We start from the raw sequence: 72089 nt of genomic DNA, 5'->3' as shown, positions 1-72089 counted from the left end.
CACGATAACCGCAGTGCATCGAAGTTTCTCCCGGGTGGATCTCCAGAGATGACGCAACTGTTGGGCCATGAGTTGTACGGCTGGAGATGGCACTACCAACGGCAAGAGCAAGGGAGGTCGAAGCCGTTTCCCATATACAGTATAGAAGGGAGAACTGCCGGTGGCAGAGTGTTTGTGGTGGTTGTACGAGAACTCTGCCCATGGGAGTAGAGCCACCCAATCATTCTGCAAATCTCCCACGAAGGACCGAAGGAAAGTCTTCAATGTCCGGTTCGTGCGTTCCACTTGGCCATTAGCTTGGGGGAGGAAGGCGGTCGTGAAGTCTAGCTGGACCCCAAACTTTTTACAGAGCGCCCTCCAATATTTCGCCATGAATTGGGAGCCCCTATCCGAGGCAATGTGTCGGGGAAGTCCATGAAGGTGAAAGATGTGGCGGATAAACAGGTTCGCAAGTTCAGGTGCTGTGGGCAACTTAGCGAGAGGAACAAAGTGAGCCATCTTGGAGAACCTGTCAATCGTAACACAGATCACCGTCTTCCCTTCTGAAGCGGGCAGATTGACACTGAATTCCGTGGATAAGTGGGTCCATGGCTCAGTAGGAATAGGCAGTGGCTGAAGAAGGCCCCAGGGATGGTCGATAGGAGTCTTCTGTTGGGCACAGGTCGGGCAGTTGCTGACATAGAGACAGATGTCCTTCTTAAACTGGGGCCTGCAGTAGAACTCTGAGAGTAACTCCTGGGTTCTAGCTACCCCTTGATGACCTGCGGTCAGGGAGTCATGGGCCCAAGAGAGTACCTTCTTCCGGAGGCGGACTAGTACTACCGTCTTTCCCATAGGAACCACATCCGATGCCACGAGGAGCACCTTGGCCAGGTCGAGTATGTATTGTGGCGGATTAGGAGTGTTCTCCATCTCCGCCGTACAGGAAAGGGCATCTGCCTGGATGTTCTTGGCTGCTGGTCTGTAGCGGAGCAGGAAGTCGAAGCGGCTAAAAAAGAGGGCCCACCGAGCCTGTCGGGAGTTGAGACGCTGGGCACGGCATAAACATTCTAGGTTCTTGTGATCCGTATACACGATCACTGGGTGCTGGGCCCCCTCCAACCACTGGCTCCATTCTTCGAACGCCATTTTGATGGCCAGAAGTTCCTTGTCTCCTATGCCATAATTTTTTTCTGCATGTGAGAATTTCCGGGAAAAGTAGGAACACGGCAGGGATTTGCCGTTGCTGGATATTTGACTCAGGACGGCTCTGACCGTCATGTCTGAGGCGTCAACTTCCACAATGAACTGATGTTGGGGGTCCGGGTGATGGAAACAAGCGTCCTGAAGGAAGGCTGTCTTCAGCTCTTGAAACGCTCGTAGCACCGCTGCAGGCCAATTCCTGGTGTCGGCCCCCTTCTTGGTGAGGGCTGTAAGCGGTGCCACCATCGAGGAGTAGTGTGGTAGAAATTATTGGTAGAAATTGGCGAAGCGAAGGAAGCGTTGAAGCGCCTTGATCCCCATAGGTTGAGGCCAATCCTTGATGGCCATCACCTTCTCAGGGTCCATATGGAAAACTGTGGAGGACACAATATACCCCAGGAACGGTAAGGACTCTTGCTCAAATTGACACTTCTCCATCTTAGCAAAGAGCCGGTTATCCCGCAGCTTCTGCAGTACCCTGCGGATATCTCGGCAGTGCGTGTCCAAGTCCTTTGAGTATATCAGCACGTCATCCAGGTAGACAATGACCGATGTATGTAACATGTCCCTTAGTACCTCGTTCATGGGATTCTGGAGAACCGCAGAGGCCGAAGGGCATGACCAGTTATTCGTAGTGACCATCCCTTTTGTTGAACGCGGTCTTCCACTAGTCGCCTGGCCGAATCCTCACTAGGTTATACGCCCTACAGAGATCCAACTTTGTGAACACCTTGGCTCCTTGTACTCGGTCTAGAAGTTCCAGAATCAAGGGAAATGGGTATCGGTCACATCGGGTAATACTGTTCAGACTGCGATAATCTATACAGGGTCGGAGGGATCCGTCCTTCTTAGCTACAGAGAAGAACTCGGCTCCAGCCAGGGAATTGGATGGTCGAATGAACCCTTGGTCCAGGTTCTCCTGGATATATGCGGATATGGCTCGCGTCTCTGTGAGTGACAATGGGTACACCCGTCCTCGTGGTGGCGTGGTACCTGGGATCCAGTTGATAGCACAGTCAAAAGGTCAGTGCTCTGGCAGAAGCTCTGCTTTCTCCTTGGAGAGAAGACATCTTAGTAGTCTTGATAGTGGGGTGGCAGCACTGAAGGAGCGGTCAAGAGAGGTAGTGAAGGTCGCGGAACAGCGGTCAGACAGGAGTTGAAACACGATGAACCCCAGGACGCGACCTGGAGAGTATCCAAACAGATTACCAGGGAGTGCTTCCGCAACCAGGGTAGTCCCAAGATGACCGGATGCATGGATTTTTCCAAGATGAGGAACGAGATTTCCGCCACGTGCAGGAGACCCGTGCGTAGCGTGAGGGGCTTGGTACAAGTGGAGATAGTCCCTGGAAGAGGGGTCCCATGAATGGAAGACACCCGGACAGGAGGTCTTTGGGGTTGGACCCCAATCTGGAGTTGTTGGACTAAATCCTTGAGGATAAAATTGCTCCCAGCTCCGGAGTCAATCAAGGCTAGCATATCGAAGTTCTCTTCGGGAAGAAGTATGGTCACTGGAACGGTACACGGGGAGGAGGAAGTGGTGTTACCTAGGATTTCCTGCCTGACTATCCCTAGGTCTTGGTGTTTCCCAGACGCTCGCCACATCGAGAAAGGAAGTGTCCCTGGCCACCACAGTATAGGAACAGACCCTGGGCTCAATGTCTTCTCCTTTCTTCTTGAGAAATTGGGCCCCAGCCCAACTGCATGGGTTCTGCATCTTGGTTTCCCGGAGGGGCAGAAGGACAGTGCACTGGCCAGGAAGTTGTGGTTCCAGAGCTCCCTGGTCTCTTAGCGGGCCTCCTCTCCCGAAACCGGCGTTGGATACGATGGTTCACACGGCCTGCCAAATCGATGAGACCATTCAAGTCGTCCGGGAGATCCCTAGCCGCCAGCTCGTCTTGAAGTCTTGAGGAGAGACCCTCCAGAAATATGCCATTCAGGTTGTCATTCTCCAAGTTCAACTCGGCTGCAAGTATCTGAAATTCTATAGCATACTCAGACAGAGGCCGATTGCCCTGGCGCAGCTGAAGAAATTCTGAGGTGGCCGTGGGCCCGCGGGAGGGTTCATTGAAGATCCGTCGGAAGGTGGTGACATATTGCACCAGATTGGCTAGGCGGGGGTCCTGACGTTCCCATAATGAAGAGGTCCATGCCAGGGGTCTCCCATCTAACAATGAAATAATGGAGAAGTATTCCTGAGAAGGCTTCACCACTGGAAGCCCAAGAACCCCCCAGGAGGAGCCCGTAGGGATCCGGGCCTCTTGGACAGGTGTGATCCTCTGTGGCCGAGGACCAGAAGAGACTTCACCCTCGGAAGCCTGCGGTCCCCCCGGGAGGAGCCCGTGAGGACCCAAGCCGGCAGCTTATGGACCTGTTCTCACCAAAGGACTTAATAAGCTGTTTCAGGTCCTCGCCAAAAAGCAACTTGCCCTTGAAAGGGAGTGTGCCCAACTGAGACTTAGAGGAAGAATCTGCCGACCAATTGCACAGCCAGAGGAGACATCTGGCCGACACAGCTGAAACCATCGCTTTGGCCTGCACGCGGAGTAAGTCATAAAAGGCATCCACCCCATACGCTATAGCGCCTTCCAACCGTTCAGCCTGCTCCGCCTCTGCAGATGGGAGTTCCTGGGTGCTGAGCAATTGTTGAACCCCCCTAAGGCTTGCCCGCTGCATGAGACTGCTACATGTCATCGCCCGGACTCCTAAGGCCAGGACTTTGAAGATATGCTTGAGGTAGAACTTGAGCTTGTGGTCCTGTATGTCTTTCAAAGCCGTGGCTCTCACCACCGGAATAGTGGTGTGCTTGGTGACTGCAGACACAGAAGAATCCACCTTGGGAATTTTAAGCATCTCCAGGCAATCCTCGGGGAGAGGATAGAACTTGTCCATAGCTCTCCCCATTCGTAGCCCCGTCTCGGGAGCTTCCCATTCCCGGAGGAGCAGCAGCTTGTGCATGGGATGGAAGGGGAAAGTGCGTGGAGCAGCTCTAAGTCCCACCAGGACCGGGTCCATGTGAGCCGGCATCGTGGCCATGATCGTATCCTCCAGAGGAAGCTCAATCCCCAGCTCTTGAAGGAAGAAAGGAATGAGCAGCTCCAGCTATTCCCTCTGAAATAAGTGGAACACTTGGGGGGTCATCCCCCTGCAGAGGGGGGCAGGCCCCATCAAATCCGCATCCAGATCCTGAACTGGTGCTACAGGTGGGGCCAGAGGATCCGGGGGTGGAGGGACCCTCGGTACCACCCAAACCCGGATGGACCCCTGCGCGTCCGGCACCGCAGGAGCAAGTGGGGAGGGGAGGCCCTGTAGGGGATTCTTCATCCTCTTGCAGGCTAGCCAAATAAGATTTGTGCATTAATAGCACAAATTCCGAAGAAAAACGTGGCCTAGATTTCCCGGAAGGGGAGGGCGGAGGGGGAGGTGAGGAAGGGTCAGGGTCTTCATTCTGGGCCCGCACAGTGCTCAAATCGGGCAGGGAAACATGAAAATTAGACTCCTCTGCTTCCTGCAACTCCGAATCAGGAGCTGCTGAGATACCCAAGATGGCCACCGTTCTCGCGGTTTGCCGACTTGGGAATGGCCTGGCCATGTGGTGAGAGGACCGCCCCCCGGGTCATCTGCTTGCTCGCTGCCAGAGAGGGACCCTCCCCACCTGGCAGGCACCCCGAGCACAGCCGTTCGCAGGAGAGCCACGAAGCAGGCCCCCCCCCCCGCAGGCCAAACAAAGATTGGAACGCGGCATGACTGAAGTAAAAAAAGTGCCGCGAGACAGAGGAAAAAAACCAACTTAGGCGAAACCTCCAGGCGAGTGAAACACAGGATACATGAAGAAGGGAAGAGGGCTGAAGCCGGAGTCCAGGGACAAACCAAGGTTGGAAGCCAGAAGTCAGATGCCGAAGACGAAGCCAGGAGCAGAAGCTGAAGCCGGAGTCGGTGGACGAAGCAGGGTCAAAAGCCAGAAGTCAGATGACAGGAACCAGGAACAGCAACTCGAGACTCTAACAAGAGTGAACCTCGTTGCAAGGCAAGGTAAGAGCCTAGCTGCAGGGTTTAAGTAGACCTGCGTCTGACATCATCGGGAAGCAGTCCTGTAGTTTCCGGCGCTGGCCCCTTTAAGTTCTGAGCCCCTGTGCGTGCGCCTAGGGGGTGGGGCCAGATGTGACGGATTGCCAGCGTGTCCCTCGAGGACGTAGCGCTGCGGCCGAGGCCAGGACAGGCCGTGTCAACGTCTCGGCGGCCCGGGCCGGCCTCAAGGTAAGTGGAGGACCCGGGGCCGTAAGAGGTTCATTACTGTTTGCCATGTGAACTCTTGAGATGTTACACACATGCAGGTGAGCTTCTTTTTAAAAAGAAAGCCAAACTGTGTGTATCATGTCAGATGCTGTTGCATTGGTAGGAAGGCCAGTAATAGAAAAGAACATTTTTTCCTATCTCTTTTAATTTACCCATTCTATTCTACTCATGATTTTATAGACCTCTAACATGTTCCACTTCAATCATCTCTTTTCCAAGCTGAGCAGCCCTAACCTCTTTAGCCTTTTCTTACAGGGGAGCTGTTTCATCCCCTTTTTCATTTTGGTTGCCCTTCTCTGTACATTTTCTAGATCAGCCTTATCTTTTTTGAGATGCAGCGATCAGAACTGTACACAGTACTCAAGGTGCGGTCTCACCATGGAGCGATACAGAGGTGTTATGACATTTAACGTTTTATTCTACATTCCTTTCCAAATAATTCCCAAAGTTCTATTTCCTTTTTTCACCACCACCAGCACACACAGAGCCAAGGATTTCAAAGTATTGTCCATGATGATGCCCAGATCCTTTTCCTGGGTTGTAACTGTTATAAATGAAAGAAAAACAACACTTTTCCCTTGCGGGAGAAATTATTACCATGAACTCATAAATTTGTCAGCAAAAGCAGTTTCTTTATTACATATCATGATATGGATGCGTACACAGGTCAACAGATAGGTCTGTTGCCAAGGCAGGCAGGAGAGTTTCAGGAAATGGGAGGCCTTCTTATAACCCCCTTCTTCCTGGTTTAAGCCTTGCGGTTTCCTGCTATTCATTGATAGGCTTATGATTTACAAGCGTTTTAATTGGAGGGGAGAGGTGTTAAGAAAGTTTCTGGTACTTTCTAGAAGCAGGGAAGGGAGGGGTATGGGTCAAGAGATGCTTTTAGTTTTGCTATGATTTGTGAGGGTTGCACCTGTACTTTAGCATCGTTAGATGGCAGTCTTTTACTACCTAACAGTTACTTCCTCTTTTTAAGCCTTGCTGGTCAGCTTGTTTCTTTTGTAGATACACATCAACCAAGGAAAAAGGGAGGGGGGAGAAAGATATTTACAACATTACTTTTTTCTTAAGAGTACATCTTATCAGTTCTTGCAGACCCAAACTGTTTCGTTTAAAGAGTTTGGAAAGCTGAGGTGGGTTATTTATTTATTTATTTTATTTAAAAACTTTTCTATATCCTCGTTAAGTTATATACCATCGCAACGGTTTACAAATAGGCACATAGACTAAGGTAAGTAAATGTAGGATATTGTTCATTCTAACAGGTTCCAATAAAGTTCGTGTTGTGTTCGGGGGCCCTTGGGCCGGTTGGGACAGAGGATGGAGTGCTGTAGAGGTCCACAGCAAGTGTCCCAACCAGGAGGCGGTTCGGAGGCTTGGAGCAAGCTGAGATACTGGACTACGGAGGAGTCCTATGCGACCAAGGACTCGATACCCCCTGAGAGGACGGATGACGTTGGACTCTGGCGACAGAAGAATCTTCACCCTGGAGACCGGCACTCCCCCGGGAGGAGCCCTTAGGAGTCCAGCCGCTGGGACTTTTGGAGATTCACCCTGGAAGCCGAAGTCCCCCCAGGAGGAACCCGTAGGGACCCGGCCGCTGGGACTTAGGCGACTCCTTGAAGGTGGAAGATGGTCTGGATGCAGGGGCCTCCTGCAGGTCGTGGCTTCCAGACAGCTGGCGCCTCCAGCAGGTCGTAAGTAATCCAAAAATCGGTCCAGGAGTCTGAGTCCAAGGAGCGGTCCACAGCCAGTCCAGGGGTCGGTATCCAGAGAGCAGTCCAAAGCCAGTCCAGGGGTCGGTGTCCAGAGAGCGGTCCAAAGCCAGTCCAGGGATCGGTATCCAGAGAGCGGTCCAAAGCCAAACCAGAGGTTGAAGTCCAGAGAGCGGTCCAAAGCCAGTACAGGGGTCGGAGTCCAGAAGAATCAATCCAGCAAGGAGGGTAGAGCAGAAGAGGGATGAAGAACAAACCAGGAACGCAGCACAGCAGGCCGAAGACCATGAACCTTGTTGCATGGCACTGGAGTGATCTAGATGCAGGGTACTTATACCCTGAAGGCGTCTGACGTCATCCACAGCTGCACAGAGGATTTTCCCGCGCTGGCCCCTTTAAGGGTAGCTCCTCCCCTCGCACGCGCGTCAGGGGCGGGGCCAGCCGCACCAAGCCGTCGGCATCTCTCCCGAGGAGGGAGAGACGTGCTGGAGGGCCTGCAGGCCCGAGGAAGCGTCAAAACGGCCCGGGCCAGCCCCGAGGTAGGTGGAGGGACTGGGGCATGGCTCGGGACCGTAACAGGTAATGCCGCGACTGCGCACTTGTTGAGTTAATGCAGTGGCGGAGAGGGGGGGTGTTAGGTTGGAGGGGAAGGGGAATGTTAAGCGGTGCAATGTGGAGAAGCTCTGTTTTGGTGGAGTTGAGTGCAAGGAAATTGTTAGTCAGAAGAGTGTTAATGATTGGTAGTGTGGAGTTCCAGGTCTCAATGGCTTTGTGAAGTGCGTCATGTATGGGTATGAGAATTTGCACATCATCAGCATAGATGAAGTGCGGTAGGTTAAGTTTAGACAGAAGATTTCAGAGGGGAAGGAGATAGATGTTACACAGTGTGGAAGAGAGGGAGGAGCTTTGTGGTACCCGTTGAGATAGGGGTATAGGATTGGATGTGTGGTTGCCTATTTGGACTCTGTATTGTCTGTCCTGTAGGTAAGATTGAAATCATTGGAGAGCAGTGTCTGTGATGCCAATATAACTAAGGCATTCTATTAGTATTTTATGGTTGACTGTGTCTAAGGCAGAAGAAATGTCAAGGAGAATCAGAATGTGTGAAAGACCTTTGTCGAGGCTTTTAAGGATGTAGTCAGAGAGGGAGAGAAGTAGGAGTATTGTGGTGCTGCTGGAAGCCATATTGAGACTGTGATAATATGTTGTTTTCGTCAAGGTATTCAGTAAGTTGATGATTGATTGACTTTTCTAGTATTTTGGCTAATAGGGAAAGGTTTGATATGGGGCGGAAGTTGGCAAGGTCAGAGGGATCAAGTGTGGGGTTTTTTTAGAGTCGGTTTAATGGTGGCGTGTTTGAGATTTTTGGGAACGATGCCTAGTGTAATAGATCTGTTGATGATGTTGGAGATCGGTTTGGCAATAATGTCTGGGATGGAGAGGAGTGATTTAGTGGGGAGGGTGTCAAATGGGTGTGAGCATGGTCTAATTTTCTTGATGATCGAGTTAACTTCCAATGATGAGGTGGTATCACTTGTGCGTAGCTTAGCATTGGTATGGTCGAGGAGGCAGTTGGTGGATGCCTGGGTGGGAGGGAAGCAAGACAAGATGTTGACAATTTTATTGTGGCAGTATGTGGCCAGGTTGTTGCATTTGTCTTGATCGTTTGTATCTGAGGGTGCAAAATTAGAGGTGGCTTTTGTTAGACTGTTTACTAATTCGAAGAGGGCATGCGGGTTGAATTGGATGTTGTGGATTCTGCGTGAGTAGAAGTCTCTTTTGGTTTGTTCTATAGTTGTTCTGTATGTTTGGAGGAAGGATCTGAAGGTGGTTAGCTGTGCAGGAGTGGGATTTTTTTGCCATTTTCTTTCTAATTTTCTAAGGTTGTGCTTCATAGATTTTAGTTCCGAGGTGTACCATGGTTGTTTTTTAGTTTTTGCTAGATCAACTGTGCGAGATTGCATGGGGCAGAGTTTGTTCGCTATGGAGTTGGTGCAGTGGCTCCAGGAGTTAAGGGCAGAGTCAGCGTTAGTTAGGTCAAGTTTGTTAAGTTCAGTAGAGAGGGCTGTTATAAGTTCTTACTGGTTGCAGTTACGTCTAAAGTGAATGTCTTTTTTGGTGGATTGTGAGGGTGTAACGGTGTTGTTTATAGTGCAGCTGATGTCGATGTGGTAGTGATCGGACCAGGGGATTAGGGAGCAAGTGGGTGAGTTGGATTGGATCCTGGAATTGGTGAAAATGAGGTCAAGTGTGTGACCTGCTCGGTGGGTGGGGCTAGATATGAGTTGTTTGAATCCTAGTGCACCTAGTGCAGAGAGTATGGCATCACATGTGGATGAAATGTGCTTGGCGTCAACATGGATGTTGAAATCTCCTAAAATGATAGCAGGTGAATGACAATTTATGTGTTTGGAGATGTGTTCAATTAAGAGGGAAGGGTTCTTTTCGAGGAGTCCTGGGGGGGGCGTAGGCCAGGCAGACTTCTAGGTTAGGAGCAGTGAAAATGCTGATTTCTAGTCTGTGAGGTGGGGGGATGGGTTTATATGAGAATTTCAGGGCCTATTTAGCTGCAAGGAGGAGACCGCCTCCTTTTTTTTTGGGCCTGGGGATAGAGAAAATGTCATAGGTTTCAACTGGGAGTTGATTGATTAGGGTGGTGTCGGTGTCCTTCAGCCATGTTTCAGTTATGGCTATTATATCTGGCCTGTCGTCAGTATGTGATTTATTAAGGATGTTTTTTTGGAGATAGATTGGGCATTCAGGAGGAGGATGAGGAAGGTAGAGAGTCCGATTATTTGAGTAAGGGGGGTGGTCAGGATGGGAAGGAGGTTTCTGTGTTACTTTGTTGGGAATTTGGAGATGAGGGGGTGGTGTGTCAGGGGATAATGTTTGATGGTAGGGATGAGGAAGGTGTGTATAGTTGTTGCTGCCCGGTAGGGGCTGGCGGGGTTGAGGAAGGAAGGAGGGTGCAGGGCTGGACGTAGAGTAGGCAGATGGTGCAAAGAGTGTCCCTCTTTAGGCGGATGGGAGGGTGTGTAGAAGGAGACTGGGTGGGGGAGGCAAGGGGTGTAAGAGAGAGAGAGAGGTGGTGGGAGAGGCAGTTGCAGGGGGATGAAATGGGAAAAGGTAGAGGGAGGTAAGTAGGGACACACTAAGGAGCAGGCCCCTTAGGTCGCGCTCCTTCGTGCTCGCACCGCAAAGCTATTTATTATTTATTTATTTATTTTAAGTCTTTTCTATACCGTCGTTTGGTGGTGACCGTCACAACAGTTTACATTAAGGCACATAACAGTAATGATACTACCATTTATCCGTTTACATAGGTGCCATAAGGATCGGTAACATAGTTTGTTATCAATGTTAGATGTTAAATGTGATTAATCATGTCCATATCTTTCCTTCACAGTTTTAATAACAGATCTAATTTTACAAATGTAACTTATCCATTAGTCATGGTGTGCTATGAGTTAAAACTACACACTTAGTGAATTTCTGCAGTGTGTATGGTTGTTTAAATAATCGTGCTTTGCCCATTCCGGGCTTCTATTCTCCCTTCTCTTTCTGGAAGGCTTTTCTAAAGGAAAGCCCGGTAAGCCCGGATTTAAGGGGCAGTGAAGGCCGGCCTCCCAGGCGTCAGCTGGACGTGGCTCCCAGGTCTGGTTGGAGGCTTGGGGGCGCAGGGAGGATTGATGGGCGGCCGTTAACGTCGGCGGCGGCGCAGTCTTATTTTCATATATCCAGTCTGGTTTATTTCTCTAAATAACTCTATTGGAGAACTCTTCTCTCTAAACAATAAACTCCATCTCTAAGGGCTGGAAGGTCTTATGAAAAGGTAGGATAGGAGCAGAGCATATCCTGACTTTCACTGACAGGGGAGGGTATTTCTATGCACTGGGGCCTAATGACAAGCCAGCAAAATTAAAGTTAGGAGAATTTTCAGCCACAACCTGAAATCTTCCTGCTTTTTACCAACTGAAATTTAACCACTGAGTGGCTTACTGAGAATTTACCTCTTAAAATCTTCCTGTGATCAAGCTTGGGAAAGGAGCACTGTGATCACATGGATGGGATTAAATGTCTATGTACTACAATTATATCAGTATGACAAGGCAAAGTTGCCTCATAATTAAAGAAAAAGCTTTATTTAATAAAAAGATTCTGGTAATTAGCATTTAGGCTCTCAGATATGTGCCTCCATGTCCTGGTTGCAGACACTTAGGATAAATAAATAAGAGAAGGAATAAATGAGAATCAGGTAAAAAGTATTCTCACGGCACCGAGGGGAAGCTCCTCTCATTATCGTGGTGCGGATCCTTTTCATGACTGACTGTCTTTGAAGTGCCACAGCCACATTGCATATTCAGCAGTAGACATTTCTCACATCTGAACTTCCTGGTCAGGCAGGAGCTTCCTGTTCCCCAGAGGATAAATAATGTATCCTGAGCAAGAGGTGTTATAGAGGACCAGAGGGTGAGCTCGGAACCTGTCATACACAGAGCATCCAGCTCCATCATCTCTCCGGCACCATGAGGGCTTCTCTCATCAGCATCTGCATCTTCTCTGCTCTGATTGTTACAGGTGAGGCACCTTCCCTGGTTTCTCTTCCTAAATTACCATTCCCAAACTGATTCCCATTAATATTCCTTCCCTTCTACTTCTTGTAGCTTAGTCGGTTCATTACTGTTTGCCATATGAACTCTTGAGACGTTACACACATGCAGGTGAGTTTCTTTGGAAAAAGAAAACCAAACTGTGTCTATCATGTCAGATGCTATTGCACTGGAAGGAAGGCCAGTAATAGAAAATAACATTTTTTCCTATCTCTTTTAATTTAGAAGTTAATGATCACTCTCCATGTCACCTGGTCCTCTTCCTCTAGACTCCCTCCTCCTTTCCTCACTACACAAATGATTTACTAAACATTAAGAACATAAGAAATTGCCATACTGAGTCAGACCAAGGGTCCATCAATCCCAGTATCCTGCTTCCAACAGTGGCCAATCCAAGCTACAAATACCTGGCAAGTACCCAAACACTAAGAAGATCCCATCCTACTGATGCCAGTAATAGCAGAGGCTATTCCCTAAATCAGCTTGATTAATAGCAGTTAATGGACTTCTCCTCTAGGAACCTATCCACCTTTTTTTAAACCCAATTACACTAACTGCACTAACCACATCCTCTGCTAATGAATTCCAGAGCTTAAGTATGTACTGAGTGAAAAACATTTTTCTTTGATTTGTTTTAAATGATCTACTTGTAACTTCATGTCCTTCTATTATGTGAGAGAGTAAATAACTGATTTACATTAACCCGTTCAAGTCCTTTCAAGATTTTATAGACCTCTATCAAATTTCCCCTCAGCCGTCTCTTCTTCAAGCTGAACAGCCCTAACCTCTTTAGCCTTTGCTCATAAGAGAGTCAGCTGTTCCATGCCCCTTATCATTTTGGTTGCCCTTCTCTGCACTTTCTCCAGTGTAACTATATCTTTTTTGACATGTGGCAACCAGAATTGCACATAGTATTCAAGGTGTGGTCTCACCATGGAGCTATACAGAGGCATTCACCTTTTTATTTGCCATTCCCTTCCTAATAAATTCTAACATTCTGTTTGATTTTTTGACTGCCACAGCACACTGAGCTGACGATTTCAATGTATTATCCACTATGATGCCTAGATCTCTTTTCTGGGTGGTAACTCCTAATATGGAACCTAACATCGTGTAACTACAACAAAGGTTATTTTTCCCTATATGCAGCACCTTGCATTTGTCCACATTAAATTTTACCTGCCATTTGGATGCCTAATCTTCCAGTCTCGCAAGGTCCTCCTGCAATTTATTACAATCCACTTGAGATTTAACAACCCTGCATAATTTTGTGTCATCTGCAGATTTGATCCCCTCACTCGTCGTATTCCTTTCCAGATCTTTTATAAATATATTAAAAAACACCGGTCCAAGTACAGATCCCTGAGGCACTCCACTGTTTCCATTGTGACAACAGACCATTTAATCCTACTCTCTGTTTCCTGTCTTTTAACCAGTTTGCAATCCACAACAGGATTTCACCTCTTATCCCTGACTTTTTAGATTTCTTAGAAGCCTATCATGGTTTCAGCAGTTAGTGTAACTGAGTTTAAAAAAGGTTTGGATAAGTTCCTAGAGGTTACATCCATAAACTGCTATTACGGTAATTAATAAGCAATAGTGGTTTGAGATTTATTTAATTTTTGGGTACTTGCCAGGAATTTGTGACTTGGATTGGCCACTGTTGGAAACAGGATACTGGGCTTCATGGACCCTTGGTCTGACTCAGTATGGCAATTCTTTTGTTCTTATGTTCTTATCTGCACTCATATTTGGCCCCTGCCTATGCCACCTGTTTCTGTAGTACCTGCATGGTGGTTTCCAGAATTGCCACTTTCTTTCTATATTCTGGTACATTCGTGTACCTTGTGCTGGTTCAGTGCTACAAGTCTGCTAGCTGCTGTGCCAGCTCCACATGTGCTTCATTCAACTCTGCACACTCTTGCCGGACTGCCTCTTCTCTCTCTCAGGTCCTATTCTCCCAGAGGTTTACCACCTGCTCATGGGCTTGAAGCTCAGCATTGGTGACCTACAGATCCCATGTCTTAAGAACATAAGAACATGCCATACTGGGTCAGACCAAAAGTCAATCAAGCCCAGCATCCTGTTTCCAACAGTGGCCAATCCAGGCCATAAGACACTGGCAAGTACCCAAAAACTAAGTCTATTCCATGTAACCATTGCTAATGGCAGTGGCTATTCTCTAAGTGAACTTAATAGCAGGTAATGGACTCCTCCTCCAAGAACTTATCCAATCCTTTTTTAAACCCAGCTATACTAACTGCACTAACCACATCCTCTGGCAACAAATTCCAGAGTTTAATTGTGCGTTGAGTAAAAAAGAACTTTCTCCGATTAGTTTTAAATGTGCCCCATGCTAACTTCATGGAATCTTTCTATTATCCGAAAGCGTAAATAACCGATTCACATCTACCTGTTCTAGACCTCTCATGATTTTAAACACCTCTATCATATCCCCCCCTCAGCCTTCTCTTCTCCAAGCTGAACAGCCCTAACCTCTTTAGTCTTTCCTCATAGGGAAGCTGTTCCATTCCCCTTATTTTGGTTGCCCTTCTCTGTACCTTCTCCATTGCAATTATATCTTTTTTGAGATGCGGCGACCAGAATTGTACACAGTATTCAAGGTGCGGTCTCATCATGGAGTGATACAGAGGCATTTTGACATTTTCCATTTTATTCACCATTCCCTTTCTAATAATTCCCAATATTCTTGTTTTGTTTCTGGACCCAGAAATTTTTTTCTGGTTTTCTTCTCTTTGACCTGCTGGGGGCGCCAGCTGTCTGGTTCCCCCGACCCGCAGGAGGCGCCTGCGCTCCTCCTGATGTTTTTGCCATAGCCTGCTCCCACCCTGGATTCCCTCCCTTGTTTCCTGTTTCTGGTCTTCTGTTCCTTGTCCTGCTGTTGCTCGTTTCTGCTGTGGTCCTCCTTTTGCTCATAAGAACATAAGAAAATGCCATACTGGGTCAGACCAAGGGTCCATCAAGCCCAGCATCCTGTTTCCAACAGTGGCCAATCCAGGCCCTAAGAACCTGGCAAGTACCCAAAAACCAAGTCTATTCCATGTAACCATTGCTAATGGCAGTGGCTATTCTCTAAGTGAATTTAATAGCAGGTAATGGACTTCTCCTCCAAGAACTTATCCAATCCTTTTTTAAACACAGCTATACTAACTGCACTAACCACATCCTCTGGCAACAAATTCCAGAGTTTAATTGTGTGCTGAGTAAAAAAGAACTTTCTCCGATTAGTTTTAAATGTGCCACATGCTAACTTCATGGAACTCGTTTCTGCTGTTGTTCTGCTTTTGCTCGTCTGTGCTGCCTTCCACTTATCGCTCATCTGTGCTGTCTTCCGCTTGTGCTTGTTTGGGCTGTGTGCGGTTGTTTGTGCTGGGCACTTGTTGGTGCTGTTGTGTGCGGTTGCGCTTGTTGCAGTTGCGCTTGTTGCAGTTGTGTGCGGTTGCGCTTGGTTGTGCGGATGTGCTTGTTCCTGCTGTGTGCGGGTTTCGCTTGTCGCTCTCCGTTCTCGTGTTCCCCGTTCACATGCTCCCTCTTTTGTGTTTTTTTTATGTCGGTCGCGTGTTCACCGGTCGTGTGTTCTCTTGGTCTCTTGTTCCTGGTCTCGTGTTCTCTGGTCCCCTCCCCCTTCTGGAGGCCGCTCCGAAGCCAGGGCTTCGCCTGAGCAACTATCCGGATCCTGCTCCACGACCTGGGAAGCCTTCGGTGTTGTTCAGGGCCTACTCGAGGCCTGCTCCACTGCAGCCTGGATGCTCTGTGTGGGCCACGCCCTTCTCCTAAGGGGCGGGCCCGCGGCTCCTCGCCACTCTTATAGAGCCAGCGAGGGACGGCCCATCTGGACTCCTCCCAGTGAGTTGCCTGCTCCTGGGCTATAAAAGCTTTGCTCTAACACTCATGCTTCGCCTTGCATTGGAGTTACACATCTCTGAATATCGCCTCTTTCAGTGCTCTGTCAGGCCTTCATTTCTGTTTCAGCTTGGTGTCCGGTGTCTTGCACGTCCTGATGTTTCATGATGTTCCTTGACGTTTGTTCCTGACCCTGATGTTTTAACCTGCTTTTGACTGCTGGTGTGCAGTAACCTATTTCACACTGCCGGTGGGCAGCCTCCTGCTTCAGATTGCCGGTGTGCAGTAGTTCGCTTTTGACTGCCGGTGTGCAGTACATTACCCTGGACTGCTTTGTGCAGCATATTTCCTTTCATGCGCTGGTTCCGCTCCCGCGGATGTGGGACAGGGTGGTCCGAGGCCAGACCGGTCGTACTGGCTGTGTAGGGCGCTCTGAGGGACAGTGCCAACGTCTACTTGTTTCAGAGTCTACGTCTACAGTATCTTGCTTCAGAGTCTACATCTACAGTCTGTGTTTCCCGAGTCTTCGTCATCTGTTCCTGATCCTTTGTCTGCCCACGCCCTGAGTCTGGCCTGTTGCCTCTTGCCATCCCAGCGGAAGGTCCGAAAGGGCCGGGAACGGTCAGAGGACTGTTCATCACCAACACTCCACAGTTGGTTCCAGAGGCATGCGGGTCTGGCTGGGGGTCGGGCTGCCTCTCGCCACCCACGCTACACCTACCCTTGGCGTGGGATCGTGCCAGGGACCCAAGGGCACATTCTCTCTAGCGCTCCCTGGTAACACTTGCCAGTCAGAATCCGGTCTGATGTCAGCTGCCGTGTTACTTCCAGCTTCCTCTAGAGCAGTGTCCCTTTTCAGGGTAGAGCAGAGTCACAGCTGATTTGGGTAGCTGAGACACTTTCTCTGTTTCCAGCTGTTCTGTCCAGCCCTGGTTTTAGTTTAGCCAGACTGGCAATTATCCATGCCCTGCCTGCTTCTTCTTTTTCCCAGGTGTTGGTCCAGAGACTCTGGTACTTCAGGACACTTTCCTGCAGCTGCTTCTGCCCTTGTAGGAGTCTCTGAACCAGGGCTTGCATATTTACAAGAATTCTAGTGGAAACACTGAGAGGAGAGGATCACCTTGCTGGTGGCTGAAAGGAATCAGTAAGTTTTTGCTTGGGACATTGACATTGACTTTTTTAAAAGTATTGGGGCAAAGTTAACTATTTGGGAATATTATTTAGTGTGTTTGTGCCTTTAATAGTCAGAAAGGCAGTGAATAAACAAGTTAGACTGTTTGCATTTTTAAATAGTCAGTCAATAAGGTAGCAGTAGGTAGGCAGCGAATAAATAAACAAGTTAGACTGTTTGTATTTAGTCAATCAATAAGGTAGCAGTAGGTAGTGTGTTTATTTTTTAAAAGTCTGCCTGACTATTAAAGTGTCCTCCAGACTTTTAAAGAGCTAAGTGTTTTATTTAATAATAACTGAGTGCATTGTATTGAAAAACAAAAAAAAAAACCCCACAAAAAAGTAGCCAGAAGCTAGAAATAAGCTAGGAGCAGTATATACCAAAGTAAAAAAGTTGAATAGTTCAGCTCAGTTACTCACCTTGGAAAGGTGTTGAGGTAGTGTGATTAGGTTTGAATAGGGAACAACATTTGTTAATCAAGGGAGCTGTGAGTCACTCAGGCTGACTAACTAAGTGTGAAGATTGTGTGTTTTGTGAATAGGTACTATTGTGTATTTGTGAATAGGTGCTATTCTTTGTTAATCAGCACAGCAGTGAGTCACTCAGGAAATCTAACTGAAAGGTCACGCAGGAAATCTAACTGAAAGGTCACTCAGGAAATCTAACTGAAGTGTACATCTCCTAAGGGATTATTTTGCACTAATTTACTTTAGAAGCACATTATAAATTAGAAGGAAAGAGCTCAGTAACCCACATTCCAGTGGAAACACTGAGAGGAGAGGATCACCTTGCTGGTGGCTGAAAGGAATCAGTGCTATACTGGGGTACAAATTATATCGCAATGACAGAGAGGAGCAGTCGGGAGGAGGTGTGGCGCTTTATGTCCGGGATGGCATAGAGTCCAACAGGATAAACATCCTGCATGAGACTAAATACAAAATTGAATCTTTATGGGTAGAAATCCCTTGTGTATCAGGGAAGACTATAGTGATAGGGGTATACTACCGCCCACCTGGTCAAGATGGTGAGATGGACAGTGAAATGCTAAGAGAAATTAGGGAAGCTAACCAAATTGGTAGTGCAGTAATAATGGGAGACTTCAATTACCCCAATATAGACTGGGTAAATGTATCATCGGGTCACGCTAGAGAGATAACGTTCCTGGATGGAATAAATGATAGCTTTATGGAGCAATTGGTTCAGGAACCGACGAGAGAGGGAGCAATTTTAGATCTAATTCTCAGTGGAGCACAGGACTTGGTGAGAGAGGTAACGGTGGTGGGGCCACTTGGCAATAGTGATCATAATATGATCAAATTTGATTTAATGACTGGAAAAGGACAGTGTGCAAATCCAAGGCTCTCGTGCTAAACTTTCAAAAGGGAAACTTTGATAAAATGAGAAAAATTGTTAGAAAAAAACTGAAAGGAGCAGCTACAAAAGTAAAAAATGTCCAAGAGGCGTGGTCATTGTTAAAAATACCATTCTAGAAGCACAGTCCAGATGTATTCCACACATTAAGAAAGGTGGAAAGAAGGCAAAACGATTACCGGCATGGTTAAAAGGGGAGGTGAAAGAAGCTATTTTAGCCAAAAGATCTTCATTCAAAAATTGGAAGAAGGATCCAACAGAAGAAAATAGGATAAAGCATAAACATTGGCAAGTTAAATGTAGACATTGATAAGACAGGCTAAGAGAGAATTTGAAAAGAAGTTGGCTGTAGAGGCAAAAACTCACAGTAAAAACTTTTTAAAATATATCCGAAGCAGAAAGCCTGTGAGGGAGTCAGTTGGACCGTTAGATGATCGAGGGGTTAAAGGGGCACTTAGAGAAGATAAGGCCATCGTGGAAAGATTAAATGATTTCTTTGCTTCGGTGTTTACTGAAGAGGATGTTGGGGAGGTACCCGTAATGGAGAAGGTTTTCATGGGTAATGATTCAGATGGACTGAATCAAATCACGGTGAACCTAGAAGATGTGGTAGGCCTGATTGACAAACTGAAGAGTAGTAAATCACCTGGACCAGATGGTATACACCCCAGAGTTCTGAAGGAACTAAAAAATGAAATTTCAGACCTATTAGTAAAAATTTGTAACTTATCATTAAAATCATCCATTGTACCTGAAGACTGGAGGATAGCAAATGTAACCCCAATATTTAAAAAGGGCTCCAGGGGCGATCCGGGAAACTACAGACCGGTTAGCCTGACTTCAGTGCCAGGAAAAAATAGTGGAAAGTGTTCTAAACATCAAAATCACAGAACATATAGAAAGACATGGTTTAATGGAACAAAGTCAGCATGGCTTTACCAAGGGCAAGTCTTGCCTACAAATCTGCTTCACTTTTTTGAAGGAGTTAATAAACATGTGGATAAAGGTGAACCGGTAGATATAGTATACTTGGATTTTTAGAAGGCGTTTGACAAAGTTCCTCATGAGAGGCTTCTAGGAAAAGTAAAAAGTCATGGGATAGGTGGCGATGTCCTTTCGTAGATTGCACTCTGGCTAAAAGACAGGAAACAGAGAGTAGGATTAAATGGGCAATTTTCTCAGTGGAAGGGAGTGGACAGTGGAGTGCCTCAGGGATCTGTATTGGGACCCTTACTGTTCAATATATTTATAAATGATCTGGAAAGAAATACGACGAGTGAGATAATCAAATTTGCAGATGACACAAAATTGTGCAGAGTAGTTAAATCACAAGCAGATTGTGATAAATTGCAGGAAGACCTTGTGAGACTGGAAAATTGGGCATCCAAATGGCAGATGAAATTTAATGTGGATAAGTGCAAGGTGATGCATATAAGGAAAAATAACCCATGCTATAATTACACGATGTTGGGTTCCATATTAGGTGCTACAACCCAAGAAAGAGATCTAGGTGTCATAGTGGATAACACATTGAAATCGTCGGTTCAGTGTGCTGCGGCAGTCAAAAAAGCAAACAGAATGTTGGGAATTATTAGAAAAGGAATGATGAATAAAACGGAAAATGTCATAATGCCTCTGTATCGCTCCATGGTGAGACCGCACCTTGAATACTGTGTACAATTCTGGTCGCCGCATCTCAAAAAAGATATAATTGCGATGGAGAAGGTACAGAGAAGGGCTACCAAAATGATAAGGGGAATGGAACAACTCCCCTATGAGGAAAGACTAAAGAGGTTAGGACTTTTCAGCTTGGAGAAGAGACGACTGAGGGGGGATATGATAGAGGTGTTTAAAATCATGAGAGGTCTAGAACGGGTAGATGTGAATCGGTTATTTACTCTTTCGGATAGTAGAAAGACTAGGGGACACTCCATGAAGTTAGCATGGGGCACATTTAAAACTAATCGGAGAAAGTTCTTTTTTACTCAACGCACAATTAAACTCTGGAATTTGTTGCCAGAGAATGTGGTTCGTGCAGTTAGTATAGCTGTGTTTAAAAAAGGATTGGATAAGTTCTTGGAGGAGAAGTCCATTACCTGCTGTTAAGTTCACTTAGAGAATAGCCACTGCCATTAGCAATGGTTACATGGAATAGACTTAGTTTTTGGGTACTTGCCAGGTTCTTGTGGCCTGGATTGGCCACTGTTGGAAACAGGATGCTGGGCTTGATGGACCCTTGGTCTGACCCAGTATGGCATTTTCTTTCTTATGTAGGGTTGCCCACTGCCCAGTTTTGGACCAGACAGCCAGGTTTTCAGATATGCTGTACAGTGTCCGATCAGAAGTACTGACTAGACACTGAAAATCCGGTTTTTGTAAGAGGCTCCTCTTTCCCACAACTTCCTGATTACAGGGGAAGACAGAACCCAGAGCTGAGCTGGTTCCTGACTGCTTTTGCCTCCGTTCCTGTGTTGTGATTGGATGGGATGGGTAGAGGAGGAGGGTCCGGCAGGTCTCTCAGTTCCCAGTGGCTCCACAGATCTCTGCGGCAATGCCCTCTGGGTCCCTCCCCCTCCCTCACTGAGTGCTGGGCTAAGACCTGAGAGAGGGGCTGCAGTGAGCCAGCCAAGGGATACAGTCACAGAGGAGGGGAAGATGGAGAAAGAGACAGTCAGAGTCACAGGATGGGGAAAGGGGAAAGACAGAGGGGGCACAGTGAAAAGCAGAGGGACAGGAAGATGGCCACATAGGGATGAAAGAGGCACATAGGTGGATTGTAAGGAAGGTCACAGGGAATGTGAGAGGCACAATGGGAGAGACAGATGGGGAAAGGAAGGAAGAGAAAGATGAGGAAGGGAAGAGAAGGAAGAGACACAAAGGAGAATGGGGGTCACAAGAGGAAAGGAGGAAGAGGAAGGCACTGGGGAGGAGGGAAGAAGGAGGGAGAAAAAGATAAGAGCATGGGGAGGGAGGGGGCTAAAGACAGGAGGGCTACACAAGAGAGGAGTGCACAGAGGAGAAGGACAGGATATTAAGAGACAGGAGGCACAAGGGAGATATATGAAAAGCTGGGAAGGTTTTAAGGAAAGGGACAGTGAACCATCTCTGTCTGAGACAGGAGGCTGTGTGTTTGGGACTGTGCATCTGTGTTTGAGAGAGAAGGGACAGTGAACCACAAGTGTATGAGAGAGGAGGCTGTGCATTTGGAGGTGTGCAAGTGTGTATGAGAGAGGAGGGACCACGTGTGTATAAGAGAGGAGGCTGTGTGTTTGGAGGTGTGCATGTGTGTATGAGAGAGGAGGCTGTGCGTTTGGAGGTGTGCATGAGAGAGGAGGGACCACGTGTGTATAAGAGAGGAGGCTGTGTGTTTGGAGGTGTGCAAGTGTGTATGAGAGAGGAGGCTGTGTGTTTGGAGTTGTGCATGAGAGAGGAGGGACCACGAGTGTATAAGAGAGGAGGCTGTGTATTTGGAGGTGTGCATATGTGTATGAGAGAGGAGGCTGTGCGTTTGGAGGTGTGCATGAGAGAGGAGGGACCACGTGTGTATAAGAAAGGAGGCTGTGTGTTTGGAGGTGTGCATGTGTGTATGAGAGAGGGGGGACCACGTGTGTATAAGAGAGGAGGCTGTGTTTTTGGGACTGTGAATCTGTGTTTGAGAGAGAAGGGACAGCGAACCACAAGTGTATAAGAGAGGAGGCTGTGTGTTTGGAGGTGTGCATGTGTGTATGAGAGAGGAGGCTGTGCGTTTGGAGGTGTGCATGTGTGTATGAGAGAGGAGGGACCACGTGTGTATAAGAGAGGAGGCTGTGTATTTGGAAGTGTGCAAGTGTGTATGAGAGAGGAGGGACCACATGTGTATAAGAGAGGAGGCTGTGTGTTTGGAGGTGTGCATGTGTGAATGAGAGAGGAAGTTTTATTTATTTATTTATTTAGTAATTTTTCTATACCGATATTAGTGGGGACATCATATCGGTTTACATCAAACATGCAGGATGGAAAATACATAGAACAGGGTCGGGGGGGGGGGGAGCGTAAAGGAACGGCTAGGTCAAAGGTGAGAAAAATACAATGGAGCGAGGCAACTCAAGAACAACTTAAGAGTTAACGAAATAAACATTGGGTTAAATATAAGTAACCAAGATTTTGTATAAGAGGACGTTGGCCGGGAGAGGGGAAATTACTACTGATAGGCTTGTTTGAAGAGCCAGGTTTTTAAGTTGGCTCTGAATTTAGCGGTGCATGTCTCAAGTCGTAGGTTGTGAGGTAGGGAGTTCCAGAGTGTGGGACCAGCAATGGACAAGGCTCGGTTCCTTGTGGAGGAGAGGTGTGCCTTTTTTAGTGAGGGCACGTGGAGGGTCCCATTGTTGGAAGCTCTGGTAGGTTTGTTAGATTGTGAGGGGCAGAAAGCATCAATGAGCTAGTTAGAGTTGTGCGTATGTAGAGATTTGTGGGTCAGAGATAGGGTTTTATATATGATGCGAGAGGGGATCGGCAGCCAGTGCAAGTTTTTGAGGAGAGGCGTGATGTGGTCATATTTACAGGCGTTAGATATGGTTCTTGCTACTGCATTCTGCAGCATTTGAAGGGGTTTTATTGAAGAGTAGGGGAGGCCTAGGAAGAGGGAGTTGCAGTAATCCATTTTTGCTGAAAGGGTGGCTTGAATGACGGTGCGAAAGTCGCTGGCAAGAAGTAGTGGTTTTAATTTTTTCATGATGTTGAGTTTAAAGAAACCTTCCTTGAGGATTAGGTTGATATGTTTTTTTAGGTTCAGTTGTTGTTCAATTTGAACCCCGAGGTTTCGTCCACTGGGTTGCCTGCTGAAGAAGTCATAAGCAGGATCATTAGCAATGGCGAGTTTAGGGGGTGAGTGTTGAGAGATGAGGAGTAGCTCCATTTTGGATGTGTTTAGCTGAAGGTTAGAGAGGAGGAGCATTGATGGACTCAAGGCAATTTTTCTAGTGATCCAGCGTGTTTGTGAGGATTTCATGGATAGGTATGATGATTTGTACATCGTCAGCGTATAGGAAGATTTTTTAGGCCGAGGTCTGATAGGAGTTGACAGAGGGGGGTAAGTTGAAAAGGGTGGAAGGAGGAGCCTTGGGGGACTCCCTGGGAGAGGGCGTGGTGGGCAGATTCAGAGTTACCAATTCTGACTGAGAATTTTCTATTAGTGAGGTATGATGTGAACCAAAGGAGTGCGGTGCCTGAGAGGCCAATGTGGGCTAGGCGAGTGAGGAGGAGATTATGGCTTATAGTGTCAAAGGCAGCAGAGATGTCCAGGAGGGCTAGTATGTAGCAACAACCATAGTCCATGCCTCTGAAAAGGAAGTCGGTGAGGGAGAGAAGGAGGGTTTCTGTGTTGAGGTGCTTGCAGAAGCCGAATTGGGAGGAGTGCAGGATTTTGTTTTCTTCCAGGTATCTGAAAGTTGAGTGTTGACTACCTTTTCCATAATTTTTGATATGAGGAGGAGATTGGATATGGGGCGAAAGTTGGCTGGGTCTCTCTGGTCTAAGGATGGTTTTTTTAGGAGGGGTTTGACGGCGGCATGTTTGAGGGAGTTGAAGACTATGCCTGAGGATAGGGAGCTGTTGATGATATCAGCCAAGGGTTTGGCTATGGTATCAGGAATTGTAAGGAGGGCTTTACTGGGAACAGTGTCGGATGGGTGGGTGGCAGGGCTAATTTTTTTTAAGGATTGAGGCTATTTCGAGGGAGGATGTGAGGTCAAGAGAATTGAGGGAAGTGGTGGTGAGGAGTGGGCCTAGGGAGGGGGGTTGGGGATCTGGGGAGAATCTTAGAAGTATGTTTGATATTTTGTTATGAAAGTATAGTGCCAGTTCTTCGCATTTACTGCTTGCCTCTTTGTCTGGGATGACTGGTTTTGTAAGTTCAGAGACATAGGCGAAGAGGGCTCTAGGGTTGTATATGTAATTGTGAATCTTTTTAGCGTGAAAGTCGCGTTTGGCATTGAGGGTGGAGGTTCTGTAATGATGTAATGCTGATTTGAATGAGGATGTCTTATGGGGTGAAGGGTCCTTATGCCATGCTCTTTCTTTTTGTCTGAGATTATTTTTTAAGCGCTTAAGATCCGAAGTGTACCATGGTTTTAGGTCTTTGGAAGAGTTCAGGTTGCATGTGGCGATGGGGCATAATTTGTTTGCTATGTCACTGGTAATGGTGCTCCATGAGTTTATTGCGTCCTCAGGGTTGGAGCAGTTGAGGTTGGAGAGGGCTTTGGATAGGTCGGAGCTGAGGTCCTCACTGGGGCAGGGTTGTGTGTTTGGTTGTGTGTTTGTGTGTGAATATAAGAGAGGAGGCTGTTTGTTTGGAGGTGTGCATGTATGTATGAGAGAGGAAGTTGTGTGTTTGGGAGTTTGTGTGTGTGAGTATAAGATAGGAGGCTGTGTGTTTATGGGGAAGCAAGAAAGTGGGTGGGAGGAAAGAAGTCCATAGCAGTGAGCAAGGTGGGATGAAGGTGAGAAAAGAAGAACTGGAAAGAGAGAGAAGGATTAGGATGAAGAACTGTAGGAGGGAACTTAGAAGAATGAGGAAGAGACTTGATCTATTTTAGAGCTTAGTGTAATGGGTGGAGAGGTAAAGGAATAAAGATGTAGATCTTGGGAGGAAATATGTACTAAGCCAGCTCGGTGTCATTCTGCCTAATCATTGAGAACATTCCAGAGATGGGAGGTTCAGGAGGAGAAGTGGTCAGTTAGAAGTGACCAGAGGGTCCAACCTCTAAAGGGATGGTGAGTAGGCTACCACTCTAAATGGTGACTCAGGCACTAGGGGGGAAGCAATCAAGGGACTGGGCTCTACCCTAGGGATCACTGGATCTGCTTTATGAGCGGTAAAGTTAGGATGAAGGAGGAATCTAATCTAGAAACTGGAGAGTTACGATTTACAAGCCTGCCACTAGTGAGTAACTGAGAGCTAGAAAAGGGGATTCTGCAACCTTTTCCTGTTGAGGCTGAAGATATAAAGTCCTTTAAGGGAAGACCCTGGGATCCTGTGCTAAATTCTTTTCTTTCCTGTGGAATTTGAAGAACTGTTTTTTGTCTAAGATTGTATTGTAGGATAAGGGAAGAAAGGGTGAGGTGCTGAAGAAAGAAGGGTGCAGGTGTGATATAGGGAGGAGATGAGAAGAGAAGGAAGATGACTGGAATTTGGCAGTGTGTATATAACATGTTTTCTCCTTTTTCTCAGGACTCTCTCTGAATTGCCATAAGTGCTTGAATACTACTGGAGTTGAATGCTCACCTATCTCTGAGATCTGCAACGAGGGCGAAATGTGTATGACAAGGCTGGAAAATAACACAGTGGGTGAGTGCCGTGGCTTTCAGGTGAAGGCTGTTCCATTTCTGGTTAGGTTCTAGGTCCCTGCTTTGATCAATAGTCCCCAAAATGCAACTTATATATCCAATTAAAGGTTCTCAAAAATGAAATATTAACCTCTTTTTTTCCAATTATACACAAGCATGTGTCCCTCATGCTGGGGGGATTTAAGTCCCAAGGACACCCAAACGTATCTTTACTCTTCGGGTCGTGCATCCGGCTGGCACTCTTCCCATGCTGACTCTCTGTCCCAAGGGTGCATCCATTTTGTGGGGAAGCTCTCACTTATTGCCCAGGCGATGGTGTCTTTCTCTTTGTGTGGTGTTAGCTGCTGCACCCCAGGGTATGAGATGCTGAGACAAACTAGGCACTGTGTATTAAATGTTTACTGATTAGGTAATAATTAAAGTCCATTTTTTAGTAAAGATGAATTTACAGCTGACTGATGTACAAAGGTGTTTTTTCTCTTCTGGGTAGGTGTCCTTTATCTCCGGTATCTGCGTAAAGCTTCCCATGGTGATTTTAAAATGCACAAAGTTTTCCCAGTGTGCCAAATGGGAATCCTATTGGCGAGGTCCTCTCAAATATGAAAAGTCCTACCTGAGTCCAGTTTATTCACCATCACCCAACCTGTCCTGGTCCCATAAGGTGGAGATCCGAGTGGGAAATTCCAGAATCTTGATCCTCCTTTCCTGATGTTGGTACTGGTGACTTCTCTTGCAGGAAAAGCCTTTAGGAAGTGAGAACCAGGCTATCCCAGCCCTGGAGCCCTGTGCAGAACCTCCCCACAAAACAATATCTGAATACTTGTTCTCTGAGAAATCTCTCGGTGACTGCTGCTTCACTATCACTGGTGCTTGCCCCGCTAGGGAGTAGATTAATGCTCACAGGTCCTCAGCTCTTGTCCTTTGTGTTGGGAGGAGCCTGCTCCAAAGTGAGCAAGGTCTCCAAAGCCATCCCTTCTTGAAAAACAGGAGACATTTTGGCCATAAATAATCTCATGCTGCAGGTACTGTCACTAGAGTAGGCTCACAGGTCTGCAGCCCCTTTACGAGATTTCCCAAGGGGGAATCTGGCAAAAGTCTGTGCCATTGCAACTAAATAAAGGATGACCCTCTGGCAGGGCATGCAAAGAGAGAGGAACCTCTTCCAAAATAAAATTCACAACCAGGCTGGGAGACCTCTTCAGGGAATGGAAAACTGCATCCTCTCTGCTCTGCAGTAAATGATTGCAAAGATTCCTAAACTGGCTGTACCAAAAAGGATGAGGCATCCTATCCAAATCCTCCAGGTTAGGAGGGGCAGAGAGGGATGGAAGGCTCAGAGATGTAAACTGGTTCATTTTAAAAGCCCTACGTGTGCCAAAGCTGGGAGATATGCACGTGACTCAGCCCGCTGCACACCGCATGGATTTGGAAACCCGTGCAGGTACATGCCTATCTCCCGTTATGCGCATATATTTTTTTCCACCAAAAAGGGTGGGGCATTAGTGTGGTCTGGGAGGAGCATGAGTGGGTCAGAACTGCTCCATGAAGTTTGCGGGTATTTACGCACACCACCGCGTGCCGGTGTCCAGAGCCACGTGACTTCTGCTGGGGACGGCATGTAAGTTGTGTAACAAACAAAAACTAGGCTAGTCAGTAAGGTTTTAGGGCTTGGGGGCTAATAGGTTAAAAGGGAGGCAAATTACCTAGGGGGTTCAGCTAGTCCTCTCCTTTACTAAGGCAAAGTGGGAACAAACTGAGGAAACAGGTAATTGCTTCGGTGTACGTAACTACTAAAATTCCCCCCACTTGCGGGCTCGCGTTGCCATACGCACGCAGATGCGTACATCAATATAAAATCATGTGCACATGTATGCGCGTATAGCCGATATCATAACTTGTGCGTAGCTACTAAAATTCCCCCCACTTGCGGGCTCGCGTTGCCATACGCACGCAGATGCGTACATCAATATAAAATCATGTGCACATGTATGAGCGTATAGCCGATATCATAACTTGTGCGTAGGTTATAAAATCTCCATGTCCATGTACACACACTGGCAAATGACGCACATGTGCACTCACACACGGGTCTTACATTTTACCTCTAAGGTTTTAAGCAGGGATCTCGTGGCAGACCCAAGGTGCGCCATACAAGTGTATCATCAATCTTGTGAATTTTGCAAAGTATGACCTCTTACAAATATTTTCTTGTTTCCATAGGAAATGATGTGCGTATGTCAATTAAGAAAGGGTGTAAAGAATACGACCCATTTCCCTGTAGAACTCCATTCTGTTTCAATGGCGGTATATTTTCCTATGATGCCTTCAATTTATGTTGCAATGAAGACAACTGTAACAGTGGACCTGTCACAAGTAAGGACTCAGAGATAGATTTTCAAATGGACCTAGCTGGCTAACTAAGCAGGTTACCTGCTAGATTCATTGGGATGAAATTCTATGATGGATGCACAATGTTTTTTCTAAAGAAATCAAACTAAACAAATGTAAAAAGCCTCAATTTGTTGTGGGTAATTGCTTTTAGTTTTTCAATGAAAAATAAACAACTGTGCTCCCAATATTTAAAAATGCACCCTTCAAGTCTTCTTGTAGGTCACCTTCCACCCCGCCCCCACCCGCTTGTCTTTTATCCCATCCTTGGTGTCTCCTAAGTCGAAATGGGGCAGGAGTGTTCCCCAGTCCTTCCTGTCCCTCCAGATCCGGTATTCAAAGTGACGTTAGCTGGCCCTGAGGCAAACAAGCAGCTGGGGCTAATTTCCAACTCCATATAGCTGGTATCTGCTCAGAAAATGACATGCAATAGAATGCAAAGCTCAGGGTGCTTTGTCTGGAGCTGACAATAAAGGAAAGGACTCAGCAACTTGACTCCTAAAGTGATGTATAGTTTTGCTGGGCAGTAAAAAAACATGAGGATCAATTGTAAAGTAGATTCACTAATGGTGCCAGTCAGAATACATCCAAGTATATTAAGGGAGGGAAGTTCTGGCAGTTCCACTGTTGGATCTTCAAACATTTCTTTGAAATCAAGTATGGTTTCAGAGGAGTGGAGATAGGTGGATATGGCTTCTCAAAAAAGTGGAATTAAGGAGGAGGCTGGGAATATCAGAATTCCCAGGAAATTCATCTCCCTGTATTCCACCGGACCCGGTATTTTTTTCCAGGAGACCAACTCCCTAAATTCCTTTCCTGCTCCCTGTATTAATCTGCCGGCTATCTCAGACCATTACCTTGTAATTCTGACTGCTTTGTAATTCAGAGGAACACACTAGTCTCCACATAATAGTGCAAAAACAATAAGTAAGCACATATCCCTTAAAGGTCTCAGTGTTAGTGCAATACAAATGGTATAGCACAAAAAAAAAGAGAAAAAAATTAAAAATACCTTCAGGGATCTTGTGTCCTGTATTCCATTCGAATCGAGAGAAGGGCCCTCGGGCTGTGCTGTTCTGCTTCAGGTCAGCTGGCATCCTCTCCGGCTGCCCTCCTTCATGCCAGCATCCCTTCTTTGATTCCTGGAACAATGTACCATCTGCAATGAAAAAGGTTTACCAAGGACACAGAGACAGTGTATTTCTCATGATAAAAGCTATATTTCTTATGCGCATAAGGAAGTCAGCTCCAAAGTTTGAGAGACTGACTTAATCAGATATCCAATTAACTGGACTTAAATATAATTTTCCTTTGATTTTCCTTTGATTTAGGATCAGAAGGTGAAAAGAAAAATTTGCTTACATTAACATTCCTAAGTGCCTTGGGAACACTAGCTAACCTTGAAGACTTGCATCTTTATAACTCTTCATTGTGGTGTCTAAAATTACAAAGAGATACACTATTTCTTCTGGTATCTAAACTTGAGGCAGTTTCAGAGATGACCTCAAGATCTAGCAGTGCCTCATGGAACCCTTCTGGTAAATTTCCACTAAACAGATGCCCCTAATAAATTTTATTATCACAATGGGTAGATGTGTTGCGGTCTCCACCGCTTCCCCTCTACCCGCTCTGCACTGCGCTTACCTACAGTGGTGGAAACGCCGCTCTCGCGGCTCTGCTGACCCTTCAGGACGTCCGCCATTGCCGGCTCATCTCCCTGCCGCCACACGTGCGCGTGAGAACGCGCACTATGGGGTAGATTTTAAAAGAAGCGCGATCAGCCTACTTTTGCTTGCGCATCAGACTCAAGCAAAAGTACGCTGGATTTTAGTAGATACGCGCGGAGCCGCGCGTATCCACTAAAATCCTGGATCGGCGCGCGCAAGGCTATCGATTTTGTATAGCCTGCGCGCGCCGAGCCGCGCTGCCTCCCCCCGTTCCCTCCAAGGCCGCTCCGAAATCGGAGCGGCCTCGGAGGGAACTTTCCTTTGCCCTCCCCTCACCTTACCCTCCCTTCCCCTACCTAACCCACCCACCCGGCCCTGTCTACACCCCCCCCTTATCTTTGTCGGGGGATTTACGCCTCCCGGAGGGAGACGTAAATCCCCGCGCGCCAGCGGGCCTGCTGCGCGCCGGGCCGCGACCTGGGAGCGGGTACGGAGGGCGCGGCCACGCCCCCGGGCCGTAGCCACGCCCCGTACCCGCCCCCAAAACGCGGCCGACACGCCCCCGAAACGCCGCGTCGACCGGGCCCGCCCCCCTCCAAAAACCCCGGGACGTACGCGAGTCCCGGGGTCTGCGCGCGCCGGTAGACCTATGTAAAATAGGCTTACCGGCGCGCAGGGCCCTGCTCGCCTAAATCCGCCCGGTTTTGGGCGGATTTAGGCGAGCAGGGCGCTGAAAATCCGCCCCTATGGACGCACAGCCACCGGAAGTCGGGCCCCACCCGGGTTAACGACGCCGCGCTCCAAGCCCGATTTAACCGGCGTTCGGTTTCCATCTCATTGCCTTGCAACGAGGGTCGCTACTGGATAGTAGTTCTAAGTTGCGCTTCACTTGTTCCACGTTCCTGACTTGACTTCAGCTCGTTCTTGACTCCACTTCTGCCTGCCGCCTGCCATTGACTTCAGCCTGTTCCTGACTCTGCTTCTGCCTGCCGCCTGCCATTGACTTCAGCCTGTTCCTGACTCCGCTTCTGTCTGCCGCCTGCCATCGACCTCAGCCTGTTCCTGACTCCGCTTCTGCTTGCCGCAGGCCACCGACCTTGCTCGTGCCTGTTTCGCTCCAGCCGGCTGCCAGCCTGACTTGGGTTCGTCTCCGTTCCTGCTCACAGTCTGTTCCAGTTCTCAGCACGCTACAGACTCCATTCCTGCTCACAGGTTGCTCCAGGTCACAGCACACTACTGACTCCGTTCCTGCTCACAGCTTGCTCCAGCTCACAGCACGCTACAGACTCCGTTCCTGCTCACAGTCTGTTCCAGTTCTCAGCACGCTACAGACTCCGTTCCTGCTCACAGCTTGCTCCACCTCACAGCACGCTACAGACTCCGTTCCTGCTCACAGTCTATTCCAGTTCTCAGCACGCTACAGACTCCGTTCCTGCTCACAGCTTGCTTCAGTGCACAGCACGCTAAGGACTCTGTATCTGCTCACCTTCTGCTCCAGCACCGCTGGACCCCACTAGCCCCAGTCTACTGGACTACCATACCTTACTCTCTGCCCAGGCCTTCTGCTACTATAGAGACTTACACTGTGCTCCTAAGTCCCAAGGATCTAGGACCCTACGGGCTCCTCCTGGGGGGTTCCTGGTTCCCGGGTGAAGACCTCTGCCTGTGGCTCCGCCTCCTGACCTGCCCTATCTTGGGGTAGTTCGGCCCAAGGGTTCACTCCTGGTCTGCAGCTTCCTGGACTGCAACAAGATGTGAATCGGTTATTTACTCTTTCAGATAATAGAAAGACTAGGGGGCACTCCATCAAGTTAGAACAAACAACATAAGAACATGCCATAATGGGTCAGACCAAGGGTCCATCAAGCCAAGCATCCTGTTTCCAACAGTGGCCAATCCAGGCCATAAGAACCTGGAAAGTACCCAAAAACTAAGTCTATTTCATATTACTGTTTATAGTAATAGCAGTGGCTATTTTCTAAGTCAACTTAATAGCAGGTAATGGACTTCTCCTCCAAGAACTTATCCAATCCTTTTTTAAACACAGCTATACTAAATGCACTAACCACATCCTCTGGCAACAAATTCCAGAGTTTAATTGTCCGTTGAGTGAAAAAGAACTTTCTCCAATTAGTTTTAAATGTGCCACATGCTAACTTCATGGAGTGCCCCCTAGTCTTTGAATTATCTGAAAGAGTAAATAACCGATTCACATCTACCCATTCTAGATCTCTAATGATTTTAAACACCCCAATCATATCCCCCCTCAGCCGTCTCTTCTCCAAGCTGAACAGCCCTAACCTCTTTAGTCTTTCCTCATAGGCGAGCTGTTCCATTCCCTTTATCATTTTGGTCACCCTTCTCTGTATCTTCTCCATCGCAATTATATCTTTTTTGAGATGCGGTGACCAGAATTGTACACAGTATTCAAGGTGCGTTCTCACCATGGAGCGATACAGAGACATTATGACATTTTCTGTTTTATTCACCATTCCCTTCCTAATAATTCCCAACATTCTGTTTGCTATTTTGACTGCCGCAGCACACTGAGCAGACGATTTCAATGTGTTATCCACTATGACACCTAGATCTCTTTCTTGGGTGGTAGCACCTAATATAGAACCTAACATTGTGTAACTGTAGCATGGGTTATTTTTCCCTATATGCATCACCTTGCACTTATCCCCATTAAACTCCATTTGCCATTTCAATGCACAATTTTCCAGTCTCGCATGGTCTTCCTGCAATTTATCACAATCGGCTTGTGATTTAACTACTCTGAACAATTTTGTATCATCTGCAAATTTGATTACCTCACGCGTCGTATTTCTTTCCAGATCATTTACAAAATATATTGAAAGGTAAGGGTCCCAATACAGATCCCTGAGGCACTCCACTGCCCACTCCCTTCCACTGAGAAAACTGCCCATTTAATCCTACTCTCTGTTTCCTGTCTTTTAGGCAGTTTGTAAACCACGAAAGGACAACGCCATATTTCATGGCAATGAGGACTTTCTCAAGAAAATAAGAAAAGGATGGTTGCACTATTTTAATTCAAAACAAAAGTGACATTTCATAGCTAAAAGTGTGTAACTTATATGTCTTAACTTGATAAATTTTTGTACTTGGTAAAATTTATATACAGATTAAAGAATGACATGGCTTTCAAGAAAATCCTAAAAGGTGAATTTTAAGAGCCCGCACATGACAAAACTGGGTGATGTGTGCTGTGAAAATTTTAAAAGCTGCCCAAGTACACGTGTGTGCTCGCAGCTACGCACATACATGAAAAGTTCCAAAAAAGGAATGGTGCTTGGTTATGGTCTGGGCGTGGCATGAGCGACCCTGGATTTCTATTTGAAATTTGTGTGTAAATACATACACGCACTAGCGTGCACCAGGGTCCCATGCCACGTAACTTTACTTCTGCTATGGATGGTGTGAAAGTAATAAAACAAAATAATATAGGCAGATCAGCTGGGTTGTAAAGATAGGAGCTAACAGGGAAGAAAGGAGGCTATTTAACTAGGGAGGATTCAAAGTCCTATCCCCTATCTGGGGAAAATTGGGATCAAACTGGAAAAAGTGGTGGTTGTGTTGGCATTCATGTGTATTAATATCCCCCAGTTACAATGGTAGAAGCAGCATTTACATGCATAGGCACGTGTCCACTTAAAACTGCAGACACAGGGGCGTGCGGTCAGGCTATTTTACAACATAAACTTGTGTATGTTATAAAATGGCAGAGTCCCTGGGCACGGGCTGATGAACACGGGCAAATCTGCGCCCGCGCACCTCTGTAAACATTACCATCTGAGTCCTTTAAACTAGAAACTCTTGCCACAGAATCATGAAAGATCTGCTGCAGGAAACTTGGGGCTCTGATTTTAAACGTTGCTTTAATTGTTTTTTCTTGTTATTGTTATACATGCGTAACCTGGAAGGTTTTCGTTTATTGTAATCTGTAAGATCTATGTCAGTGATCCAGCACACTAAAAATCAAATTAAATAACTAAAATCTTTTTCCTAGAAGAGTCTTGCTGAAATCCTTTTCCTTCTTGGTTCTTAGTTCCTGCACGAAACACCACGCTGAATGGCTTGGAGTGCCCATCCTGCTATGTTGAGGGTTCTTCAAAGTGCGCCAAGGAGGAGAAGATTAAGTGCACTGGGAATCAGGGACAATGTGGCGAGTTGTATGGTGAAGTAAGGAGACCAGGTAAAGTACTGCAGTTCTCAGTTTGATGAAAATCTTATCTAGTCAAAAATGAACAGAACCATTATCAAAATTTTGATCTTCTAAATGTAGGCGGAAGCTGTAAATCCACCCTGAAACCTTTCAAAAATGGTCAGGTATGCAACAGTTTCTGTGTGTCAAATATCATATCTCACATAAATCTAATCAGATTGGACTAGATCCCAGGGCCAGATCTTGGAGCTGGAGAACAACGTAGAAGCAATGGAGTGACATAAAGGGGGTATTTTTCAAAAGAATGAAATTGGAAGTTAAGCGTGTACCTGACATGTACCCGGAGACAGGCGCAAAATGTAAAATAAAGGTCAGGAGGGTTAGAGTAGGGCTAGGGGGGAAAGATTAGGAGAAGGGGTGAGGTTAGGTTAGGGGGAAGGGAACGGAGGAAGACAGTGTGCACCCCCTTGCATATGCCAACCCCAGATTTTATAACATGCGCACGTCTGCCACACGCGCTTCTTTTAAAATCGACCCCTAAATGCGCATAAATGTCCAAACTTTTATGCAAGCTTTTAGATATGAAATCCCGTTTGATTCTTGTCTGCAGTCTTTTGTTGGGACGTCAAGGATGAAGTAGGGTGGAGGATCTGGTGACCTGGTACACCCAGATTATAAGTACCTGCATACTTTATAAATATCTGTCTCTGCATGTAAACTGCAGTAGTTACAAATTCATTACAATTACTTTGCACATAAAAAATGTGCTTGCGCTTTTCTAAAATAGGAATGAAATATACGTGCATACTTGCAGGGTAGAGATATATGGTATTTTATAAACTGAACAGCTCCTACCACACAGTTTATAAAATACAGATATAACTTTCCCCGTATCCACTTCAATGTGGATCGGCTCATTTATGAACATTTTCTCAAATTACATTCATTATGTGAATGGGATAGAGAGAGAGGGATGCAACCCATGGGGCATTGAAAGAGGATCCTTCCTTCAGCATTACACAGTTTTAGTTAATACAACTACAGACACATGAGTACCTCATTGAGAGGATGATACCTTCATAAAAAGTTAGTAAACCTTTTTTCCTCACCTCTCATGACATTATCATGTTGAGAGCGCCCCCTTTAAGAGGCAAGGAAGGCATTTGGCCAGTGATCCAGAGATAGCAGCAGTAGGAGAGAAGGAAGGCTCGACTAACACTGCCCACGAGCTCTTTCCTTACCCCCTGCAGCATCAAAGTGTGAACAAGAGCTTACCGACTCTCCTCCTCTGGTCCATCCCTCCCAACATCATGATGAGATGGCCCCTTTAAGGGGTATGCTCCTTTGTATGCAACTCTGAGCACAACTTTGCAAAGACTTGCAGAAAAAAGACTACTACAAAGCTCTGCTCCCCTAAACATTCTTTCAGTGTCCAAAAAGTTGCTCCACTGTCCAAAAGTGAGTAATAATTTTAATGTTCTACATGTGAGGCAATGCATAATTAAAAAGGGGTCTTCTGAAAGTTGTAACTGTAATACTAATCTCAGAGTAAACCCATTCTAAAATTTGGAAGTGATAATACAACCCTCACTCAGAAAAAACATTCAAAGTTCCTGAATGTGATATAAGTCTTTCAATGTGATACACCTCCCTAGCAAGAAAACCATTTGGATGTTCTAACTGTGATACAAGAGAAGAATCATTCAAATGTTCAAAATGTGAAACAATTTTCAAACCTTTTTAAGTGTTTCAGCAGTGATATAACATCCAGACACAGAGAGGGAAGAGGGAGATAAGAATTCCACACCAATATGCTACAAGAAAGTTACTCTACCTCTGAAGGTATTATGAGGCAAGAGGAAACTTCACCCACAAAAATCAAGCCACCTATCACTTTGCACCCCATTAACCACATCAACCCAAGCAAATCATTTCCCTTTATGCTTGGCTTGCTCAATATACCATACACATACAACATAGCTTACCTCATCCTAGACCTAATTGAAGAATTTAAACTCCAAATCCTTTGCCTCACAGAGTCCAGGATAGGAGAAGACAATGCAGTCACCATCATTCAGGTTGTCCACCAGGTATCCAAGTATAACATACAACCTGCCCATCTTTCATTACTTCCTAGCTCTTGATCTAGCTGCAGCCAAACAAATAGTCAAATCTGACTACCTTTTATTGAATTCAAAGGTTCCTCACAAGCCAAGTTGATTATCAAGTGGACCATAGATTAGGGTGAGACTGAAACTTGCCCTAATCTATGGCCCACTTGAGGCAGGCGGAAGACAAACAAGTCAGGAACTAGCTGGGGTCGTAGACAGGCGGCAGACAGGCAGGTATGTCAGGAACAAGCCAAGGTCAGTACCAGAAGTCAGTCTGAGGGTACTTCCTGGGAATACATAGGCAGATAGACGAACACAGGAACAGGCAGGACTCAGGAACGAGGATGAAGGAACAAGTCAGGAATGGAACTGGAACAGAAGGCTCCTGGAACAAGACTAGGAACAAGCGTGAAGACAATCTAACATTCAAGCTGACCCGATTGCCAAGGTCAGGAACAAGCCGAGGTCAGTACCAGAAGTCAGTCTGAGGGTACTACCAGGGAATACATAGGCAGATAGACGAACACAGGAACAGGCAGGACTCAGGAACGAGGATGAAGGAACAAGTCAGGAATGGAACTGGAACAGAAGGCTCCTGGAACAAGACTAGGAACAAGTGTGAAGACAATCTAACATTCAATCTGACCCGATTGCCAAGGCAAGGAAGTGAAGTCAGGAACTTCCTTATATTGTAGATCAATTAGGGTGTGCCACGGAACCCAGGCCCGCCCTCGGCCCTACAAGTATCGGGGCAGGCTGCATGCGAGTATGGGCGTGGCTAGCATGGAGGAAGACGCCGAACCTCGGTGTGAGGCCTGGCAACTGCCACCACGGGACACTGGAGCCTAGCTGGGCTAGCAACTACCGCGAGGGAGGTCGTCCCAGGACCCGCTAAGGAACTATGCAAGTGAGCGATCCCATGCTCGGGACGGCCGCGGGCAGGGTGCGTAACAGTACCCCCCTCTACTAGGCCTCCCCCTACGCGGTTCATTCTATGGAAGGATTTCAGAAGGTATTTATCGAGAATAGTTCGAGATGGTTCCCACGAATTCTCTTCGGCCCCATAGCCCTCCCAGGCTAAGAGATACTCCCACTCATCTCGGCGTCACTGGACATCGAGAACTTCTCTTACCTGGAGAGATGTGTCTGGCTCTGCAGAGATATGTGGAGCAGGAGGGTCTTTACGAGAGGGCCAGGAGAGAACCAATGGCTTCAACAGTGACACGTGGAACGTGTTGTGGATACCCAGTGAACGAGGTAGCTGGAGTTGATAGGAAACATCTCCTACTCTTCTGACTATCAGAAACGGTCCTATGTATTTGGGAGCCAGATGGTGAGAGGGTAGCCTTAAGCGGATGTGTCGAGCAACCATACTTTCTGGCCTGGACGAAAGAGTGGAGCAGGTCATCTATGAAGATCAGAGGCACGCTTGGTGCGTTCCGCAGCTTGCGCCAGTCGCTCCTTTACTCGGGTCCACACGTGGTGAATGGTTTGAGCCATGGATTGAGCCGCTGGAGACGGAACCAAGGTACAGGAAGAGGCAATCGGGGCTGCAGTCTGAAGACTACTGCAAATGGAGATGTGTCGGTGGCTGCTGCAACATGAGTGTTGTGCGACAGCTCGGCCCAGGGGAGGAGCTCCGACCAATTGTCTTGCAAATCATTAACGTTGGAACTTAAAAGTGTCTTCAAGGTCCGATTGGTCCTCTTGGCCTGTCCATTCGCCTGAGGATGATAGTCCGATGTATAGTTCAGGGTAATATTGAACTTTTGGCAAAAGGAACGCCAATACGTGCTGGCAAACTGTGGTACCCGGTCGGACACAATCCCCTTGGGGAGTCCGTGAAGACAGAAGATATTTTTCAGAAAAAGTCTAGCAAGTTCTGGGGCTGAAGGAAGACCTGGTAGAGGGATAAAGTGTCCCATTTTCGAGAAGCGGTCGATAACGACCAATATCACCATGTTGTTCTGGGAAACAGGCAGATCTGTAATGAAATCTGTAGAAATGCTGGACCACAGTTCAGTAGGTGCTGGGAGAGGCTGAAGCAAGTCTCAAGGCTTCCCCGTAGGTGCTTTTGCTGAGCACAAGTAGGACATGAGTCCACGTAGTTTCAGGAATCTTGTAGACCACCAGTAATGCCTTCTCAGCATCTCCAAGGTCCAGGCGCGACCGGGGTGGCCTGCCATTTTGGAATTGTGAGCCCACTTAACACACACTCACGTAACCGGCGGGGGAACGACGGTCTTCCCAACTGGAACTGTGGTAGTAGCCGCCAGGGTAATATAAGCAGGGTCAATAATGTAACTGTGGACCTCTGGAACATCCTCCGGCTCAAAGGATCTGGAGAGCGCATCAGCATGTGAGTTTTTGAACCTGGACGGACGCAAAGGTTGAAGTTAAACCTCTTGAAGAACAAAGCCCACAGGGCCTGACGGGAGTTCAGAAGTTGGGCTTCTTTGAGATGTTCGAGGTTCTTGTGGTCCTTGTAGATGTTAGACTTATTTTGCTCCCCTTCCAACCACGGGCGCCACTCCTGAAGTGTCAACTTGACCTTAAGGAGTTTGCGGTCGCCAACAGTGTAACGTTGCTCCGTGGGGAAAACTTAGAGTAAAACGAGCATGGTATTAGCTTGCCTGTTGGAGAATGTTGACTCAGGACGGCTCCGGCACCGACTGCAGGAGCGTCAAATTCCACAATGAATGGATGCCTGGGATCAAGGTGGTAGAGACAGGGACCGGAGCTGAAGGCCTCTTTAATTCTCTGGAAGGCAGCAATAGCTTTCGGCATCCAAACTCAGGTGTTGGCCCCCTTCCTAGTCATAGCAGTGAGTGGGGCAACTATCGAAGAGTAGTTTGCAATGAAGCGCCAGTAATAATTAGTGAATGCTAAGAAGCATTGTAACGCCCAGAGGCCTATTGGCTGAGGCCAGTCACAGATTCCCTGAAGCTTTTCTGGGTCCATCGCGAATCCCCAATCAGAGATGCATCCCAGGAATGGTAAGCGGTTTTGCACAAATAAGCATTTTTCTAGCTTTGTGTACAGGTGATTCTCCCTCAGATGCTGGAGAACAATGCAAATGTGTTCACGGTGTGACTCTATATCTTTAGAAAAAATCAGGATGTCGTCGAGGTAGACGACTACAAAATTGTACAGGAGATCTCGGAAGATTTCATTCATGAGGCATTGAAAGACGGCTGGAGCATTGCATAGCCCAAAAGGCATTACCACATATTCATAGTGGCCATCTCTGGTATTAAACGCCGTCTTCCAGATATCATCAGGTTGAATGCGTACCAAATTGTACACACCTCTCAGATCCAGTTTGGAGAAGATTTGTGCCCCTTCCAGACTGTCGAAAAACTCGCTGATCAGGGGTAATGGGTAACGATCCTTATGGGTTATTGCGTTGAGTCCCCTGTAATTAATACAAGGACAGAGTCCACCGTCCTTTGTCTTCACAAAGAAGAACCGCGCTCCTGCGGGGGAATCAGAAGGACGAATGAACCCTTTTTCAAGATTCTCCTTAATATATTCTGACATGGCCTGGGTTTCAGGCTGAGACAACGGGTACGTTCTGCCTTTGGGAGGCATGGTGCTCGGCAGGAGTTCAATATGACAGTTGAACTTGCGTAATGGGGGTAAGGTACTGCGGAGGTGATCCTGGAAGTGTAACCAATTTCAAAACAGGTATCACGGGGGATACTAGATGCAGACAAGTCTTCAGGCATTTCATGCCCCACTGTATCAACTGCAGGGACTGCCAATCGAACTGAGGTTCGTAGGCCTGGAACCAGGGGAGTCCCAGGATCACTGGATAGGAAGAGCAATTTAGGACGTAGAAGGATGTTTCCTCCTGATATAAAGTACCTACAGTGAGATGGATCGCCACTGTCTAGTGAGTAATAAGACCTGGAAGATGTTCCCCCTGAATGAAGGCAATACGAAGACTCACCTCATGGGGATGAAGAGGTATTTTCCGAAGTTTGACGATGTCGTCCATTATGAAGCTACCGCTTGCTCCGGTATCGATGGGAGCAGTGGTTGTGAAGGTGTGGGCCTTAATGCCCAAGGTTACAGGAAACAAGAGTTGAGGGCCAGAAACAGTTGCGCCCAAGCTCGGAACCCCCCGCCAGCCTCAGACATTGCAGTTTCCTGGACGGATCGGGCAACACTGCAGACGATGTCCAGAAGTGCCACAGTAAAGGCAAAGCCCCTCCTTCGTCCGACAGAGATTCTCGGTTGGGGATGATCACCCACGATTCACCTCCATAGGTTCCATGGTAGAAGAAGATGGTAACACTGGGTTCTTCCCTGGAGAGAGAGATGCACTTGTGGGGCGTGCAGTAGAAGGGCGTGGAGCCTTTACTTCTAGGCGTCTTTGCCGGAGGTGATGATCAATCCTACCTGCAAGAGAGATCAGGTCTTCTAGAGACGTAGGAGTCTCATGGACCGCAAGATCATCATTTAGAGCACTAGAGAGTCCATCTAGGAAGATGGTTTGCAGACAATCTTCTTGCCACCCAAGCTCTGTGGCCAAAGTCCGAAATCCACTGTACATTCGGAGAAGGTTCTTGACCCTTTGTGGAGGTGGAGTAGACTATGACTATGCGACCTGGGTCTCCAAAGGTCTGCTTAACAGACTAATGAAGTCAGATAATTTGGAAAGGATGGGATCAGAACGTTCCCATAAGGGAGAGGCCCATGCCAGAGCCTTCCCTTCCAACCGGATGGAACAGCTCCCCTATGAGGAAAGGCTGAAGAGGTTAGGGCTGTTCAGCTTGGAGAAGAGAAGGCTGAGGGGGGATATGATAGAGGTGTTTAAAATCATGAGAGGTCTAGAACTGGTAGATGTGAATCGGTTATTTACGCTTTTGGATAATAGAAAGACTAGGGGCACTCCATGAAATTAGCACGTGGCACTCGCACACACAAACCACAGCCATACGCACACATACCCCACACACACCAGATCCATCCAAACCCAGAACTCCCTGCTCCTCAAAAGGCAGAAAGTACCCAGCATCCCTGGGGGGGCACACTGGCTTCCCTCCGCCCCCCCCCCCCCTTTGCATCCCTCCCCTCCCCCCCCCCCCCCCCAATGCTACACAGATAACTTCAGGTAGTTAGAACAGATTAAAGAGAACTTGGAAAATTAAACATCCAACAGAGTCAGCCCTCGGATATCTGAAAAGAGAAAAAATAAAAAAATTAGATAACAGAGGCAATGTAGAGACAACAGCTCACCCCTCTATAAAGGGCCAAAGACAGTCAGTTATGTGTTGTGTTGGAAGGGCCGAGAAAACTGAGGCGCTGGCATAAGCAAACCCAGGACACCTCTGCCCTTCAAGTAACATTGCCTGCCTCTAGCGAGGATATAAAGGAATTGGCATCTTCTTTTTTGCAGAAGAAGAGGACAGTACCATTGTGTTGAACTCGTAGCTTGGCAGGAAAACGAAAAGCAAACGGTATCCCCCTCTTGTATAACTCTGTGCAGGCAGGAGACAGGGCTTTCTGTTGTGCAGATACGGTGGCAGAGAAATCGTGGAACATCAGAATCCTGTGCCCCTGGTACTCCACTCCCGTGTGCTGCTTAAAGGCTCGCATAAGCTGAATCTTGTGTGACCAGTTAAGAATTCTGGCCTCACCGGCCGTGGTTTATTAGCGTCGGCTCTAGGCGGTCCCAGTCTGTGCAATCTTTCACAGCGCAGGTGGCCAGTGTTCAGGGTCAGGCCCAACTGGCTGGGCAGCCAAGTTTCAATAAGATCCTACAGCTCCTGGTCTGGTACTGATTCAGGAAGGCCAATTAGTTTAAGATTATTGTGGCGGTTCCTATTCTCTTGATCTTCCGGTCTAGCAATGAAGAGTTCTGCATTGAGAGCACTTGTACTTGCCTTTCCACCACATGCAGCCTGTCCTCCTGATCAGACAGCCTGTGCTCCACTTCATCCAGCCTTTTAGCCTGCCCCTCAACAGCATTTACATCATCTTCTATGGAGGTTTGAATTTTGAGGAGCCTGGCATCCACCATTTCAGCCACCTTTGCTGATATCCTACACAGGGCCTCCTCCGAGACTTCTGCTATCGGGGCTGTGTGGTCTCCCGCGGTCGCGGCTGCCATCTTGGCCACACTGTGGTGATGCTGAGAAGATCGCGCTGATCTATGGCACATTACGGGCCCCGGACGCGCTCAATTCCGCCCCAAACGTGGCAAATCCGAAGCCCTAGGCGTCCTCTAAAATCCCCATGGATCCAAAAGCCAGATGCTTGAGAAGGTAGGGAGGATGGCCACCGATTCAAAGGGAGGGAGCCTGAGCCTGAGTCACCGATGCTGCGGGGAGGGCCGCGCTGCTTTTTGTCTGCTTGCCGGCCTCAGAAGCTTTGTTTTCACTGCAAATCACGGCGAAACGGCCAGCCCCAGACAGGCTGATCAGCCTCCCATCCAAAAAAAGGGGGGATCACATTTTTTCGGGGAGAATGGCTTCTGATGGAGGGGAGGGGGGTCTGGAGCGAGCTGACTACGCTGCCGACCCCAGTGATGTCATCCCGGAAGTCCAGCTTTTTTATTTTAATTAACAAATACAGTTACCTAAATACAGACTCCTTCATTGTCAGACATCCTTCCCACTTACTCTCCCAAGGAGAAATGACTTAAGTACCACAGATACTTCTCCTTCAACCTCAATAATATCAATTCAACTCCCTCTAAACTGTATCCCACTATCCAAGTTAAGGGCCATGTCTCCAAAAATGGTAGAGTAGATCCTCCAGAAGATCATTTGATCCATTTCCCTTTTGATGCTCCCCCCCTCCAATTTATCTGTGCCCTGAAATAAGACTTAGGCCCCCCTGACTAACCACCATCATAAATGCCATGCTAACCCAAGGGATACTGCTAATCCCGCTAAAAAAGGCTGTAATTAAACCTAACTTAAAGAAACCAGGATCTGATCAGAGAATAGTCGAATACAAGTTTCCATTTTCTAGCATTCCCACTATCCAGTGGGAGCACTGAAAGGAAAGGATCACTTTGCTGGTGGCTGAAAAGAATCAGTAAGTACTGCCTGGGGAAATTTTTAAAACATAAAAGTATTGGGGAGAAGTAAGCTTTAGTGTATTTTATTTAGTGTGTCCGTGTGTCTGTATTGAATACGGGGTGTGCATTCCTTTTCGCTGTATCGGCGATCCACAACATATATGTCGATATTCGTTGTATTCGTGGGAGGGTGAAACGCATCGCGACTCCCCATGAATATAACTTATCATCCGTTTAATACGTTGCACGGCGCATGCGCTTTTCTTCGCTGCCATTTGCAATCATTTCACAAAATGTCAGCGCTCCGTGCCAACGTGTCCGACCCGTTCCTGTGAGTCAGTGTGAATCACAGGAAAGGGTCGGACAGGTTGGCACGGATACCGGAGTGCAGCGTATCAGCGTTGACATTTAGTGAAATGCACTGAATGCATTCAGTGCTCTGTGACTATTTTACTGATGACCCAGCACTACATATACATCAGCACGAGGCATGCCACACACTTTCTTTGCTGGGGTGGTGTGGGGAGGTTGGCTTTGTGGAAGGAGGCTGCACTGAGAGCAATTTTGGCTAGTTAAGAAAGAGAAAAAAAGCTTTTTATTCTTAATTTGGCTGCAGTGTCTGTGCCAGCTAGCCCTGTTTGTGTTTCTTTTAAGCAGTTTATTATTTATCTATTTATTTATTTATGAACTTTTAATATACCGACATTCGTAGAACACATCACGCTGGTTTACAATGAACTCAAAGAAAGGAAATACATTTAACGGGGTGTGGGCGAGGGGAGCAGGCAAGAAAAGGGGAGAAGAGAAAGGCTGGAGAAGGGAGGGACTAAGAGTAGAGAACTGAATCGAAGTAAAGAGGAGAGAGTGGAGAAGAACCAAAATAGCTATAAAAACTTATAATATTTACATCATTGGGAGATGATGTAAATTTAGGTGATCTGAGACGGTCTCTCTGTGCAGGGAGAGAAGCTGCTAGCAGTGCCATTTTTTTTCATTCACCCTCTGGGCTAGGCTGCAAGCAAGCACGATTTTGGTGTGTGGCTGGGAGAGATATATTCAATTTTGGTTAGAATTTGCATTGGAAAATATATTTCATCCATTTTTCCTGCTGTGCCAACAATTCCAGCTTTTTTAAACTGAGTTTGTTTAATACAACTCACTCAGTCTCTCTGTGCACTGGGCTTCAGTGGGCAGTGGGTAGTTTAACAGACTGAACTTTATTATTGGGACGGTCTGTGCAGTGAAATCCCCAGTCTGCCTCTTTTGTGCTTACAAGCAAGCTGCGTGTGTAGGCACACCACATACGTTACATTAGTGCACAGCACGGCACCGTGACAGTGGGCAGTGGGTAGTTTAACAGACTGAACTCTGTGCAGTGAAATCCCCAGTCTGCCTCTTTTGTGCTTACAAGCAAGCTGCGTGTGTGTGCACACCACATACATTACATTAGTGCATAGTAAGGCACTGTGACAGTGGGCAGCCGGTAGGCATTAGGCAGTGACATTAAATCCATAATGTCAGGGAACGCTAGATGTAGTCGAGTGATTGGGACTGGCAGAGGAGGCACATCAAAAGACACTAGTGTCACTCTCCCCCATTAAATTTAAAAAGGCACCTGTCGCAATCTAAACCCTTTGTAGGGGCAGGCAGTTCCATCCAGAAAAAAATGAAATCTAACCATGATGCATCGCCATCGCCACCACCTGTTTCTGGCCCTGTAGTTTTGGAGGTGAGGGAAGGGGAGGCTGAGTCATGCCAGACAAAATGTCGACACCCAAAAGCAGCAGGGGGACAGAAGTCTCGACTAACACTTAGCATTGACAATGTAGCGCACTGTTTGCTTCTGATTCAGATGAAGAATCATCTTGTGTGGGATTCTCATCTGAAACGGAAGAAGTAATATTTATTTATTTATTTATTTGTACAGTTCTTATATACCGTTGCACAGAAACAAGTTCTATCTCTGCGGTTTACATTAATCACATTTTAAGAACATGATAAAAAGAAAACAGAAGAACATGATAAAAGGAAAAACAGAAAAATACAATATCACTTAAAATCAACTATTTAAAATAGAACTAAAATTAATATTAAAAGATAAGGACAGACTAAAAGCAAAACAAATATGATCATATAAAAGGCCTGGATTAACCTTCAATGACCATTTCAAAAGTTTGTCTAAAAAGCCATGTTTTAAGATCTTTCTTAAACCTCTTCAAATTTTCCTGCAATCGTAGCTCTTGAGGCAGTTTGTTCCAAAGGGTCGGCCCATCGATAGAGATTGCACGTGCTCTAACTTCACTTAGATGTGCAGACCTGACTGTTGGAACTGTAAAAAGGGCTTTATTTGCAGACCTTAGATTGCGTTGAGGGACATGTAGTTTTATAGTGGAATTTAACCAAGCACACATGTCACTATATAATATTTTATGAATAATACATAAGGCCTTATAATTTATTCTACTTTCAACTGGTAACCAGTGTAATTCCTTTAAAACTGGAGTAATGTGGTTGATTTTTCTAGTATTTGAAAGAATGCGAGCTGCTGTATTTTGAAGAAACCTGTAGGGGGTGGAATGTTGCTTTTGAAGTCCTAGCATAGTGGAGTTACAGTAATCGAATCCGGTTAATAATAAAGCTTGAAGTATTGTTCTGAAATTATCCCTAGAGAGAAATGGTTTCAACCATTTTAGGATCATCAACTTGCTAAACCCCTCTTTAACTTTCTTGGAGATATGTGCCTTAAAATTCAATTCATAATCTATAATTAATCCCAGATTCCTGGTTGTATCTACTAGTTTATAACTGGTTGTATCATTCAGTGTCACAATTTTCTTTTCTGAGTTCACGTTTTTTCGATCTAAAACCATAAAAACAGACTTCTCTAAGTTTAAAATCAGTTTCATTTGTGTTAAAGTTGTTTAATAATATTAAGATACATGTCAACTAGTTTAAAGGTCGAATCTAAACCATTTTCAATTGGAAATAAAATTTGAATGTCGTCTGCATAAATAAAATAATTTAGACTAAGACCAGTTAAAAGATGACACAGTGGAAGTAAATAAATATTAAAAAGAGTAGCTGATAACGCGGAGCCTTGAGGTACTCCTGTTTTTAGCTGACAAAGCTTTAGGAGGATCAGTTAGTCCTGTCTTAGCCTCCACTTCAGTGCAGCAGGGGAGAGATGAAACTGATGATGATGAGGAGGAAGAGCAGTCAGCGCAGGCACAGAGGGTGACTGAGGCCCCTGGCATTGCTTCTCAGGGTGCACCCACTACCTCAGCTCCAGTGCCAACATCCACCCCCAAGGCTTTAGAGAAGGAGGATCACGAAAGACATCTGCGATCTGGAGCCACTTTAAAGTGATGGATGACCCGCGTTTTGCTCAGTGTAATTACTGTGCCAGGGATATTAGCAGAGGCAAGCAAATGGGACATTTATCTAATTTTGGCCATGACGCATCATATGAAGAGGCAAAACCCAAACAAGATTACTGCTTCTGAGGATGTGGCAGTACCAGTCAGAGGACCCCTTCCATGCAGCTTAAAGTGGTTCAAAAGCAGCAGAGTCAGCCCACGCCCTCATCCCCTTCTAGCAGTCAGGTGGCAGACCAGCAAACCCCTGACATGTGGCAGAAGCAACAACCCACCATGGAGGAAATGGAGTGGAGGTGCGGTAACGTTATACCGGGGTAGGAGGCAGGCAGCCTCTAAAGTTTGTAACTAGGAGCATTGGGGAAATGATTGCCCTTGATGACCAGTCCTTGCAGTTAGTTGAGAAGGTGGGTTTCAAGCGTTATCTGAAGGTTGTAGTTCCAAATTACAAAGTCCCCTCCAGAACCACATTTAGCAGAAAGGTCATCCCCAGCCTGTACAAGCAGTGTCACAGTCGCATGCAAGCGCTGCTAGCTAAGGCAGAGGGGAGAGTGCATTTCACCTGCGATATCTGGACTGCCATGAATGCTGCACACTGGTGGGACCTGGCTGAGGCAGGGGCAGCCAGCAGCTCTATTACTGAACAAGTATCAGGGTGGAGGTGGGCTTTACTGCACACCCACCTGACGGACCAGGCCCATACCGCAGCCAATATTCTAGCATGCATCAGACAGATGGTGGAGGGCTGGCAATTACACCAGTGAGACAGGAATCCTCAGGCAGGGTTTTTTGTCACAGACAATGCTGCAAACATGGTTAAGGCAATAAACGACGGGCGCTTTAAGAACATCCAATGTTTTGCACACACTCTGCACTTGGTAGTGAAGTCAGCTCTGGGGTTGGATTCCAGTGACAAAGAATGAATAACTAAATAGGTTAATACAGAAGTGCAGGTCATAGCAGCGCACTTCCACAGAAGTGTGAAGGCGGTGCAGCTCCATCAAAAGCAGACTGATTTGGATATGCCTCACAAGCGTCTCATTCAAGACATTGCCACCCGGTGGAATTCCACCTTTATGATGCTCGAGAGGTTAGTGGAGCTGCAGACACCCCTTCATGAACTTTCTAGTACAATGGACATAGGTGTGCAGAATCCTGTAGGGCATCACGATTGGTTAGTCATGAGTCAGCTGGTAAAAATCCTGCAGCCCTTCAAGGATGTCACGGAGGAGCTGAGTTCCAGAAGTGCCACCTTGGCTGACATCATCTCTATAGTTAATTTCCTGGATGAACATTTGGAGGCCTTTAAACAGGAAGAGGGAATGACAGTTGAGGTGCTGCATTGTCTGGACGTTTTGCAACAGCAGGTGAAAGAGAGATTAAGGCCTTTAACAGAACAGAACACATACATGCTCGCCACAGTCTGTGATCCCCGTGTGAAAGGGAAACTCGCCCTACAGTACGATTGTCTCTTATTGGTGAAGGACCTGCTGTTAGCAAAAGTCCATGAACAGGAGCGCCATAGGCAGAGACAGATTAGGTGTGAAACAGAGGTGGAAACAGCGGGCACTTCAGAGAGTTGTGCTGCTAGCCCAAGCAGGAGCAGCACTGTGTCAGCGACATATAGTACCTCCTCCTCCACTTCAGAACGCCAAAGGCATGCTGCCCATAAAGAATCATCTGTTGTGCGACGGGCGAGACAAAGTAGCTGGCATGAGTGACTCTCAGCCCATCCAAGCAAAGGAGACACCAGCACAGCTGTCAGTGACACGTTATCTCTCAGAGCCGACAGAGAACATGCAGATAGATCCGCTGACATATTGGGCACACAAGTCCACTGTCTGACCACACCTAGCCAAAATGGCTCAGCGATATCTGTCATGTGCACCAACCAGTGTGCCCAGTGAACATGTCTTTTCAATGACAGGGGATATCATGAGCACTCACCGCTCAAGGCTGGCACCAGAGTTGATGGAAATGCTATTGTTTTTGAAAGTAAACCTGCCTTTGCTTGGGTTTCCAAATTTTCTCAGTGAATGGCAAGATGAATAAAAGCAATTGAAAGCCTTGCAGCAGCTCCAACTTCCTCCAATGTTCCAGATAATATAAGCACTGCAGCACATGTACCTAACCTGAAAAGCTGTGCCTGACCATCCTCTGTCCAGTAGGGATGTGAATCGGTTTTTGACGATTTAAAAAATCGTCCGATATATTTTAAATCGTCAAAAATCGTTAGAGACGCGATACAATAGGAATTCCCCCGATTTATCATCAAAAATCGTAAATCGGGGGAGGGGAAGGGGGAGGGCGGGAAAAACCGGCACACTAAAACAACCCTAAAACCCACCTGACCCTTTAAAATAAATCCCCCACCCTCCCGAACCCCCAAAATGCTTTAAATTACCTGGGGTCCAGTGGGGAGGTCCCGGTGTGATCTTCCACTCTCGGGCCACGGCTGCGTTAATAGAAATGGCGCCGGCGCTACCTTTGCCCTGACAGGGCAAAGGTAGCGCCGGCGCCATTTTGGTTCCGGTCCCCCAACGTCACGAGAGCAGGAGATCGCACCCGGACCACCGCTGGACCCCCAGGGACTTTTGGCCAGCTTGGGGGGCCTCCTGACCCCCACTAAGACTTGCCAAAACTCCAGCGGGGGTCCGGGAGCGACCTCTTGCACTTGAGCCACCTTCCCCTCCCTTCCCCTATCTAACCCACCCCCCAGCCCTACCTAAATCCCCCCCACCTTTATTTTATAAGTTGCGCCTGCATCCGGGAAGGAGTAGGTTGCTCGCACCGGCCGACGGCCGGTCCACGATCACAGGCACAGCAGCAAATGTCCGCTGTGCCTGGAGGCTTCGGTCACACTCCTCCCTGCCCCTAGACCGCCCCGCCCCTTTTTTCGAGCCCCAGGACATACGCACGTCCCGGGGCTTTACACGCACCACCGGGCCTTTTGATAATAGGTCCGGCGCGCGTAACCCCCCTTACTCGCATAAATCAGCCTGGATATGCGCGCATAGGGGCGGATTTTAAAAGGCCCGTGCGCACCGGCGCGCTTATTTTGCATAGGCCGCCGGCGCGCGTAAGTCCCGGGGCTTTCGAAAAGGGGCGGGAGGGGGCGTGTCCGGGGGCGTTCCCAAAACAACGTGGCGTTTCGGGGGCGGGCCCAGGGGCGTGGTCGAGGCCTCCGGATCAGCCCCCGGGACCGGACAGCAGGCGTAACTTTGCCGACAAAGGTAGAGGGGGGTTTAGATAGGGCCGGGGGGGGTGGGTTAGGGAGGGGAAGGGAGGGGAAGGTGGGGGGAGGGCGAAGGAAAGTTCCCTCCGAGGCCGCTCCGAAATCGGAGCGGCCTCCCTCGGAGGGAACAGGCAGCTCGTGCTGGCTCGGCGCGCGCAGGTTGCACAAATGTGCACCCCCTTGCGCGCGCCGACCCCGGATTTTATAAGATACGCACGTATCTTATAGAATCCAGCGTACTTTTGTTCGCGCCTGCTGCGTGAACAAAAGTACGCGATCTCGCAAGTATTTAAAATCTACCCCAGCGGTTTTGAAAATATGCCCCTAAGGATGTAATTTTCAAAAAGATTCTGCATGCAATTTTATAAATGTCAAGAGTATGTGTATATTTTTGGATTTGAGTGTACATTTTCCTGCGGAAAATAAGGGGTGGTTTTGCGGGGTAGTATTCAGAAGTATGCACAGTAGTTGCTATTTTGTAAAAGATATACATGTATGCACTACCAAACTTATTCATACACTTTCACTTCTGCTAAGCGATTTGTGCAAATGAAATTGGACTTGCCAGTTGTCAGCAGTTTATGAGTGGAAGGTCTGGGTAAACTGATGGGGACTTAAGTTGAAGGGCGAGAGGATCTAAGTGAAATGGAGAAGGACTGAGTGAAGGAGTGAATGTATCAGCAAACTGGTGAGTCTACACATGAGTGAAAGCATTTTAAAAATGGGATATACAGATACATACTTAGTTCAGGGTGTTTATTTGAGCAATGTCACAATTATTTCATGCGTAAAAAAGTGTCTATGTTATAAAATGGATTAAGAAAGTATGCATTTGTTTTTTTGCATTGAAAAGATATATGACTACAGGTACAGTTTCCACAATACAGTTTAAAAAATACTAGCATTACTCTCTGTGCATGCACTTATGTGCACAAATGCTCTACAGCAGATGGGCTCTTACTGCACAGATGGACACAAGGAAAAGAATTGCCCTGAAAATAAGCTGTGATTTTTCTCTGTCTACAGACCTCCCATTTAAAAAAGCTGCCTGGAAAGGATGCGTTACCACTGGAGCCTGCGAGCGTGATTTTAACCTAACTGTAGCAACTACCTCCTTGACAGATGTCCATACCACTTGCAAGTAACACAGTGGGAAGCATCAATCAAATCCTATGTTTTGATCCAATACTGCTTTTTCTTTCCCTTCACAATTACTTTGAATAGAAAAGGTCAAGCTCTGTGCAATGACCAATTCTGGCTGAACCTTAACTATGTTTAAAGCCTCAGTTCCTGGAGGCTTCCAAGATCTGTACAGCTTTACTTTAAATCCTGTACTCAAGTATTAAAAATATGCAAGTGAAAAGAATTTAAGAAAAGATTGTTATGCTATGTCTACTTTTCAGTATATAATAAGGCTGTGCCAAGAGGCTGCACATTAAAAAGATAACACGAAAAAGAATTTCTCCACATTTATTCATTCTTTCCTTTATTCATGCAAAGTAGCTGCAACTAGTATATCTGTAGCTGCACATCTGTATACCTTAGGGGAAAGGCGAGATAGGGGAAATATGATAGAGAAATGTAAATGCCTCCAAGGTCTCCAAGCTCAGGAGGTGAGCCTCTTTCAACAGAAGGCAGGCTCTAGAACAGCGGTTCTCACCCTGTGGGTCGCAACCCCGACGGGGGTCGAACGACCAAAACGCAGGGGTCGCCTAAACAGGCCCGGCGGAAGCACTAGGCGGTCGCCTACGGCGCCAGCTTCCCGGGGGCGGCACTGCCCCGGTAAAATTAAGAGAGCCGCGCTTTCAAGAATGTGAGTCCTTTGCTGTCAGCCCGGGCGGAACGCGGCAGGACAGCTGGAGTCAGCGGCACCGGGCGTGCTCTCTTCTCCCCCCCCCCCCGCGGTCCGGAAGAGGAAGTGAAGAGCATCGGGTGCCTGCGCGGAAGAAAACACCACGCTAGTGTGGTCTCTTTCTTCCGCGCAGGCACCCGATGCTCTCCACTTCCTCTCCGGGCCACGGGGGGGGGGGGGGGGGAGGAGAGAGAGCACGCGGGCACGACTGGAGTCAGCGGGGTGCCTGCGCGGGAGTCATCGGGTGTCAGCCGGGTGGCCCTGCGCGGGAGTTCTTCCCGCGCAGGCACCCGATGCTCTCCACTTCCTCTTCCGGGCCGCGGGAAGAAGAGAGCACACCGGCGTGCTCTCTTCTTCCCGCGGCCCGGAAGAGGAAGTGGAGAGCATCGGGTGCCTGCGCGGGAAGAAGAGGCCACGCTAGTGTCCGACGGGAAGAAGACTGCAGCGCGGCTCGGAGGAAAATGGAGTTTCAACCGCGGCCGATGGGGACTCCGCCTCCGCGAGGGCTGAAAATGAAGAGGTTAGCGTTGGGAGGAGGCTGCTGCTGCTGCTAGTTCCCGGGGTGGGGGAGAGAGATAGTGAATGAACGAGCAAGCATGTGTGTTTGAGATCCTGTGTGTGTGAGTGAGAGATTGCATGTATGTGAATGATTGAGAGCCTGTGTATGTGAAAGAGAGTATGTCTGTGATTGAGAGCCTGCCTGTGAGAGAGAGAGCATGAATGTAAGTTTACCATTGGGAACCTGTATGTGTAAGTTTGTGTGAAAGAGTATGTGTGTACGATTGAGATCCTTTGTGTGTGAGAGAAATCATGTGTAGTCTATGCCCCTCCAGGCTTACTAGAGTCAGACCCCTCACCTATTATTGAAACCATAACCTTACATCTTAATCTTGACTCCCCTGCTATAATTCTGGGCGACTTCAACTTACATGTTGACAAAGTCCCCCTCTCAACAAACTGTGAAGCTTTCCTCACCTCACTGTCATCGATGGGTTTCAGTCAACAAATCAACAAACCCACTCACAAAGCAGGCCATACGCTCGATCTCCTCTTTACAAACGCCAAGATTTCTCTTACAGAACAACCAAATTGTAAAAAAGTCCCATGGTCAGATCACTCTCTAATCTCCACCAGCTTTTCTATACCTCGATCAGACTCCAACCTCAACTCAAGACCCTCTTTCCAATACAGAAAATCCTGCTCCTCAGAACACCTCAGCAAACTTCTAACCTCTGATCTACCAATCATTGATGTCTCCACACCCAACTCTGCCCTCTAATCCTGGTCCAAAATAACAAAATCTATTGCAAACACTCTCTGCCCACTGACAACCAAAACAAGGTCTTCCAATGCATCCAAACGACAACCCTGGTTTAATGATGAACTACGAAAGCTCAAACAACTACTTCGGCAAAAAGAGAGAAAATGGCGTAAAGCCCCTTCACCGGCCACACTCTCTGACTACAAACGATCACTCCATCTATACAAAAGTACCACGTTAAAAACCAAAAGAGACTACTATGCCCGAAAAGTTCATCATCTCACCTTTGACTCAAAAGCTCTATTCACCTTCGTCTCCAGCCTCACTAAACCGATCACTCCAGATATACCACCCGAACAAGCCCAGACTAAAGCAGACGAACTGGCTCTCCATTTCAACAAAAAAATATCTGATCTCCTCAATCAGCTAACTCCAATCACTACTTCTCCAGATAACACATACTTCCCCCAAAACAAAGAGATCCAGTTTATTGCCTTCGAACACATCACAATCACAGAGATACAAACGGTGTTAAAAAGAATGAAACCATCATCTCAACCATTGATCAAATTCCATCCAAAATGCTCCTTCTCATCCCGGACACAATAGCAAAAACCTTAGCAGATATCATAAACTGCTCTCTATCACATGGTATCTACCCTGATGACCTAAAAACTGCCTCAATCAAGCCACTGTTAAAAAAACCAAATCTAAATGCAAGCGGATCCCAACAACTTCCGCCCTATTTCCAACCTCCCATTCATAGCGAAAATCATGGAAAAATTGGGTAAACACCCCCAACTATCCAATTACCTAGAGGACAACAGTATTCTTTCCCCAAACCAATATGGTTTTCGCAAAGCCGCAAGCACTGAAACGCTACTACTCTCACTCACGGACTTCCTCCTCTCTGGAATTGACCAAAGGCCAAGCATATTTACTAATCCTCCTTGACTTTTCGGCGGCATTCGACACCGTCAACCACGCCCTCCTTCTAAAACAGCTGGCAAACATTGGTTTAACAGGTGCCACACTAAACTGGTTCAAAACATTCCTTGAAAATAAAAGATATAGAGTCAAAAATCCACAATAAAGAATCCCAATACCACCATTCTAATAGAGGGGTGCCGCAGGGTTCTTCACTTTCACCCACGCTATTCCAATATCTACCTCCTACCACTTTGTCAACTTCTTACAAACTAAGCCTGAAACACTTCCTTTTCGCAGACGACGTACAGATCGTGATCCCCATAGAAGAATCAATATCTAAAACAATGGAATACTGGGACAGTTGCTTAGTAGAAATTAAACTTCTCCTCACCAGTCTAAACCTCGGTACTTAATGCTTCTAAAACAGAATTCCTGCTCATATCACCGGAAAACAAAAATACACACCCAAAACCACCCCACACTCCTTCAAACAGCCCAAGTAAGAGATTTAGGAGCCATCCTGGACAATCGACCTCAACCTCAAACCTTTCATTAACCAAACCACCAAGGACTGCTTCTACAAATTACATATCCTGAAAAGAATTAAACCACTTTTTCACGCCCCAAGACTTTAGAACAATTTTGCAAGCAATAATCTTTTCCAAATTAGATTATTGCAACTCATTACTACTAGGCCTCCCAGCTTCCTATACCAAACCTCTACAAATGGTCCAGAACTCTGCAGCCAGGAGTCCTCACAAACTCAGGAAAATGGACCACATCTCACCTATCCTCAAAAACCTCCATGGCTACCGATCCACTATAGAATCATGTATAAAACCATCAACATCATATACAAAACTATCAACCAAAACACGCACCTCGACCTACAAATACCTCTTAAAAAATACACTTCCGCTAGACCCATCAGGGAATGCTACAAAGAGTCACTCCAAATACCAAAGGCCAAAACCTACCAACATAAATCATTGAGTCTCAGAGCCTTCTCTTCAGCAGGTCCAACTCTCTGGAACTCTATCCCACCAGATTTGAGACAGGAGCCATGCTCTCTAACATTTAGGAAAAGACTAAAAACTTGGCTTTTCAAAAAAGCATTTCCAAGCCTTGAATAATACCTCCATTAAATAGCACAAACTCTTATCCAATAACTGGACCAAATACAATTCAATCAACCTTAAATTGACAATCATCAATACCTGCTGAACTTTTATCATACCACTGTCGTATTTATGCATTTGGTTATTTATGTTCCGTTCCATAGTGAGGTATTGCCACAGTTTCTCACATATTCTTATTTACTCACTATGCTACTCTATTACATTAATAGACTGAAATGTAAATATTGCTCTGTGCAATCTCTCCCCTTTTCCAGTTCCAAGTTGATTTCCCTGATTTATTGTAACTTTCTCAATTCCTTTATCTGATTCACGATATTTAAAGTTCAAGGTTCTTTTGAGAACATTGTTTTACGTTTTATGTTATGTTTTACACACTTTTGTTAATTGTAAACCGGGTGATGTGATGCCTGTCATGAAACTCGGTTATAACAAAACAATAAATAAATAAATAAATGTGTATGTATGATTAAGAGCCTGTGTGTATAAGTAAGAGAGAGATCATGTGTGTTCTGTGTCTGATTGACAGCTGGTTAGGTGATGGAGCATGTGAGTATGTGATGAGAGCCTGTGTTTAAATGAGAGAGAGAGAGATCATGTGTCGTCTGTGTGTGATTGAGAGCTGATTTAGGTGACGGAGCATGTGAGTATATGATGAGAGCCGTGTGTGTTAAATGAGAGAAAAAGAGGACATGTTTGTAAGCATGTGAATGAGAGTCTGTGTGTGAGAGAAAAAGACAGCATGTATTTATGTGATTGAAAGCCTGTGTTGTGTGTGTAAGCGTGAAAAGATATACAGCATGTGTGTAATGTGTAATTAAGAGCCTATATGAAGAGAGAAAAAACATGTGTATATGTGAGTACTGAGAGCATGTGTGTATAGTGTGTCATTGAGAGCCAGTGTGAGAGAGAGCGCTGGTTATGTGACTGAGAGAGGAGAAAGTTCCAAGCAAACCACCCCACCTCCTGCTAATTCAGAACAATCTCAGGACACCTGGATATCAAATGTTCCCAGGTATGCAGAGCAAAAAAATTTTTGTATCATTATTTTTCATTACTGGGTCTTTGTGTCTGCTATTTTTAAATATTTTGTTGGTATCTGGAAATGTTTTATATGAGTTTTTAATTATTGGATATTCCACTCATCAGCTGTTTCGAAATATGTTCTTTTTGTTAGTACAGTTTTATTGCTGATGATTTTATATTTCTTGATTTGTTTTATAAGGATGGGTGATGTTTCTTTTTTCCTTTGTTACACTGCATACAGAGACTCTGGCTTGTTGCAGTTTCCAATTCAGTTTTTTCTGCATGCTTCTTGTTATGCATTTTGGTCTCTTTATTCTATGTTAGGTGAGGGACAGCACGTGATTCAGGTGAGGTTTTCTGCTGGCATGTTGTTTCTGTGTAGGACTCTATAGCAGCCTGACTTGGTCCGTTTTCCTAATAGGAGATGTATTGGTGTCTTAAGGCCTGGTGTAATATTTTCAGAGACTTATTGTACTTTAAAAGTGTGATCTTACATAAAATGCACACATTTACTTGTATTTAGTTTTAAACATATTGTATGGCTCTCATGGAATTACATTTTTAAAATATGTGGCGTATATGGCTCTCTCAGCCAAAAAGGTTCCTGACTGTGTGTTTGAGGAGAAGAAGAAGAAGGTGGAGAGAAAAGAAATAGAAAAAAGGCAATATAAAAGGAAATGGCAAAAAATTAGAAAGGGAAGCAGATGTAAAAAAAAATAAATTACTTTTTACTGATTGGCACATGTAATCTTTGGGAATGTGCAAGAGTAGCACTTTCTCTATGGCGGATCTCACAATGTACGAGATCAACATGGAGGAAGTGGAAACCCACGGGGCCTGCACAGAGGAGGCAGCAGAATGGGCTTCAGTGCCAATAGCAGCAATCAGTGCCTCCCCAATAGCCACGTGGCAGCAGTGGCAGTAATTAGATTAATTGTTTGACTCAGCTGAAGGTGACAAAGTATGAAGTGGGATGTGAAATCAGCTTGATCTGGTGGAGAATTAGGATTGCTGTTACACATGAACTGTATTTGGCAAACATAAAGGGAGCCAGGATAATCAATTGATGCCTGCAGCTGAGGACTGATTCATTATGACTCATGTAGAAATTAGTGCATTTTCCAGATTAGTCTGCATAACACAATTCTCAACATTCAGCATTATTTCTGCTGCAAAGAGTTTTATCTGAGAGGCTCTGAGGTTGTGAGGGAGCCAGTAAGAGTGAGAGCATGAGTGTGTATGAGAAAATCCAGGGGAGTAAGAGTGTGTGTGTGTGAGTGAGTGGGGGGGGGGGGGGGGGGGAGAGTGTCTTACACCCTGAGAGTGTATCAGTGTCTGTGAGAGTGAGAGGTTATGGTGGGTATAAGAGCATGAATGTGTAAGTATGTGACAGTGTATGTGTGAGAGAGAATGGACATGTGAGTGTATGTGTGAGAGAGAGAGAATAACCTCCTAATCCTCGACAATATCAGGGTGACTGGAAATCAAGAGCTCCCATGTATGGACAGCAGGGGCTTTTAAAAATCCTTATTAGTTTTAATTATTGGGTGTTATTTGATATATGTGCTGTTTTGAAATATTATTGGTGTTTGGGAAATTATAAAAATGTATATGATTTTAATTAATAGAAATTCTATTTATCAGTAATTTTAAAATATTCTTTTATTAGTATGGTTTTACTATTATAACTGATGCTTTATGTTTCTTAATTTAATTGTTTTATGAGGAATGGTTGTTCTGTTTATAAATGTCATAATAAATAAGTATGCACTAAAATCCAACCCCATCCATAACCCCGCCCCCATATGACCAAAGCCCCACCCTCACCCCACCCTCGCGGGGCAAGGGTGGGGCAAGGGGTCACCGCAACATGAGGAACTGTATTTCGGGGTCACGGCATTAGAAAGGTTGAGAACCACTGCTCTAGAACGAGGGGTCATGGGATGAAGAGTACTCAGGAGTAATGTTAGGAAATATGTGATTGCCATACAGACTGCATCATTTTCTAAGGGAAGAGCAGCAAGTTGTCTAGTATCCATAGAAGCAGAGAACAGCACATTCCCTCACCAATTTGTGAGAACCTAAGGGTACCCAAGACAACTAAAACTCTTAAGAGAGGTACAGTAATCATACAAGTTTGAGAACCGCTGCCCTAGAAAACATAATGCCCAACTCCTACTAGAGGTGCAGATTGGAAACCAGAACAAGTTGGACTCCTGCTGCAGATCCTGATTCAGGAATCCTGCACACAAACAGAAAGCTTACCTTGGTCCCAGGTGCAAAACACAGACAGACCCACAACAAATACAGCATAAATGACCACAAATTAGAAATCAAAGCATGGAGACAAGACCTGAATTGGAAGACCTTCAGAAGCCAGAAACTGTCTGCAGTGTAACACCAGACAGATATATAAAAGTATTTTTCCTGTACCATCTAAAAGTGAAGTATTAAAAAATACACATTTCACAAACATAACAGAAGAAATCAAATTCTTACTATTTCTGAAACAAAATAAACAACAGCTACAGCTTCTGCACCAGAGCCCCACCATTCCCCCAGCAGTCTCCTTCTCAATCCCTCTGGTCCTCAGCAGTGTCACTTAACCCTCTCTTCCACCCGCCTAAGAACTTGGGCAGTCTCGCTCCCTCAGCCCCCCTCACCCCTCACCCCTCCCACATACCCCCTGACCCTCCCACATCTTCCCAGTCTTCCTCCCCACACCCCTTTCCCCATGGTCCCCTGCAGCCTCACTCCCTCAAGCTTTTCCCCCAAGTTCCCCACAAGTCTTGCTCGCCTCATCCCCCAAGGTCCCCACCAGCCTCGCTGTCTCAACCTTCTCTCCTTGATGTCCCCACCAGTCTTGTCCCAAACACATTCCCTCCCCCACCAGCCTTACTCCAACCACCTCCCCAAGTCCCCAGGAGCCTTACCCTCCACACTCCCTTCCCCCAAGTCCCCATCATTCTGTCTCCTTCTCCCTCCCAGGTCCTCCAAGCCTAGGCTCCAACACATCCCACACCCAGCAGTCTCACTCCCTGCTAGTTGGGGGGGGGGGGGGGGAGGGGATGTTGAGATAAATGTGAAACTACTGGGTCTAGAAGGGGGAGGGAAAGGGTATTTAGACTCTCAACTCCATTTCCCTCCCCATCCCAGTCCACTTAAGTTTCACACTCCCCCTGGAAGAAAAGTCCATTAACCATTATTAAGGTAGAGTTGCAGAAATCCGCTGCTTATTCTTGGGATAAGGAGGTTGGAATCTCTCTACCCCTTGGGATCCTTCCAGGTACTTGTGACCTGGCTTGGCTACTGTTGGAAACAGGATATTGGGCTTGATGGACCATTGGTCTGACCCATTATGGCAAGCTTTATGATCCTTATGTTATGTAATTATCTACTTGATTGGATATTTGTTTATTTTTGAAGAATCACACTAAAGTTTAGGTTGAACATACAATCTGTGTCCTGCCTGTTCCTGCATCACTGCCACTGATAGACAGCACATGAGCACACAGCAGGGAGGATGTTACTATACCACCTGGGAAAGCAGGAAAATGGAGGACGTGAACCAGATCCTTTCCACAGGGCAGTAACAACTGCAGAGTGCCCAGGAAACCCAAGGAACCTATTCTAGACTCAAAAATGTCACTTGGAAATGGAAGTCTAGATTGGAGGTAGCCTAAGTGGTTCTGCTGGAATAGTTCCTAATGAGCCTGGAATGGCTTATGTGGCAGTGGGTATGCCGACACCCAAACTTTATGCTGGAAAAGCGCTGGAAGTAGAGGAGGCATAGTAGCAGGCTCAGACCATGCCTGAACCAATACGGTCCCCAGAAAAGCCACTCATCCCAGATAGAGGATGATGGAGTACTAAGAGCTAGAGACTCTGACAACCAGTAGAGCAGATCCAGCCAGATCCAGTCATCTTCGGGCATCCCCGCCGAACTCAAAAGTCCTCGATCCTCCCAGCGACGCATGCCGAAGGAGTGCAACAAAGGGGCCTGCCCCTTTGTGCGCCCCTTCGTGCGCCTACCAGAGCGCCCTGCCTCATCTAAGTACTGCACCCTTTACATTTCACTGTTTTTGCTACTATTCCTTTTTATTTCACTGTTTCTGCAATTCCTCCCTTACCTCCTCTCTCCTTTCTCACCCTTTCTACAGTAAGATTTTACTGGTCCCCTTTTCACCTCCTCGTCTCTTGCCCTCAACCCTTCAACAATGCCACCCCTTCATATGTAACTGCCCTATATCCCTCCAGCGTAGATACCACTCTAAATTACCCCCCTCGTACCCTTCCTGCCCACACACCTCTGAAGAAGGCTCACTCCTATTCCAATTTCCCCCCTTACCCAATTCCTTGGACTCTCTCTAATATCCATACTCCTTTTCAACGCCCAATCTCTCCAAAAAAAACAAAACACATCTCCTCCATGACCTCCTAACAGACTCCAACCCAGAAATCTGCGCCATAACCAAAACTTGGTTTAAACACCATGACACTCCCCTTATTAACCAGCTTCCCACTGACATATATGACTTTTTCTCGATACCCTGCAAAAAGAAAAGAGGAGGCGGCTTACTCCTGGCTGCAAAAAAAGATCTTAAGCTTATATCCCAAAAATGCAATCTCCCCAACCAGTACGTAATTGGCTTCTTTAAATCAAAATCGCTACAAGTCTATCTCATCTACACCCCTTCAGGTCTACTAGAGAAAGACTCCTCCCTTCTTATTGAATTCTTCACCGACACTCTCTCTACAGACCTACCCACGATTCTCCTTGATTTTAACCTACACGTTGATACCACCCCACAATCCCCAGCTGTGAAACTTTCATATCTTCCCTCGAAGCAATGGGCTTTAATCAAATCGTACACTCCCCCACCCACAAAGCCGGCCATACCCTAGATCTCATATTCACCAACTCCCCTATCAAAACCATCAATTCCCCATCATGTCTTCTGGTACCATGGTCTGATCACTCCATTATCCAAACCACCCTCTCACTAAGGCAACCTTCCCCTGCCCCTTCAACTCAACCTCTATCCTTCAAATACCGCCAAACTTGCACCTTGGATACCCTCACACAAGCATGCTCAGACATATCTAACCAACTTGACCTCTCGTCACCAGACAATGCTTTTTTCTTCTGGGTTGACCTCACCTTTAACATTACAAACCAACTCTGCCCCTTTGCTACAAAAACCATCAAGCCGGCCCATCCAAATAAAAAACCCTGGTTCTCACCTGAACTCAAGAATCTCAAAACCCACCTTAGAACCGCAGAAAGGCGCTGGCGCAAACACCCCTTCCCAGCAACCAAAACTGCTTACTATCAACTCATGCACGAATACAGAAATACCATCCTTCTTACTAAACGAGAATACTATGCTAGAAAGATACACGGTCTCCAAAACAATCCCAAGGCCCTTTTTTCTATGATTGCCAGCCTCACCAGCTCCTCCCCAGCGCAACCTCAAACACCCACTTCAAAGAATCACTGCAACGAATTAGCACACTTCTTTAAAGATAAAGTTTCCTCCCTCACCGCACAATTCTCTCTTAACACTAATAAAGTGAGTCTTCCCACTTTCAACTGCTCGGCTACCCTGTCAATGTTTGACTCATCCTCCTCCCTGGAAATAGAGAACATCCTAAGAAAGATGAGACCCTCCTCCCATCCCTTCCAAACTTCTTCTATCTATTCCCAAAACAATTGCCAACCTTTGTCTAACATTTGCAACTGCTCCTTGGAACAAGGCACAGTCCCCAATATACTCAAACAAGCAGTGGTTTAACCCATCCTCAAAAAACCTAATCTTGATCCCTCCACCCTTTCCAATTTCAGACCTGTCTCCAACCTCCCTCTCTTAGCTAAAATCCTAGAAAAACTAGTCAACTCTCATCTATCTTACTACCTCGAAAACACAACATTCTTCCCTCAACGCAATATGGTTTCAGGAAGCATCTAAGTACTGAAACCTTACTACTATCACTAACTGACACCATAATCAAAGGAATTGATACTGGTTATTCATATCTTATTGCTATGTTGGACATCTCTGCGGCATTCAACACTGTCAACCACACTATCCTTATCAAAATCCTCAGCAGTATTGGGATCTCTGGAACCGCACTCTCCTGGATTGAATCTTACCTACAAAATCGTTACTTCACAGTCCTTACAGATAACAATGAATCTGAACCTATTAGTCTTGATCAGGGCGTTCCCCAGTGCTCCTCACTCTCCTCTACTCTCTTCAACATTTACATGCTTCCCCTCACCACCCTCCTTACCAACCTTGGTATCAAACACTTCATCTACGCAGATGATGTGCAAATTCTTTTCCCCTTTTCGGACTCCCTCCAAACCACTCTCCAAAACTGGAATCTTGCCTTACTACCATCATCCAACTCCTCACAGACATGCACCTTGCTCTTAACCCTCAAAAAACTGAACTCCTCATTATTTCTACCAAACGTCCATCACCACCATCCCCCTCTCTTACTCATCCACTACCTTCCCCTCGCACACCCGTAACCTGGGTGTTCTTATTGACAACCAACTCACCTTCAAACCCTTTATTAAATCTATCCTAAGTGACTGCTATTTCAAGCTACAAACAATTAAAAAACTCAGACCCTTATTGCATTTCTCCGATTTTCGCACAGTACTTCAGTCTATTATTTTCTCCAAAATCGACTACTGTAATGCTCTCCTCCTTGGCTTCCCCTCTACGTACACCAAACCATTACAACTCCTACAGAACGCCGCAGCACGTATTCTCTCAAACTCTAAAAAAAGAGACCACATTACACCAACTCTTATCGAACTGCATTGGCTACCAATACAATCACGAATCCTTTTCAAAGCATTTTCCCTCATCCATAAAAGCATTATAAATGAAAACCTCCACTGGATAAGCCCTCCCTTCCTTCCTCGCACCTCCACAAGACCCACTCTTCCTGCCCTCCAAGGAACACTCCGCACTCCCTCAATCAAATCCACCAAACTTATCTCCACAATGAACAGAGCTTTTTCCCTAGCTGGCCCTACCCTTTGGAACTCCCTCCCTCCAGATTTATGCACAGAGACATCCACACCTAAATTTAAAAAAAAAACTTAAAACATGGCTGTTCCTACAGGCCTACCCTTCAAACTCTTCCCACTCTGTGAAGAATACCTAAAATTTGTGTAATCTAGTCACTGAATATTGTTAATATTCTGTCTCTCCCCCCCTGATCTTTCACTCTTCAAATCATGTACCCTCACTGATTAACTTTGTATTATTGACCACTACATTATAGCCGTCTAACTCCTCCCACCCTTTGATGAAGCCCTGAAACTCGTGCAACTTATTCACAGAATTATGTTTGTATTATTTTCTGTTAGTTCCCTCTGGATCTCTTTCCTCCTGAATTTTATGTAAACAACATGTTTTTCTCAGATCTTAATCTTTATTTTTCACTATGCCAATGATCCTGTAACTTTGCTCCGCCTTACCTTAATGATCAAGAGTTTCTGTTCTTTGTATCATATAGTTCCTTGTTTTGCATACAGTTATAGTTACTGTTCCTTGTCTCATATAGTTATTGTTACTGTTCCATGTAAAGGCTATGCCTAAAAGTTCCAAGTTATTTGTAAACTGATATGATGTGCAAACGGATGTCGGTATATAAAAAATTCTAAATAAATAAATAAATAAATAAATAAATAAATAAATGAAGATGAACCAACGGTCGTTAATGCCGTGGCCCCGCACTTCTATAATTTCGTGAATGTCCCCAGCCAGGGAGTCTCTACTTTTGTGATTGAGGTTGAGCTAGATGGTGTTCAAACTCAGGCATTACTGGACTCTGGAAGTGTGAAAACACTTATTCGAAGAGAGTTAGTGACATGAGTCTAGATTGACTAGGGCAGTGACCCTGGCATGCATTCACAGGGACCAATAGCAGTATCCAGCAAGTTGGGTACAACTGAAGACTCCAGTCAGCCAAGTTAAAATTGAGGTGGGAGTTCTTCCTTGGCCGCTTCACCCCATGGTGATAGGATGGGAATGTCCAAACTTTAAGAGACTCTAGAACCAGCTCACAATGGGCTTGTCCAGCCACAACAATGAAGAATTGGAGTTTCCAGTACTCATTCTCTTGAATGATCTAGATCTGTATCATAAAGTCTCTAAAACTCCTAAGTCCCGAGGCAACATCGACAGGATAAATAGTTATGCTACTAATTTAGAGGCAGCTGGGAAGAAAGGGTCTGAGTCAGGGGTAGAATAACAACCCATCCTGGCCCCTTTGAGTGGAAAAAGAGGGGTGACCCGAGGATTTTCCATTAAGTGGGCCTGGGAGCATATACAAGTGGTGAACAGAAAACTAGTTCCTGGAATGCAGGTTACAGACCCTAATCCTTCATATTTTATAATGAAAGGGGACCAACTTTACTGAACCACAAAGGAAAGTGTGGAGGGGGAATTGATAAAATAACTCCTAGTTCCCAAACCATAATGCCAGGTCATACAACTAGTACATAGCCACTTCTAGGGGGTTCCCTAGAGAAGGAAAATACCTGAAAGAAAATATTGGCACAGTTCTATTAGCCGGACCTCCATGAATAAGTCCAGTTGTATTGCCATTCCTGCCCTACCTGCCAACTCACAAAGCCTGCTGGCATATGGGCAGCATCTCTCATACCAATACCCGCAATGAAGACCCGTTTGAAAGGGTGGGTATGGACTGTGTGGGGGGGCCACTTGAGAGATGTACTGAAGGAAATAAGTACATCCTTATTATTCTGTACTATGCCACAAGATATCCGGAGGCAGTACCACTACAAAATATGACCTCAATGGTGGTGACTTGGGCTGCACAAGGAAATCCGGATGGATAAGGGAATGTCGTTCATTTCCAAGGTAATGAAACACCTCTGCATCTTGCTCAAGGTGCATCTTGGTGTATCATAAGAACATGAGATATGCCATACTTGATCAGCCCGAGGGTCCATCAAGCCCAATATCCTGTGTCCAACAGTGGTCAACCAAGTCACAAGTACCTGGAAAGTACCCAAACATTAAATGAATAATTGATGCGAGAGTTAAGATCTTTCAGGAAAATAACCCGCAGGCAACTCAGGTCCCAATGTAGCTCCAAGGACAAAGCCTTAAACTCAATAACATAATTAATCAAAGGTTTGGTACCTTGTTGTTGATGCAGGAGTGCAGATCCAGCAACATTCTTGCGAGCGGGGTTGACGGTGCAGGGAAAAAGGAGGTGAGTATGAGAGGTCACAGCCGTCTGCGACCGGGCGCAACATATTGGGCAGGCGATTTAGGTTTTTCTTTATCTCTGTCTTTTCTAGCCAATCGTGTGGACATGGCTACTTGAGCAGCAGACAGCATAGAAAAAGGATTAGAATTTCAAGTTCAAAAACAATTTTAGTGGCGTTTATTGCAGACGATGGGGGTGGATTAGCTGAAAGGTGAGCCGAGAAAGGGAATCACATTCTTTCCTCTTCACTGCACCATGTGATCTTCTGTGTTAAGGCAAGGAGAAGAGGCAGATGAGAGCAAGGAAAGGGTAGGAGCAGGGACACAGGCAGAAAGAGGAACACAGAAGGTACACATAGGACCTGGAACAGAGTAGCAACACACACTGCAGAATAGGAGGACCTGTTGCTGAGGTGCTGGCTGGTTGCAAAGGACTTCTTTATATACTCATGCAGAATATGATGTCACCAGCCAGCACCACAGGAACTTCCAGCTAGAAGACCTGTTAAAGGAGTCCAGAGCTACAAGAAATTCAGCCATGTTCTTTGGATGAAGCATGATGCTGGAGGTGCTTCAGATTAGAGGTGAGGGGCATTAAACAAAAGCTGGTCACTGCAGCTGAAAAAGAGAGGATTCAGAAGCTTCGGGATCCCTTGAGAAAGTTGTTGAAGTCTTATGGCATAGAGCTATGTTCAGATGCTTGGGTTCATGGTGGTAATGTTTAATTTAGGCCTTTGAGCAAGGGCTCATATGGGGCCTTTGCAGAAGGTGTTGCAGAACGGTCCCCTCATTCACAGGCTCAGTCAGTCAGGCTTTCGTTGCTGGACCGAGTTAAGAAAAGTTTGAAATGTAGCTAGCACTGAAGAACTTGGAACAGGAGAGTGGACCTCAGCTCCCTGTCATGGATTTTAGTCCTCAGTGACTTGCTTTACTCCGGGCTCTTGGATTTGGGAGGAAGCCAGGTGGGCCATCAATCAGTTAGAGACGAGAGTGATAAGGAAAGCTCTCTTACATTTGCTCCTCTACAGTGGGGACTTTCAGCAAGGAAGCGCAAGGTTAGATTTATTTATTTAACATTTCACTTCGGTTTACAGTTATAACAATAACAAGCATGTAAGCATGAGCAATGAACTGGGATCAAGTAGACGAATTAAATGATAGGACTTTTCGTTGGAGGCCAGAGATTGGACTGGCTGAAGATCTAAGTGCATAGATGGGGGAAGAGGTGAGGTTTTCTCTCTGCTGTAACACACGCCAAAAAAATTGACCCAATACTGTTAAATGTTTCAATAGAGCAAATTCCTTTCAAATCCTTGAATTCTGAACTCTTTAAAAGGCTCAGACCGGACAATGACATCAAATCTATGCTATCCATACAATTAACAGTCTGTAGGCATTCAGTTTTGCAGCCACAAACGCCACTCTTGACAAAACATGCCCCATGTTAGACAAACACTGCCCTTTTTTCAAGAGCTTAAATATCTCTTACTAACCTCACATCCAAAATCTCTTCCTTGAAAACCCAACCAACAGGCCGAGGTCTTTCAAATAACTGCAACAAACCGCTGCACCCCTTCAGTCTCAGAACAAGGGTCATTTGCAGATGTTGGATAATCTTGAAAGTTGGACTGGTTAAGTTTTTGTGTATGAGGAAGGGGAAAGTGATTCTTGAGGACCAGAAGCAGGATTTACTGCCTTTGACTTTCCCCATGTTCTGGTGTAAAAGCTGCTCTATCTCTAGCAGCAGAGCACCACCCTGGTTAAGATGGAGTCCTTTAGGAATAGGCTCCCCCTTTCCCAAAATGTTGCTCAGTTCCTAGCAAATCAAAAGCCCTCTTCTGTGCACAATTGTCTTATCCATGCATTGAGACTGGAGCTCTACCTGCCACTGAGGTCCTACACATGAAACAGCATTTCTGAGAAGGCTACCCTGGAAGTCCTGGATTTCAGTTTCCTACCTGAAATCCTAAATGTTTCCTCTAGAACTTCTCTCTCCTGCATCTTCCTACGTAATAGGTACCTATGAAAGCTGTCTTCTCCCCAGCACTGTCTAAAGTCTTATCTAGGTGATGTATTTATTTATTTATGTTTGAATTTTTCTATACCGACATTCCTGTATAATATACAAATCATATCGGTTTACAATGCAACTTCAACATTCGCTCAGGGGCGATACAAGGAACGGTGGTGACAATTAACAGTAAAAAACAGGTAATAACTCATAACTCATCTTAGCATATCATAAAAATCATCTCAGATCATGTATGAGGTCTGCTATCTTTGCACCAGGCAGACAAATCAGGCTAGACTCTGGACACACAAACACAGATTTGAATCTTTTATTAGACAGTTTTGGAAACCACCGGAGGTGGCAGTAGTGAGTAGTGGATGTTGAGCCCGGCTGGGCAGGTCTCCCACAAGACGCTGGAACAGCGAATCCTCTGCTAGGCTGTGCTGTAGTGGAAAGAGACTGAGAGTTATGAGTACACAATGAGAAGCATTCAGAGTCCCAGGTAGAATTAGGAGAAGCTCCGAGACAGGGAGAGCAGGCCCTCGAGAAGCGAGTACCTGATCCCTTAGAGCAGAGAGACTCAGTTGTATTGTACTCACGTAGCAGTAACACAGATTCCACTAGACGAGAGGTCTGGCACCAGAACAGAGGGCAGGCCCTCGGGGAGCGAGTACCTGGTTTCAGTGAAGCAGTACCGTGGAATAGATGGTAGTTTTATTCACAGATGGAAACTGTTAGTGAAGTCTTCCATGTAGAAAGGTTTGAAGATGCAGGCAGCGACTCAGGGAACATGGGCCCTCGAGGAGCGAGTACCAGTTTCCTGATAGCACCTGAAAGAAGCAGAAGAGGCCCCCAAGGAGTGGGTACCCCGTTAGCAACCCCGAAGGGTGTAACAGTTCCAGATAGTGCTGGTGTGGCAGAGCAGCTTTGGTACGGAGAGCGAATCCCATCCGTAGAGATAACTTTGCTAACTCGATGAGCTAACAAATACTGTAGGCTTAAATGTCCGGGCAGCATGACGACATATCAGGGGGACGCCCCTAAGGTTTGCGCCAACGTGGAAATAAAGATGAGGGCGGCGTGCACGCACGCGCCCTAAGGTACCTTGGAGGAGCATGGCGGGAGGCAGCACCAAAGCTGGTCCGAGGACGCCGGAGAGGACGGCAGACAGACGCCGCGGCATCCAGTAGTCCGAGGTGAGCTGGAGGAGACACAAATAGTGAGAGGTAGGTGGGGCGAAGCCGTCGTAGACCGACAGTCGCAACAATTAGTAATCAAATTGGCATTTGAGGAATGGCGCCCATGGCTCAAGGGTGCACAACATCAGATAACGGTTTACACTGACCACAAAAACCTCGAATACTTACATCATGCACAACGCTTGAATCACAGACAAGCCCGCTGGTCCTTATTTTTTAATGGATTTGATTTCCTCTTGAACTTTCTCCCTGCGGACAAGAACACCCACGTGGACACTCTCTACTGTTCCTTTTCACTGGAGGATGTCTTGATATTCCGCGTCACATCATTGACCCTACTAGGATACGTCTCTCAGCTACTCACACGGTTCTAGCCGGGAAGACAGTGGTTCCCCGGAAGCTCAGGAAGAAGATCCTCAGATGGACCCATGACTCTCTGCTTGCAGGTCATCCTGGACAATCCAGAACACTGACTACCCTACAAAGATATTACTGGTGGCCCTTCATGAAAGAAGATGTTAGGGCCTACGTGGAGTCATGTCCTACCTGCGCAAAACAGAAACCACGTAGGAGATCGCTCCCGGACCCCCGCTGGACCCCCAGGGACTTTTTGGCCAGCTTGGGGGGGCCTCCTGACCCCCACAAGACTTGCCAAAAATCCAGCGGGAGTATGGGAACGACCTCTCTTGCACTCGAATCGTTTTGCCGTACAAAATGGCGCCGGCCATACAGATAGAGGGAGTTGCAGTAATCTAGCTTAGATGTTAATGTGGCATGAATGACAGTTTTGAAGTCGTGGGTGTGGAGAAGTGGCTTGAGCTTTTTTAAGACCAAGAGCTTGTAAAAGCCTCCCTTAATGACGGAGGTGATGTGGTTTTTGAGGTTCAGATGAGGATCGATAAGGACCCCTAGATTTCGAACTGAGGGTTGCGAGAGGAGGGACATGGTCAGAGGGTCAGAGGTGGCCAGTTTAAATGTTTGGTGGTTATGTATAAGGAGTAGTTCAGTTTTGGCAGAATTGAGGGCAAGTTGCATTGAGGTGAGTAAGTTGTTGATAGCAGAAAGGCATTTTTCCCAGAAGCATAGGGTGGTAGCAAGAGAGTCATGGATGGGAATGACGATCTGGACGTCGTCTGCGTAAATATAGAATTTGAGTCCAAGTTCAGTAAGAAGATGACAGAGGGGGAGGAGATAAATGTTAAATAGTGTAGAGGACAGGGAGGAGCCCTGGGGTACACCATGTGAGAGAGAGAAGCGTGAGGATTCAGAGGAGCCAATTTTAACAGAGAAACATCTGTTGGATAGATAGGATTTAAACCATAGGAGTGCAGTACCAGAAATGCCAATGTCGGTTAGGATGGCAATGAGGAGGTCATGGCTTATGGTGTCGAAGGCAGCGGAGATGTCGAGGAAGGCAATGAGGAAGTTGTGTCCGTGGTCGAGGCCGGTGAGGAGGAAGTCTGTAAGGGATAGGAGGAGGGTTTCGGTACTCATGTTTTTGCGAAAACCAAACTGTGCTGTGTGGAGAATGTTGTAGTCCTCAAGGAATGTCATGAGCTGGGTATTGACTACTTTCTCCATGATTTTCAAAATGAAAGGAAGATTGGAGATGGGACAGTAGTTGGAAGGGTCTTTGGGGGTCTAGGGAGGGCTTCTTGAGCAGGGGTTTGACTATTGCGTGTTTAAGAGGGTCGGGGATGGAACCTGTGGAGAGGGAGCAGTTGATTAGGTCAGATAGGGGTGGTGCAATGGTGTTGGGGATGGAAAAGAGATTTTTAATGGGTATAGTATCAGAGGGGTGGGATGCGGGCTTGGATTTTTTAATGATAGCCTCAATTTCCTTAGGTGTGGTGAGTTCTAAGGAGTCGTGGGGGGGGGGGGGGGGGGGGGGGGGGGGGGGGAGGGATTATGGTGGGTTGTGAGGGGGTGGGGAGATTGGGAGGTTGTGGGGGGAAATCGGAGGAGTAAGTTGGCAATTTTATTGTGGAAGAAAAGAGCAAGTTCTTCGCATTTCGTGCTGGAGTCATCTTCAATAGCATTAGGGGAGAGGGGGTTGGTGAGGGTTGCTACATAGGAGAAAAGGGCTTTGGGGTTGAAGGTGTATTGGTGGATTTTGGAGGAGTAGTAGTCACGTTTGGTGTTTTGTATGGCTAAATGGTATGTGTGTAGGAGAGATTTGTAGGAGATGGAGCGCTGAGGGGTGGGGTCTTTACGCCATGCTCTTTCTTTGATTCTAAGGCCATGTTTCATGTTGTGTAATTCTGTAGTGTACCAGGGTTTATGATTGGAGTGGGGGTGCGTTGTTGTCGAGTGATGAGGGGACAGATATTGTCAGCTATGTCTTGGGTGGTCTTGAACCAGGATGTGAGGGCAGTGTCAGGTGAAGAGAGGTCGAGATTAGACAGGGAGTCAGAGAGGGCTGTGGAGAGGTCATCCGATGAGCATGCTTTGCGGTATGAGAAGGAGGTGGGGGTGGGAGGGGGGTTGCGGGAGAAAGAGGTGTCAAGGGTGAGGCAGGTCTCAATGAGGGCGTGGTTGGACCATGGTACAGGGGTGCAGGATGGTGGAGAAGGGACGTGAATATAGGAATTGGTGAAAATGAGATCAAGGGTGTGTCCCAATTTGTGTGTGGGGGTTGTGACGGTTTGAGAGAAGCCTAGGGCTTGGAGGGCTGTAAGGATGGTCTCACAGGAATGGGAGAGGGGGAAGGAGTCTACATGGAGATTGAAGTCTCCCAAAAGAATGGTGGGCTTTTCGCAGTTTATGTTCTCGGATACAAGTTCAATGAGTGAGGAGGGGTTTTGTTCTAGGAGTCCAGGAGGGGCGTAAATGAGGCAGACTTGGAGGTTGGAGGATTTGAAAATACCAGCTTTGAGTTTGGAGGGAGGGTTGATGTTCAAGGATCTAAGTTTGAGGGTTTTTTTGGCAGATGGATACCACCCCCTTTCTTTTTGGGTCTGGGGAGGGAGAAGATGTCGAGGGAGGAGGTGGGGAGCTGGTTCAAGATGACGGTGTCGGTGCATTTGATCCAGGTCTCAGTGACTGCACAGATGTCTGGTTGGTGGTCTTGAAGGAGGTTGTCAAGGATATGGTTTTTTTTGGTGAGGGAGTGAGCATTGAAAAGCATGAGGGATAAGGTGACGAGGCCGATAAGTTGTGTCAGGGGGGAGACAAGGATGGGTATGAGGGATTTGCGTAGGGCTGGGGGGTGGTAGAGGGGCAAGGGTTGTGGCCTACACATGGGGAGGTGAATATGGGGAATGGGGAATGTAATGGGATCGGGATGGGCAAAGGGGGGCATGTGGCGGGTGCAAGAGGGCCTGAGGGTTGTAATAGGTGGGCGGAGAGGAAGGCGTGGGCCAGGCTCCCAGGTAGAGTTGGAGTGGTAGAGTAAGTTAGAGGAAGGCAAAAAATGCAATAGTATATATAATAGAAATGGTACAAAATATTGCAAATTAGCGCAGGATACGCAGAGGTATGAGGGCTTGAAAGTGACGCACGAAGGGGCGCACTAATGGGCAGGCCCCTTAGTTCGCGCTCCTTCGTGCGTGCGACGCCCGGCGCCGCAGAAGCGCGCTTGAATTTAAAAGGCTGTTTGGGCCTTCCTCCCAGGCGGCCATGTGGACGCAGCTCCGGTCTCCGGATTGGAGGAAGCGGAGCTCAGGGAGGGAAGGGGCGGAGTAAGGCGACGATCAGGAAGAGAGCCTTACTTGGTCGCTGCTGCTGGAGCGGTATTTACTTTGATTTCTTTCTCGCTTTCGTGGGTGTTCTTTGTCTTTTATTTCTTTGGTATTTGTGCTGCGGCAGGGTCTGGGTCCCTCTCTCTTGCGCAGCAGGTCTCAGCGGCATCCCTCACTCTTTTTCTCAGCAGGTCTCACAGCG

General features: G+C 46.6%; 1 protein-coding gene across 1 annotated transcript; it reads left to right on the top strand.

Annotated features, from left to right (window-relative positions):
- The first annotated feature begins 11655 nt into the window (after nt 1-11655).
- On the top strand, nt 11656-50895 carry LOC115075943 (phospholipase A2 inhibitor and Ly6/PLAUR domain-containing protein-like). Its single transcript, XM_029576919.1, has 5 exons — nt 11656-11774; nt 25420-25536; nt 27756-27908; nt 33660-33806; nt 50556-50895. The coding sequence occupies exons 1-5, from the start codon at nt 11723-11725 to the stop codon at nt 50672-50674; spliced, it is 588 nt and encodes a 195-aa protein (XP_029432779.1). The 5' UTR covers nt 11656-11722; the 3' UTR covers nt 50675-50895.
- The last annotated feature ends 21194 nt before the right edge of the window (nt 50896-72089 follow it).

The sequence above is a fragment of the Rhinatrema bivittatum genome, chromosome 14 (genome assembly GCF_901001135.1).
Source record: "Rhinatrema bivittatum chromosome 14, aRhiBiv1.1, whole genome shotgun sequence".
NCBI lineage: Eukaryota > Metazoa > Chordata > Amphibia > Gymnophiona > Rhinatrematidae > Rhinatrema > Rhinatrema bivittatum.
Note: the sequence above shows the minus strand (reverse complement) of the source record. Positions and strands in the feature narration are given on the sequence as shown.

Coding starts and splice junctions, on each gene's coding strand:
- LOC115075943 (XM_029576919.1), top strand. CDS start 11,723: ATGAGGGCTTCTCTCATCAGCATCTGCATCTTCTCTGCTCTGATTGTT. Junction 25,537..27,755: donor GCTGGAAAATAACACAGTGG/GTGAGTGCCGTG, acceptor TTGTTTCCATAG/GAAATGATGTGCGTATGTCA. Junction 27,909..33,659: donor TAACAGTGGACCTGTCACAA/GTAAGGACTCAG, acceptor CTTGGTTCTTAG/TTCCTGCACGAAACACCACG.